Raw genomic sequence first — 72,089 nt, 5'->3', positions numbered from 1 at the left:
GGAAAACATAGGCAGAACACTCTATGACATAAATCACAGCAAGATCCTTTTTGACCCACCTCCTAGAGAAATGGAAATAAAGACAAAAATAAACACATGGGACCTAATGAAACTTAAAAGCTTTTGCACAGCAAAGGAAACCATAAACAAGACCAAAAGACAACCCTCAGAATGGGAGAAAATATTTGCAAATGAAGCAACTGACAAAGGATTAATCTCCAAAATTTATAAGCAGCTCATGCAGCTCAATAACAAAAAAACAAACAACCCAATCCAAAAATGGGCAGAAGACCTAAATAGACATTTCTCCACAGAAGATATACAGACTGCCAACAAACACATGAAAGGATGCTCAACATCTTTACTCATTAGAGAAATGCAAATCAAAACTACAATGAGATATCATCTCACACCAGTCAGAATGGCCATCATCAAAAAATCTAGAAACAATAAATGCTGGAGAGGGTGTGGAAAAAAGGGAACACTCTTGCACTGCTGGTGGGAATGTGAATTGGTACAGCCGCTATGGAGAACGGTATGGAGGTTCCTTAAAAAACTACAAATAGAACTACCATATGACCCAGCAATCCCACTACTGGGCATATACCCTGAGAAAACCATAATTCAAAAAGAGACATGTACCAAAATGTTCATAGCAGCCCTATTTACAATAGCCCGGAGATGGAAACAACCTAAGTGTCCATCATCGGATGAATGGATAAAGAAGATGTGGCACATATATACAATGGAATATTACTCAGCCATAAAAAGAAATGAAATTGAGCTATTTGTAATGAGGTGGATAGACCTAGAGTCTGTCATACAGAGTGAAGTAAGTCAGAAAGAGAAAGACAAATACTGTATGCTAACACATATATATGGAACTTAAGAAAAAAAAAATGTCATGAAGAACATAGGGGTAAGACAGGAATAAAGACACAGACCTACTAGAGAATGGACTTGAGGATATGGGGAGGGGGAAGGGTAAGCTGTGACAAAGTGAAAGAGCGGCATGGACATATATACACTACCAAACGTGAGGTAGATAGCTAGTGGGAAGCAGCCGCATAGCACAGGGAGATCAGCTCGGTACTTTGTGACCGCCTGGAGGGGTGGGATAGGGAGGGTGGGAGGGAGACGCAAAAGGGAGGGGATATGGAAACATATGTATATGTATAACTGATTAAATTTGTTATAAAGCAAAAAAATAAAAAAATTAAAGTAAATCTGTAACAGAGGAAAATGACTACATCTTTTGAAATCTTTAAGGCATGATCCCCATGGAGTAAATGAATTAAATTAACATAATTAGAATGAAACAATCTTTGCATTCATACAGCATCTTATTTTTCCAAGATCTCTTTTTGCTTTATATCTTACATAAATAATCCCTCTAAGGTAAGTACTCTTAAGCCTTTCTTGTCTTTTAAAGAATCTATCTAAATCTCTTTATGTGCTTCCCTAAAAGGGATTTTCCTTATAAAATTAGCCTTTTTTTAATCTATAGCCTTAAAATACAGAACTCTATCTACCTTAAGACGAAAAAGGATCATCATTTTCCTTCAGTTCTCTGTAGCCCGGTTTATAAAGTTTGTTTGCCAAAGAAGCTTAGGACATTATCATTTTTGGAAGCCTTTAAAAGTAGCAGAGCTCTTTATCTCTTGGTCATGGTTTCAGTGTGGTTCTTCTGGAAGGGAAATGTAAGACATAGACACACGGGTGTCTTTGGAAAAGAGATAATGAAAATTAGTTGTAGAGATGTTGTGCCAAGTGTTGGTATCCATAAGTGGAAGCATCCCATAGGCAGACAGAAGTCAGAACCAGAGCTTGGTAGAGAGGTCAGTACTTACATATGGGACTAATCCATACAGGAATCATAGCTAAAATTGTGAAAGTAAAATATCTATTAAAGAGATGAGAATCCAGGGTATATCTAGGGTGAAGGAGGAAGAGGAGGGAGGAATCCAAGTGAGAGTCTGAAGGGTGTACTTGAAAAGATAGGAGAAAACAAGGGCGTTGTGGTGTCCTGAAAGAAGACGATGGGGAGGAGAGCATTTCAAGAGCTGGGATAGATCATCTATGTCAAATAGAAATTAAAGTAAGGCCTTGCATTTGGTATCTCAATTTTTTTTTTTTGGTTAGATGACCTTGAGGGAACTGGGATAACAGTGGAAAGCATGAAGGAGGAAGCTGAAAGGGGCTGTGGAGAAACGCCTTAATAACAAAACAGAGGACATACCAGTCAGTATATTGCCCACCGAAACAGTTGGGTGAGAAAGTTTAGAAATACTGATGTTAGCTAGCAGGGAACTAAGGTCAAGTGACTCAGGGTGGGGGCATCTGTGCATAATTGTAGATAGACTGGAAGACCCCAATAAAGAGGGAAAGATGAATATAATATTATAAGGACTCAGAGAAGAGGCTGGAAGGAATGGAATCCTTCTAAGTAAACCTTAGAAATGAGAACCTTAGAAGTGAAGAAACTTCATTTCTTTGTTAGAACCTTAGGAATGAAAGACCTCACAGGTGATGGATTGGCTCTCTCATTATAGTAGAGGAGGAAATAATTCTAGCAGGAAGATATTTTACTAGGAGGTGGGGAATGGGGATAGGGAAAACAATGAAGAAGAGGTGACATTTGGGTCATTCAGTAACATCATATGTCTAGCTATTTCACAACCAATAATCTTCAGTGATTTGCTTATCAGTGAGTAATAATATACTGCTAACTCTTCATTATCAAGACCTTTCTCCACAGCCCTTTCTGACTTCCTTCTTTGACACTCTGTTACATTAATTACCTCAAGATTAGCTGTCATCTGTCAGGTAGCCAAAGATCATAGAAAGAGCATTCAAGGAAAGGAAATAGTATTCACTAAAACAGAGTTGTTAAAATGCAGCAAATAGGTCAATATGGCTGAAGTATAGGATATTGGGTTGGATGAATGGTTAGAAGTGAGCACAGAAAAGTAATCTGAGAGCTCAATTAGGAAGAGAAAGGCCATACTAAAGAGCTTGGATGTGATTCTCAGAGGGGAACTCATGTAGATTTCCCTCCTCTGGGCACAGTGTATCATATTGATTGTGCTGATGGTACCGGACAAGGTAGGGTTCTTCAGGTGCTTGGAATGGGAATTGTGTGGGGGATGGGAGTTTCTCACTGTGGTGGGGGCTAGAGGTGAGGCAAGGACTTCTCTGAAGCTGAGAACCTCCCTCTACCTCAAGGCTATTAGGCTTGTTTTCCAGGGAAATCTTACTCCTTGGAACCACATGGACCATGAGGTCTATCACATGGTTGCTGTAGCCAAATTCATACCAACAAATAAGCTTAACAAAAGGGTCACTGAGGGCAATGCCAGGCCCTGCGTCAAGGTGGAGAAGTGAGTGACTCTGTTAAAGTCATAGGAGAGCATCTAGTCCTCAGTGTTGCCCAAGATACTCTTCAGGGGCCCTCTGACACCTGCTCCACCACATTTTTGTTGTCGAATTTAGCAGCTCTCTCTAGATGGCAGGTCATATCCAGAACACACTCTTGGCAGTGCTTTGGTTGCAAGGATGATGCTCAGGACAGCACCATGACCCTCACACCATTGTCTGCCAGAGGGGCCACCATCAGTCTCTGGGTAGCGTTGATGGCATGGACTGTGATGGTGAGTCCTCCACGATGTGAAAGTTTCATGGATAATCTTGGGTAGGAGAGCCATTGTGGTTGGTGGTTCAGATGGCATTCCTGACAATCTTGAGAGAGCTCTCAGGTTTCTCATTGTTCACTCCCATTGCCTGCACATGGGGAATCAGAGAAGGGCAAAGATGAAGACTTACCTTCAAGTAAACCTCAGCCTTCTCAAAGACACAAGGGAACTCCACTTCCACATCACCCCATTTGATGCTGGTGGGGATGAGGCCTAAAAGAGATTTTAATTTAGTATGCATGGCACATAACTAATGTGTTCCATGAAGTTATTCAGAGTGATGAGGTGACGGATGAGGTGGAGAGTTTGCCTGGAGGAGCAGGTGTAGAGTTGGGCTGAGGCACAGGAGTCCAGGGTTATCACTTGGGAAGCATTCTTGCATAGTTCAAGGGCCTAACAGGAAGCTCAAGTTCACATCAGGATAGTCCTGTGGAAACTCTGAGAGCACCAGCCAGGCAGGACCAGGTCACCATTCCAACTCTACAGACGTGCAGCCCCTTCTTCTGTCTGGTTCCATTCCTCACCAAACCTGCCCAGCCCCGACCAAAATGTCTGACTTGATACTAACGGGATTCACTGCCTCCTTCTTTTTTTTTCTTTCTTTTTTTGTAGAGACCTGGGCTGGTTATCTCTGCAAATTCCTGTCATTTAATTCAGTTCCATGCACTAAAAATCCACAAGAGTTTAAGGGAACAGTTGGAAGAACAACTTGCTTGTGCCTTATGCACTTGGAATTGTAGCTATATGCCTTGATCTATCCTGGTTACCGCTTAACTGAGAAGGAACAATTCTCAGTAGTGACCTGATTATTATTTAGCTGGAACAGTTCTCAGTAGTGACCTGATTATTATTTAGCTAAGTCCAGTGATATTCTTGAGAATTTAAAGGAGCATAAATGATGGAGGTGACAGCCCTCTCTATGGGCTCTCTTACAATATAGAGATCACTTATAATGAAATTCTAACCAGTAGATTATAGTTCCTCCTATAGGGGATGAAGAAATAAAGATTTATGCCTAGCCTTTAACATTATCACTTTGAGTTTCCATACTATCCTTCTGTTTTAAGTTTAAAAAACTTAATATGACATTTTCTTAGTTTTGAAATCAGACTCTGATTCTCAAGGAGTTTTGTTGCAAAAAGATTTATACTTTATATCCTAAATTGGGTGAGAAGTGATGAAGAAAGAAAACATCCTCCCATCTGGTCATTAAAATATTTAATCTTGGGCTTAATCCTTGTAAACAAGTTTCCCAGGACAACACTTAAATGCTCCCCGAAGCTTAGATAAAACAAAATATGATTTTGATTAAGTGCAATACATTAGCAAAATGTCAGTTTGTGATATTTTTAAATGAGATAGGAAATGTATGATGGCTGATAAATTGCCTCTCATTAAAAGAAAACAATAGAACTAAGTTTTTTTCTAAGTATTTATTTCTGAATTTGTATACGTTTGATATACTTGTCAACTTAAAAAAATGCATAATGTAAAAGCTGTGAGTTGAGTTTATTCAGTGTCTTACTGAGGACTATAGCCCAGGAGATAGCCTCTCAGATAGCTCTGATAAATTGTTCCAACAGGTAAAAGGGGAGGCCAGTATATATGTGAGTTTGGCAAAGAGGGTGCAAGCAACCAAGCACACATCCCAGTAGAAGTTTGTTGCTAGTTATGAAGAACAGACACCTTAGTTAATGGTTTTAGGGCACCTTAGTTAATGGTTTTAGGGCTTTTCTAAGTACGGGAAGATGCATGAGTTTGGGTTCATAAAACTTTCTCCTGAAAATATCACACTGTCTAAAGGCCTGTTCTGCCAGTTTTCCCAGAGCACAGAGTGTCTCGTTCCTGATGTCCACCCTGAACTCCTTTCAAGGTGTATTAAAGGTCAGCAACTTCAGTGGTTAATGAATCAATCCTTGTAGAGCTGGATGGCTAGAGACATTCTTCAGTTGGCACACTTATCAGCCATACTTATGTTTTCTGATTTATTAAATGGGAAAGTTAAGTAGCTTCATAAAATGAAGCAAACTATAAACCAATTAAGCTTCACTAATAGGCAAAATTCCCTTTTGCATTTTTCTAATAGCCCTTCTTTGGGTTTCATGGCCATGTGGCTCTACCACTCTCCCCATCCCACCAGTCTTCATTTATTGAAGATTTTGGCACCTGACTCACAGGAGTCGTGACTTCCAGAGCTCCTGCCATAGTTATAGACAGCATTCACATCTGGTGAGCAATCCATCAAGCTTCAACTTCACCTCCTTAACTTACAAAACCTGGACTTCCATTCTCCATGAGCCACCCATCCTCAACCTCATTCTCACCAAGAACAGCTTCATTTCTGAAGCTGGAAACTCCAATACAAAAATAATCTCTTCCCACAGCTCCTTAGTGGTCCAACTTTCACCCACCGTGCCCCACTGAGTTCTTCAGTCCCTCAAGCTCCTCCTCACCTCATCGCTTCCCTCCCTTCCCTGACTACAAGTCTCTTTCCAGCTATTTCCTCCAATGGTATCAGCCTTCCAAGTCTTGACCTCTGCTAAACATAGAATTGGTCTTTTCTGCCCCTCTCCCTAGGTACTGAATGTTACTGGAGGAAAACACAGATTGTTGTTACTATATGTTTTTGGTCCCCAAATCTCAGTGAGACCTTCAAAGCAATCCTTGCGTGCTTCTCTAGGGAGCAGTCTCTTGCTTTCTTCCCAGGGATTATTCACTTTTCCTTAAGTCCCAAGCTCCCTGCTGCCATCTTCATTCTCAGCGGGTGACATTGCACCATGTTTCACAGTGAAAAGTTGAAGCTTTCAGGCATGAACATCTCCACTCTTGTTCCTCAAGGTCCATGTTTTTCCCCACTACACCTCTTGGCTGACACATACAGTAAGATCTCAACTAGATGTAAGGGGATTATGCTAAACTGAAGCAGAACCAGGATCATTATGTCAGGATATTGGCAAACACCATTTAATGGTTACTTTTGTTTTATTTTATAGCAACAAGCTTTCCATCTCACAGATAATGAAAAATAGCCTTGTACTAAGCACAATAAACCAAATATATTATCAAAATATCTGATTTATGTTTCATCGGTGCTCATTGAGTGAATTAGGTAAACGAATGAATAAATGTGGTAAGCAATCCCTGGAGTAAATTAATAAATGAAGAAGTACAAGAAGTTTAGGAAAAGTTTTCAGCCCAGGAACTTATAATCTAGTTTAGAAACATCTGAACAAGATGTTATATAATAAAGTTTTGGACTGTGTGGAATAGAAAGTTAGAGATAAGCTAAAATATAAGGAGATGTTAATTATTTAGGCAGGGTAGTTCAGACAAAATGTTTTTGATTTGTTTTCTGTTTTCATTTTTTAAGACAAAAGAGATCACAATGTCCCCAGCATTGGATATTCTAGGTTCTCAATATATCTCAGGAAAGAAAGGTGGAATAATTATTCTTCATATTGCTAGAAGATAGGAGTGTTAGACCATGAGATTTAAGGGAATATAGAAAGAAAAAGGGAATCCCTTCTAGGCAGTAGGGCCAAAGGAAAACCATAAATAAAGGCAAAGGGGGAGGGGCAGTGAAAATTGTGTCCGGGGAATGACAAGAAGACCAGTTTAACTGGAACATTAAATGTGATATGTAGGGTGTGTGTGTGTGTGTGTGTGTGTGTGTGTGTGTAGGGTGTGGTGTTTGCAAAAGCTGGGCACAGAAATTTCAACTTAGGGATTAGTTTGTTAGAAATTTATCAGTACTGTTGGGAGCCACTTTAAAGTAAATCCTATATCGGTGCACTCATATTGGAAGAAAATCCCTTTTGCTTATGATTTTATACCAGGAGTTTGCAAGAATGTCATTCAGTCTTGTTCAATTGTCACTGAAGAGTCAGTGTCATTAATAATTATTCAACAAACTTGCAGATTGTCTTCCAGATGCAAGCTAATGCTCTAGATGTTTGGGGAGATATAAAGATGTATTTTAAAATCTCATGGTGGAGGAGTGAAGGAATGCATAAGCAGTTTGTAATGAGTGAACACCTGGTTTATGAATATTTCATGCTTATATGTGATCACCACCAGGGGGCGAATCCCCTCCCGCTTGTAAAACTAGCTGTCAGAGGGAAGGAAAAAGTGCTTCCACCAGAGCCCATGAAAAGAAAAATCCCTGATCTATCTTCCAGAGTCACAGAAGGTAGTAAAAGTCTCTCTTTTTGCCAGTGGTAGGTTTAAATAGGTTTCTAACATTAATTGTATTGCCCCATGGAAATAGTGCCATGAATAATGGTTAGGTTTTGCAGGGTGATTCCAAAGACATGTTTAATATTTCATGTAGTTAGGAAAAAACAAGGCCAATATACGTAATAAATATTATTTATATTTTTTATGGAAAAAATTTCCCAAGTACAAACTTTCAGAACTCAATCCATTTACATCAGTGACTGCCTGTTACTTTAAGGCATAATGCCGAATGAATAGAGGTATGTATTCACCCTTAATACTTTCCTATCTTCTGAAATGTAGAACTACTTATTAAAGAAACAATAAGGATTTACCAATACCAATACCAAAGACAACCGATTTTCCCTTTTATGAAAGAACAAATGTTCAGCTTTATTTTTGCAGGTGGATAAAAAGAGACCAGCCTCTCCTTTACCACAAGCCCCAAGCATTTGATCACCATTGTCTGGGAATAAATTATAAAAGTTTCAAGTCAGGTTAAAAATGAGCTGTGCTGTGCTTATCAAACAGCTTCACACTCTGCAAATAGCCTCTGTGCTGCCAACACAAAGGCACGTTTATTGCACATTAATTTTTTCAGCCTGATTTGCTCCAAAGCTATCGCAGGCAGAAATTCCTGTCATTAACACTATCCTCAAATGGCAGAGACAGACGCTACAAGCAAGGTCCTTTACTCGTTTTGTAGCAAAACTCTGATGTTACAGCCAAATGTGACCAAGGTCCGTGGCTCTCTGTCCCCAAGACCCAGCCTATTTTAGATTTCAGGATCAGTTTGGTGCCTGCTACTTCCTCTGCTAAAAGGCAGTTGAGGTTATAAGCCACTAATGAGCATTTTGTTCCCAGTTAAGCCAATAGAAGAAACACAGTTCTCAACTAGCAAACATTTAAGACAAAATTTTTCCTTCAGTGTATATTAGTAGGAAGCATTATCCATGCAAACCCCTATTCCTATAAAGGGGGACTAATTTACTACCAAGAATGACTCATCATCCAATTTGGGTTTCTAGATGAGGGATTATAAATTTGAAGGCAGGCAGGACCCTCAAGGGGTCGAATGGCCTGAAGTTATATCAGTGTTGCATTAAAGTTTGTTTTTGTGGAAGAGGGACCAGAGTTTCCTCAGATTTTCAGGTTGGTGACTCCAAAAAACTTAACAATCACTGATCTAGATCCCCTGTTTCTCTTCTTTTTGTTTTTCTTATTGATTTTACATCTGATTAAGTGTATCGACCCTAGGATTAGAAACACAGGAACTGAAAGCCTGATTTTTCTTTTTTTTAACCACTTAAGGTTACGTGATTGTGGCAAGTTTCTTCATTTCTTTATCACACAGCTTCTTCACTTGTTCAATGGGGTGACAGCTAATTGCAGCCCACAGAGCAGGCAGATGTTACATGAGATATGGAAGTGGTTCTAAAATCAAGAGTGTGTCAGGATCACCTGGGAGGGCTTATTAAAACAGAGTTTGCTGGGTCCCACTCTCAAAGTTTCTGATTCAGTAGGTCAAGGATGGGACCTGAGGATTTGCATGTCTAACAGGTTCCAAGTTGATGCTGATGCTGTTGGTCAAAGGACCACACTTTGAGAACCAGAGCTTCCATCCTGAAACACACATGGAAACCTGGGCCTCGTGGTTTATTTGTCTGTTTCTTTGCCCATCACCTTGCTCACCAGGGTAACTCCTATTGCTTTGTTGTTTGTGTGACCCTTCATCTCAGCATCTAGAATCTAAATTTCCAGCTCAGCCTTTCAAAGCTGGCATGCCTGCTGGGTTCCGTCCGACTCTAGTAGTTAAGAAAGGGTTGGGTTTTCACAATTTTAATGGAACGCTGTCTAGTAGGAATATAATGCATGACACATATAAAATTGTAATTTTCTAGTTGCCACATTAAAAAAAAGAAACAGGTAAAACCAATTTTATCAGTGTTTTTCATTTGATCTAATATATCATCATATGATAGGATATTATCATATTAACAAGTAATCAATGTAAGAAATTATTAATGAGATGTTTTACATTTTTTTGGTACTAAGTCTTAGAAATCTGGTATGTATTGTACATTTCCAGCACATCTCAGTTCAGACCAGCCCATTTCAGGGGCTTATGGCCACTCCACTGTATGGCACAGTTTTAGAGTACTTGTGAGGGGGGAGAGAACTGGAGAGTCCTTCGTGTATTCTCAGAATGAAAAACTCCCCAGAGAGTACTGGGTTCTTTATGCTACAGAGTCTTCTGTCACAAGAGCGACACAACCTCTCAAAAGGCCAGGTGTCCTTGTGTGAGAAAATGGAAGGCTTGGGTCTGGGATATTTTTATAGAAGGTCGCACGTTTCACCAGGAAGAAAGAAACATCCTAAGATATATGTTACGGCGCCCCTAAAATATTCGCATTTCCAAAATTAGGCTCTTCTCCCTTGAAAGAGCATGTCCATTGATTCTGGTCTTCCAGTCAAGTCCAGGAGTGGTGAATTAGCTGCTTTTAATTCTTCCTGGAAGGGAAGCTGGGAGACCATTTGGAATAGAAATCTCCAGGCAAATTATGACATGAGTAAATTAGAGTCACCGGCTTCCAATTCAGCTTCCCCCCAGATGACGATGACAACCTGTAGCAGTCAAACCAAGGAAGTCAGTGCCTGGGGTGAGAAAGCCCACCCACCCCAGAGAATTTCCACAGTGGACGTGGTTGAGTACTTCACTAATGAAAGTGCCCAGTTGAAATTCATGTTTTCTATTCAGACAACACTGAAACTCCTTCAGCCAATTATTCTCATTTCTGCTCAAGTGGTCCTTAACCCACAAAACATTACCTTTCTAAACATCTCGGGTTGAAGATCATTTTCATTTTGTCTCTGCACAGCCAAGTTTTTAAGATTCATAACAGAATAGTTGTACTTTCAAAGTTTTTCAGTCTTGCTGTAATCTTTTTTTTATAATGTGACTTTCAGATATATAATTCAGGGATGATATTGACTATATTTCAATGTTTTGGATTTGCTGTGGAATCACTGAAGTTGTGCTGTTAGTTGAGAATAAGACATGACGTGCGATGTGTCTCTGACTAGCACGCTACCCTGAGTACACAGATGGTGATGAATTTGGTGTGGTACCTTTAATAAATGTGCCTAGATAGGAACATGGAATATTCATGACTTATTTTCCTGAGTAGCCGAGTCTCACCTACTCTGCTCTGCTTTGTTTTCTTGACACTTCAGGCCATCATCCTTGCTGCCCATCAGTGCCCTTGTCTTGCCCTTTCACACCATTACCCCATCCTGTCTCTTCTGAATTCCAGTCTTGCTTCCCCCCTGAATATACTTTTGTCTTTTTCCTTGACTCTGCATTCACAGATAACTCTTGGGATAAAACTCAGTCTAATTCTACCTTGTTTGCTTAAAATTATCAATTCTCTTTGGTAAATTATCTTTAAGCTAATTGTATTTTTCATTGTTTTATTTTCCATTTTGCTTTTTAAGCAGAAAGAAGAGGCAATAATAGTTGTAGGAACTTCCAAAAGTATAATTTATGTCATAAACTAAGATGAGGGATGGCGGCAATAACTCTTCATGTTAACATCAGCTTTTGAGGATGGGCTGAGTCTTTTTAAAATCCCTAAACCTACCTTCTTAGGGTTTAGAAAAAGCCCATGCTCAAATTCTCAGCTTTAACTTCAGGATAGCAGTGAGCCCAGTCCCAATGACAGCTCAGGAGAATCGCCAGAGCATTAATATCACCGTGTAGAATGAATCAGGTACAAAACGAGGAACATTACTCTGTGGTTTTGAACCTATAAAACAACCTGGCTTTCTACAAGTTGTATAAACCGCGCATAATACAGAAGGAGAAAAATGTGGGTAGAAAGTCTGCCTCGGAAAGGGCTTCCTAGCATAAAAACATAAAATTTAACCCAAGAAAATCCTTAAAAATCATTGACCATGAAACCCACAGAGGAAGGTTCAACCAAGAATCAATAACTGTCATTAGAATTTGAAATATGCCAGATGGGCTTCATAAAGACTAAAAATTGACTGATTTTCACAAAGCAGGACTTTGATTCATTTAGCTTAGTATGTAAGTCTTTGTAATAAAAAATATTTATTTTCCCCTTACTGGATGCCAACCGTGGAGCTGAGTTCTGTATATACAAAGGTGCATAAGACATAGTCCTGAGAGGGAGGAACACAGACACAGGAGCAACCGATGACACTTACAGGGTGATGAGGGCCTTGAGAAGCGCAGGAAGGAGCAACAGATTTTACTTGGAGTCAAAGAGGAAGTGACATTTAAGCGAAATTTTGGAAGATAAACAACAGTTCCTCAGGTATACAAAGTAGATGAGCACTGTTCCAAGCAAAGAGAACAGAGGCACAGAAACACAAAAGAGCTCCTTAAAGAACTGCAGTAGTTTGGAAGTGGCCAGAGTGCAGAGTACCTGTGGAGTAGGGTGGAAGCAGAGTAGAGGGGGAGGATGGAAAGGAGCCAGGTCGTGAAGGGCCTTGTTCTTGCAGAGGAATCTAAACTCGATCCCTCAGATAGAGGGATTCACCAATCAGGGGAGGGATACTCCTAGACACATTTTAGCAATGTCACTGAGAGTAGGCTGGATTGGAGAAGAGCAAGACCGAAGGCATGGGAACTCATAGTCCAGGATAGAGATAACAGGGGCATGAATTAGGTAGTAGAAGTGGCAGGAAAGAAAAGAAAATATTAGGAAGGTTTTTAAGAAGTGAACTGACCACTTGGTGATTGATTAGGTGTAGAATATGAGAAAGAAGGAATCTAGAATTGCATTTTCATCTACTTCCTTGATGTAATTCTGCATCCCTGTTTCTTCCAATCCTTTGTTAGTTTATTCAGTTAACATGTATTGAGGGCCTATTATGTGCCAGGTGTCATAGTAAACACTGAAGATACAAATTCTATTATTTGACAAATATTTCATAGACACCTGCTCTCTGTCAGGCATTGTTCTAGACTCTCCGAATCCAGCAGTGGAGGAAACAGACGTGTTGAAATAAGCAGAAAATCCAAACAAACAAAAAACAAATAGAGGAATAAAAGGTTCCTCTTTATTAACTTGATGGGCAGCAAGGAAGACAACCTCTAAAGCAGCTGCTTCAAAGTGACGAAGAAAAGGAGTCAGTCTGAGAGCAGGTAATGGAAATTCTGGCAACAGAAACCAGAGCAGTTTCAGGCATTCTGGGCTTCAGCTTTTAGCAAAACAGGATATTGGTGATATGGGTAGTCACAAGCAAGAACCAAAGGACCCCAGCAGTTTCCCTGGGAAAGGTGCGAGGGGTTATTTCTTGGGGACTCAACATTAGAGCCAGGTAGAATGGAAAATTATGAGACCAGGGAAATTGAAGACAGTTCAGAAAAATATGGGCTTTCAAATTCTTGCCCTCCTGCAGTTTACCTCTAGTAGAGAAATAGGTGATAAACAAAATAAGTTAGTAAATTATATAGTATATTAGAAAGTGATAGATGTTATGGAGAGAAATATAAAGCAGGGAATGGGAACAGGGAACGTGTGTGTGTGTGTGTGTGTGTGTGTGTGTGTTCACAGACAAATGTGTGTGTTCTTTTAAGTGGGATGGCCAGGGAAGGACCCACTGAGGCAGTGACAGATGCAAATAAGAAGGAGAGCCAGTCTGCAAAGAGTTCAGTGTCCTGGTGGAGCCAGACAGGTGCAATACCATGTGAGACGTTCTGAGCTGGAGGAATGCATGGTGGTGTGGCAGCTCGTGCATTGGATACCTAACCCAGCCAGGCAGCAGGGAGTGGTCAAGGAAAGCATCTCCAGTGAGGTGCCACTTTAGCTATAACCTGAAGGTTGAGTTAGAGTAAGTCGAGTAAGAGTGATGCAGTGGGTTTTGTTCCAGGAAGAAGGACCATCGTACGCCAAGGCATCAAGTTATGATACTTTGGAAATTTCAGAGAACTTCCAGTAGCTGAGAGCTACTGAGAGCAGGGTGTGCATGGAGGGGTCACGGTGACAAGAAAGGAAGGGCTGGATCATGGATGGACTTGAACATCACAAAAAGGGATCTGGATTTCAGACTGAAGGCCATATGTGTGTGCATGTGCGTATTGTGTGCCCACGCACGCGTGAATGCCTGTGTGTGCGTGTGTGACTGCAAGATTTTAAGTACTAAAAGGATTTTAAGCAAACGAATATTGAATTGGTTTTTAGAAAGATTCGTCCCATAGTCATGTTATAGATGCATCACAGGAGACTAGGGAGTAATAGAATCCTATACTAGAGTTGAGACCAGTTTAAATCTCATTAGTAAATTCAGGCAAGACAGGAGGAAGGCCCGAAGAAGTCAGAGGCAGTGGTAATTGAAAGGCAATAGCAGGCGAATTCAGGAGCTATTTAGATGGTCTCTGTTGATGGCGCAAACTCTCGGGCCTTCAACTCCCTTTCCCCATCCATTCCCTTCATTGCTGGTGGCCAGGAGCCCAAACAGACTCTTGCACTTCGAAACAGCCCAGATGAATTGATCCATCCATCTTTGATGTTACTCGAGCAGCTTCTCTGGAACCAGTGCCTCCTGTAGTTTATGGTGTAAATCATTCCACAGAGCCATGCTAGGCATCATGTAGGTGGGTATGAAAGTGAGTGAAACATAGTACTACTCACCTGTGCAGGTCGAGTGAGAGGAGTTGGACTGACAGACTCCAGAAAGTGCATTATGGCAAGAGCATAAGGGACTGAGTAACGGAAAGCAGGTGCTCAATAAATATTTGGAATATGAAGAAGAGAGGCCCAGCTCTGCCTGGGGAGCTAGAGGAGATTTCACTGAAAGACATTTAAATTGGGTCTTGAGGGAGGAATATGCGGTTTCCAGGGAGCACAGGGCCAGCATTCAACAAAGACAGACTGGTAATGGCAATGGAGACAAGCATAGTCAGCTGTGAAATTCTTTTTCTGTTTTGAAATCTCGCTTAGGTCCACAGCTACACTCTGTTACCTAAATTCAGCCTTCTGATGAGGCAGGAAGGAAATGATTTCATTCTGAAGGCAGAGACATAAATAATCACAGAAAACCAAAAATATGACGCTATTTATTTCTGGTTTTTCTGTTAATGTATCATTAACATTTAGAATAAAAATCCAGGGGGAAGCTAATTCTAATATTTGAAATGATTGAAGAAACAGACTGAGGAGAGTCTACGAAAGGCCTGGATCTTCTGTAAGCATCTGAGGAAGGAAGATGTTTAACTTTAAAGTTAAACCAAGAGTCCAGAGTTCCATTTCTTTCCACATCAGTCGTGTCTCTCCTTAGTGAGTCGAAAGTATTAAACAGACACTAAATGAGGTCATGTAAAGACTTTCAGGCAACATGAATACATGAATTTAGGAGTTGGGGTTGACCGAAACTTAAAGTTCCACAGCCATAAACTCCCCCATCATTTCTTCTCATTAGCTTTTTATCACCTTTAAAATAGAGCACGGATTCCAATCCAACTGCACATAAATGAGAAAACAGTGAAACTTGCCAGAGGCAAACATTACATTTTGGTTAACACTGAATGAAGTTACAGAAGTTTCTCTGACTCAACCAGTTATAGATTTGCATTTGCTAAAGATGTAATGTGACAATTGGGTTTGTAGTAAGAATGTTAGTAACCGGTTCTCCAGCTGCTGACATTCAACCAGAGATAAAGTTCTGTGGCCTCAGAGCTAAAGGACAGGTACACACTATACAATCAAGAACTCAGCACGTGTTTACATCTACTACTTGCCTTGCCCTTCCCTAGGTTATATAGGAAACACAGAAAGAAATTTAAGACATATTTCCAAACGGGCCCTCCAAACAAAGCACAATTAAGTACCCTCCCCCTCCCAAATATTACCTCGTTTTGACTTTGTCTGCCCCTGGCAGGAAGAGTGCTCAACAGGGACTGGAAGAGTTGGACAACCCTGTGGAAGGCGTGGAGCTTAACTTGGATCCCTGGAGGGATCTAGGAGGAGTTGGGAGGGGGTTGGAGCAGGGAGAAAGACATATCAACTGGTCGGGGAGTGGAGATAGCACAGGCTAGGCATCAGGGCCCTGCAGAAAGGAGATGGTTCTGTCCATGAGGAGGGGGCCTGGGAGGGCAGGAGTATAAATAAGTAGCAGTGGAGCCAAATTCTGAGGGTCTTAAAAGCTGCACAAAGGAATTAAAGACTTGATGTGGAAGGCAGTAGGAGCCATTGTAGGTTCTTGAGCAGGGCTTTGAAATGGTAAATAATGTATATGTTTGGAAGATTTCTCTGGCAGTGTGGTACAGACTGGATCAGACATGGGAGAAAACAGTCTGGAAATTGTAGTAGTTTTCCAAGTTATTGCAATTATTCAGTTCTGGCTGACCATGTAGGGACAATGGGAATGGAAGGAAAAGAAATTCTTTTATCATCCCTTATTATCCAAATATTGGGTGGGAGTGAGGCTGGGAGAAAATTGGTGTTTGATTAGGAATCTGGGGAAATAGCTAAACAAGTTTATTCACTGAACAATTTGGGACGATGTCACGATTCTCCGGTGTTCCCTAACCTGTAGGAACAGTCACTTCATTTGAAAATGACTGGCTTTGCATTCCTGTCAGTGGAATCCTGGACAGGGAACAAAGTGATATTTCAGCTGGAATATAGAAGCCAGTGTCTGCGGAAATGCAGACTTTCCAAGTCAGAGAAGAAAACTCAAATCCAGAGGGAAATGTGATGGCTGGCATTTCTGTGACAGAGAGCTGTGTGGTGCAGAATCTGCTCTTATCTGGAGCCCGGGGTTACCCAGCTGCCTTGGATGGCACTTGGAGGACACAAATGGAAAACGTAAACCCTCCTAAGGGATTTCTGAATTTTCTACAGAATTTATATTTCTTAAATATACAGAATTTATATTTCTTTTTTCTCAGTCACAGGATTCTTTTATTTTCAAAAGACTTTCTTAACAATCTCTCTCTTTTCTTCCTGTGGTCTCTATCCTCATCCTTGGTATTAACACCAAGTTAGAAGAGCAAATTTCCACATTTCATTCTTATTTTTATGCATTCACCTTTATTTATCCATGAATATATCCTGCATTGTAGCAACATGAGAATCTTCATCGTATTTGAAAATAACTTTATTTCTACAATGCTCAATAATCAGTTTCCTTTTTCAGGCATAACATTTAAACCATCAACGGAGAAAGGCTTCTGCTATTCATGGTGAAAAATCAAGAGAAGGCTGTTTCAGCATGTCTACTGCAAAACCATTGTTGATGACCAAAGTTCAGTTTAGTTTACTAGACTTATTATTTTTTAAATAGAATTTTCTAACTATGAAATTAATGAACACTGATGAGATGAGCTATGTTCTTTTGTTTTTTGGGGTTTTTTTGCGGCATGCGGGCCTCTCAGTGCTGCGGCCTCTCCCGTTGCAGAGCACAGGCCCCGGACGCGCAGGCCCAGCGGCCATGGCCCATGGGCCCAGCCGCTCTGCAGCACGTGGGACCCTCCCGGACCGGGGCACGAACCTGTGTCCCCTGCACCGGCAGGCGGACTCCCAACCACTGCACCACCAGGGAAGCCCATGAGCTATGTTTTGATAACACCCTAAATATAATTTCATTCATTTAATCCACATTTGAGTGTCTCTTCTGTTTTATCAACATTCTCAGTGCTAGTGATTCCAGTTTCAAAGAAATAGATGACCCTCCTCTTGACCAGGGCTGATCTCAACCATCTGCACTCTGCATCTCATTTCCTCCCATCTTCTCTGGGATCTTTTAAGTATTAATTATTTAAATTGTTCGTTCATTCATTCAACAAACATTTCTGAAATGCTATACACAGCCCTTTGCTAGGTCTGGAAGTGAAGGGGTGAAAAGACAAACCTGGGCCTGCCGTTAGATGGATCTTGCCATCCAGGGAGAGAAGACTGTCCCCTTTCTGGTCCCTCTTCTGCCTCTCCACTCCATCAGACTCCTTCTCAGCCTATAACACAGCCAAGCTCTTTCAAACTGAAAGTCAAAGTAGATGCAGCCCTCTTTGGACACCTGCTTCTACTCTGCAGTTTATATTCCATGACACTGTGTTCTCCCGCTCCTTGCATTTCACACAACTCCTGCTTCATCTTATTGCTGGATTCCTCTCCTTTTATGTGCCTCTTTTTTTTTAATAAAAAGCTTTATTATGGAAGTAGTATTTATTGGGTCATGCACTGCATTGAGCAATTTTATTGTAATATTTAATTTTTTGGAAATCATATGAAGTAGGTATCATTTACTGCTCTAAAAGGTTGAGTAGATTATTAGATCTAGGGTTAAAATCAAGTCTGATTCCAGGAGTTGTTTTACTCATAATCAATTCAATACATTTCCTCCCACTAGATTATTACAAAACAAAAGGGATTTTTACCACAATTAAAAAAAGAAAGAAAAGGGGAAAAATCTACCACAGAATAATAATTCCAAACAAAAGGAATAAATGTAAGTTTATATACTTCAACCATTAATTGGCTTGTATTTAATAACTCCACTTTGAGAATAAACTCATTATATTAGCTAGGTATGTGGTTTATATAGTTCATTTTAAGGTATAAATCAGAAAGCTATATCATTGAGCTAAAAATTCTAATGGTTATTGACTGAAATGACTTTATGGCCAAGTTGAAGGTATAGTTCACTTTTTACAAAGAGATCAGACCTCATTTCTAACAGTTTTCTGTCTAAAATTGAGTCATACTCCCTTATAAAGTATTGAGGATTTTACTCTCTGCACTGGAATAGATATAAAACTACATCTTAAGAAAAATCTTGGCTGTGTTTTTCAGTGTTCTTCCAACCTACTCCTCAAACAGAAGCCCATCTCCACACTGAGATGAACTTAAGTTTGTTTCTTTCACAGGACCAAAGCACAGGGGTATATACGTCTTTAAACTGCAAATGAAATGACAATGTTCATACTTACCAAGAACACCTCAAATGTATGGTTATCAAAAGAAGACTTCACTACGCATTTACTGTTTTACCCAGAATTACTTTCTGAGTAACTCATACAACCACATATATTTATACCCTGGCATAATTTCTTTGGTTCTCCCATAGAATTACCTTTATGAAAGCCATTGCTACTATTACTCTAAAGATTCAGGATTGGTGAAAAATCTTTTAGAAAAAAAAAAAAGGTTATCCAATTTGTAGGCACATGGTTGTTCATAATATTCCTTTATTATCCTTTTAATGTCCATGGGATCATTAAAAGGATAATAGGGGTCAGGAGGGATGGCTCCTCTTTCATTTTTAATGTTAGTAATTTGTGTCATCTATTTTTTTAAGTTAGCCTGGCTAGAGGTGTATCAGTTTTATTTTATTTTATTTATTTATTTTTGCGGTACACGGGCCTCTCACTGCTGTGGCCTCTCCCGTTGCGGAGCACAGGCTCCGGACGCGCAGGCTCAGCGGCCATGGCTCACGGGCCCAGCCGCTCCGCGGCATGTGGGATCTTCCCGGACCGGGGCACGAACCCGTGTCCCCTGCATCGGCAGGCGGACTCTCAACAACTGCGCCACCAGGGAAGCCCGTTTTATTTTATTTTATGTGTGTTTTAACCTCAGTTTTATTTTATGTTACGTGTGTTTTAACCCCAAAGTTCAGTCATTAGCCTCTTCTCTTCTGGATTTGTACAGAACACCTAGGGAATCTCATTCATGTCTTCAGCCTGGCATTCCTGTCAAGTCCAGACCCGTATTTCCAGCTGTCTAAAGGACCTCGTCAACAGAGACATCAGAATTGGGACCTCCAAATTCATTATGTCCAGCCTTGCAGACCTCCTTCCCACCTTTCTATTTCTTATCCCACTTGATGATATCACCACCACTCAGCTACGTGGGCCTGCCTCCTTCTCCAGCTCCTACAGCTCTTATCACGTTGCTTTGCAGCAAGTTACCACCAGGATAATCTTAGGGAACAGATCTCTCTGAGCCTCTGTTTCTTCTCTGACAGAGCTAATGATCGCAAACACGTGGAGTCATCGTGAGGATGAAGTGAAATTATATATAGCATCTTACATAGTGCCTGTCCTGCAGCAGACACTTAGCTTGTGTTTGTTTCTTCCTTTTCCTTTTTCCCTCCCCTCCTCCCCACCTCCACCAGACCGTGAGCTACCTGAGGACGGGTCTGCATCCGTGAGGAGTAATTTAGTGAATCACAGAACCTATATAACAGGGACCTAAAATAGGCAGACCTTCTAAATCTGTATTTAAAAATCTTTGAGGCTACCAATCTTTCAGCTTTCTGTATTCCTACTGTCAGGAAGTACAATGAGGTACAAGTTTAGGATAAACTCTGTACAGTGATTGCAGTAAATATTAAGGGTTTTATGTAGGGTGTATTTTCACACATATTAGGAACAGACCACCTATAAAACCTATAGTAATGCATTCAGAACACAACCTGTAGCCCACATTTCTAAAATACACCAAAGTTCTCAATCTGCACATTGTATGAACCAGAGGCTTTCTTGTCCTTGCTTTTAATGGAGTCTTTTGTTTTCATCAAATTTGCATTTCATTCGATGCCAAGGTATAGATCATTTTTGGTAAAATAGCATCTTTATCCTGCGAGAAAGAAATCAGAGTAGCACACTTTCTTCATGAGGAATTCTTTGTTGTAGTTTAGCATTCACTATGACAACGTGGCCAAGCGTGGCTGAATTGCCATCTAACCCTGAAAAAAAATTATGATTCCAGCCATGTTCAGCTTATAAGCAGATATTTTCTAATTATACAGAGATCTGTTCAGTGTTTTTCTAACTTGATTGTTGTGTGGTATGTAGTGGTTAATTGTGTTTGCTTGAGCAAAAAAATCTACTTGTTTAAGAAGGCAGATTGTAAGCTGCTGAGTCACAGAGCTTCCTTTGGCAAAGAGAAAGTGGACCCAAAAGAGAATCAGTGAAGCTGGGGGCACACAGTCCATAGGGAGGGCGTAGGATGGAGTGTGAATATTCTCCTCTGGCCTCTAGAAGCTGAAAGGAACAGGTCCAAAGCCTTGGAAAGCCTGCGGATTGGGAAGTGCAAACACTGGAAGAGGCTACTCTGAGCTTTAAGCAGTTAAATGAGTTGGGAAAACCATTTAAACTAAGATTTTTTTTTCCTGTTTTCACTCGTTTTATGAGGTATTGTGTAGCTTATAAACAAATATTTTTAAATGAATTTTATTTTGTTTGTTACTCTAAATGAATTCTGTATGGAATTACTAATGAGCCTGAGGGAAATTTAATTCTGTGTTTCATAGATGACACTCAATCATTTGTGGGCTCTTTATGTGCTGGGCCTTGGGCTTTGAGGATAACTTGCAAGCTTAGAGTATCATGTGACCGGGAGACAGATGAATCAACACAGTGATGTGTGCTGTGTATTTACCAACAGGGAGTGGTATGAAACCCATAAGAAATACCTGACTTGGCCTGGGAGGGTCACAGAAGACCCACAGAGGAACTGACATCTAAGTGATAAGCTAAAGGATGTGTATGATCTAGCCAGGCCTTAGGGAAGGGGAGAGATATTAGTGTTTACAGGCAAAGGAAGCTGCTTGTGCAAAGATGGGAGGGGAGTGGGGGGTTAGGGGGGTATTGCAGGTCCTTCCTTACCTTTTGGGGTGGGTGGAGCATGTGCGCAGGACTGACTGCAAAGAGGAGAAGAGAAGGCTGGGGGAGCTGTAAGAAATAAAGAACAGAGGGGCATTGCCTGAAGGCTTAACAACCAACCACTGGAGAGATTTTATCTTTATTTTAATGGAAAGCCGCTGAAGGATGGTAAATGATGGATCAGATCTGAATTTTCTTAACATTACTTTAGCTGCAGATTGGAGAAGAGATTGGAGGAGAAAGACTGTGGAAGCTGGAATTAATTAATTAAATCAATTAATTAATTAAGGATTGGAGCTAAGTGGCCTGCAATAGAACAATGGTACTGGGGAGAAGTGAGTGAATTCAGGAGATCTTTGGAGATCTGATGGTCAGGCTTTTGAGACTGTTTGAATGTGGGTGAGGCAGTAGGAGGAGCCAAGCACGGAAGATCTCAGAGGGGGAGCGGCTGTGGGGCAGAGGGCGGGAAGATGAGGACATCAGGGCTGGACGTGCTGAGTTCGGGCCCGAGGTAGCTGGACGGTAGGTTGACTGAGAGTCGTAAGCATGTAAACGGAAGTGACTCCATGGGAGTGGATGTGGTTATGGATGTAAAGAAAAGATGACCAATGACAAATATCTGAGGAACACTAACATTTAAATGAAGAGTCCAGAAAAAAGATGCAGAGAAAGCGATTGGAAAACAGTGGCCAGAGGAATGCCGGGAGCGTGTGGGGTTGTAAAGCAAGGAGAAGAGAGAGTTTTCAGGAGGGGATGTTCAACAGTGTGTCAGACTCTGCAGGGAGTCCACATGGCAGGGGAGAAGGATAGAGTTGTGTACACTGAAGTTAATGACAAAAAAAGTTGTTGGTGACCTTCAAAGAGCACAGCAATTTTAGTAAAAGGTGTGTGTGTGTGTGTGTGTGTGTGTGTGTTTGCAGAAACCAGACTGCAGCAGGTTGATGAGTGAATGGAAGCAGAGGAGGTGGAGACAGATCTTTTGCATAGTCTAGATGACATGAGGAGGAGAGAGGGTGAAGGCTGAGGTCCCCTTGCTGCTTTGGACCATTTCATGGGCTCACTCAAGTGCCCTCCTAAGAACCACTCTTCATAAACTAGATAATTTCCCTCCATAACTGCTCTGCCTGTTCCTAGCAACCTTGGTTTCCGGAGCCATGTTCCCAGGGTCTTGACATCTTTCCTATTTGCTCTCTCCCCACAGCTTAAGTTAGGACCAGGGAGGCCCATCCAGAGAATAAGAGAGCGTATCATAAGGAGAAGAACAACCTTTAAAAACGCTACTCTTCATACATGATGACATTCCTTTGCTAAATTATTGTGTCAAATTTGATATGCTGAACATGGCATTCATGTAGGAAGAAAGAGTAGTATCAAGATTAGAGTGAACTGTTTCTACACATATTTTAGTTATATTTTGGAACAGGGGTAGTACCAAGAGTAAGAAAAAGCCATTCCACCACCAAACAAAGCTGATCATTCTAAATGTTTTTTGTGAAGTTATATCAGGTAGTGAGCTCTGTCACAACAGATGGGACCATGCATATTGATGTCATAAATCAATTTCCTCCAAAAAGTTCTCATGGCAGTGTAATTGAAAATCAGATCCTATGGAGGAACCTTTATAGACTGGAGTATAAATGTCTCCAGAACATTGGCTTTGCTGGGATCACAGTCAAGACAGTTTTAAGTGGCCCAGGGTGCAGAAGAACAAGCCAGCTGGTGGTGTGGATTCTGAGCACAGGGCAGACAGCTCCCTGAATGAGAGGCTGCTTGTTCCTGGGAAGAGTTGAGGAAGCCAATGGAATCGCTGGAAAAGAGGAACCTTTGGGGTTAATGAAGGACAGTATCAGAAGGAAGGGGGAGGGAGGATGTAGCCGTACAGGCTATTCTCACAAGTTGGAGGGAACCCAAACCAGGAGGCAGTAAAACCTCTAGAGGGGAAAAAGAAGTCAGGCAGAACTGTGGATTTCATTTAGCCTTATAAACAGTGTAGGATAAATTGTCTGCAGGATCACTGAAGCAAAGAGTACAAATAAGCTTGAAAGACTCTGATATTTATATGGAACAGCTGATTGAGAACTGCCCTAGCACAGACAGCAAGAGAGGTTTAAAGTCTCAAAGGTGCCAGATTTACTGAACCGAATAAGATGCTTTTCCCTGTTCAGCAATTTATTAGGTTCTTTGGCTTATTACTACTTTCCTCATGTCCTCATGAACGTTTTCATGACATATGGTATGCCCTGCCTTATCCAACTCCTTCTCAATTAAAAAACTCAGTGATCCAAGCTGTGGTTACATATCTCTCAGCCTGATTTCTTTCCACTGGCTTTTCTAAGCAAAAGAGTATTTTCTAGAGCTTCCAGGATGAAACTGACACGTGGAAAGATTCTTAGCCTCGGATTCAAATCGTTGCCACTGGTTTTTTGGATGGTGCCCATGAAATCACTGTGATCAGTTCTCCTCATGGGATTCAGGGTGCTCATGCTGCCCTTCTGGGAGTAGAGGGAATTTGTTCCTGCACGGTTGGTCTGTCTTTCACTTCCTCATGCATTCTGCAAACATCACTAAGCCATCGTATGGCTGGAAAAAAAGACTTTAAAGTTTGCAAAGCACTTTCATATGTATTATGACTCCAAGTTTCAAGAAGCTCAGGAAGCATATGGTCATGTCATTCCCCTGCTTAGGAGGGCTCCACAGCAAGCCCCCAGCTACGGGATAATGCCCCAACTTCCTGTGGCAGACAAGGCCTGATGGTTTACATCCTGGCTGGCGGGGACCATCTCCCACCATGCCCTGTAAGAGCCCTAACTAGCCGTTTTGTCATCCTGGGGTCCAGCAGGAAGCTCACCCTCAGATCCTCAGAGATGGAGGTGTATGTAGGAAGGTGGCGAGGAGGAGTGCATGGCTGCTTGTCCCTGATCTTGGATTTCAGGTTCCCTCTCCCCACCCTGTAAAAGTGCTGCAACAGGTATTGAGCTACAGGCTTAGAGATGCCACTCAGACACGAGGACCCCAGGAATTAAGATGCTGCACCAGGAGCGGAGGGCCTAGACACTTTGGAAGCCGGTCCAGTGCCGATCCGCCTTCCTGTCTGTGTGTTATATGGTCACGGCATGGAACGCTGTATGATTCCTCACACATACTAAGCCCTCTTGACCGCCACGGCTTTGAACTTGCTGTTGCTGCAGGAATGCCGTCTTCAGCGCCCATGTACGTGGCGAAGAGCTGGCTCAGGCGTCCTCAACTTGGAACAGGCTTCTTCCTCTGTGTGTTTGCTCTACCTTATACTTACTTCCAGTAGAGCTAATTTTATGGCTTTGTAAATTCTAATAGCAGTTTGTTCCCACCTCTAAGCATTTACCTGAGGCTGGGTTGGCATGACACAAAAGTGTGCATTCGTGTCTATGAAGTGAAAAAAATCACCAAGACATTTGGAAATGGATAGCAAAAGCAAATGGTTAATATCATTTTTAACTTTGCAACCAGTTGTTTTCATATGTTTATCCTTTGTGTGAATAAGCAGAGCATATAGACCCAATCAATAGATGGAAGACAGAGGAAGAAGAGGTCAATTTGATGTGTGACGAATTATTACTTTTTGGTTCCTTTTTTTTCCCCAGGTAAATCTGTGAAACCTCTGTTTTGATTTGTGGTCTTTTTGTTGGCCGACTTTGAGTGATTGAAATAATAGAGATTCAATAATTATCTTTACACTGTAATCCTCAGATGATCATCCTTTGGGATGTAATTTCATTTTGGGTAAAGAGAGCCCAAAAAGATGCTCTTTGCAACTCAAATAGCATCGTCTCAGAAAGTCCTCTCTTTCCACCTGGTCTAAACGTCCGGTTACACTCAATTCTTTCTATTTCCTTCTCCTACTTTATTTTTTCTCCTATGCACTTAAGTTATCTGACCTACAATGTATTTTACTTATTTATCATGCTATTGTCTGTTTCCTCCACTAGAATACAAACTTCTCGAAGGGCTTTGGTCTGTTTTGCTTACTGTTGAACCCTAAGAGCAAAGAACAATCCTGACATATAGTAGGTGAGCAATAAATATTTGCTGAAGGAATGAACGCCTCTTCTTTTCATTAGGAATGAGTCTGCCCCAAGGAGGGGCTCTCTGTGTGCCTTGTATGTGTGTTCTCTGCTCCCAGCTGCTGTGGAGCTGAGACGTCTTCGTGTCCATGCTGTGGAAGTAGGGTCTTTGCTCAGTGTTCCTGGCTCCAGCTTGGGCACGTGTGTGAGAAAGGAGGCTGTGTGGCACCTGTGTCCATGGTTAGATAAGACAGCAATAGCCTGTGTTCTTCTCTCCATTTTCAGCAGGTACACATTTATGCTGGCCTGGGACATATTGCAAAGTTTAATATGTGGTTATATAGTTATTCCTCAGTCACCTTTGTGAGTAAACATATTCCCAAATATATCTATCAAAAATGATGATTTCTGAATGAAAGGAAGAGAGGAGTAAAGAGCAGTAGTTAAGTTGCAGAACTTAGAGCCTGATTCTTTGGGTTGGAGTCCTGATGATTCTGCCACTCACTGGCTTTGCGACCTTCCTCAGTTTCCTCATCTGTGAAATGGGAATAATAATAGTATCTACTGCAAGGAGTGTTAGGAGTGCATACACGAAGTTCTTAAAAGAGTGACGTGCAATAGTGACTGTGTAGGTGTTGGCAGTTGACGTTGCTTGTCATTGTTATTATTCCTGCTGGAATAACGGTCTTGAGCTAAAGAAGTTTACTTTTAGTGCTAGTAGTAAGCATGCTGAATACTTTCAACAGTATTACAACTGACATTACAGTAAACAAATGAATCTGGCCTTTTATTAACCAGAACTCCCTCTGGACTGGCATTTATGCCTATAGAGCTAAAAATGATGTTTATAATGATAATTCTGGGTCACTGGGAGATCTTGAATTAGCTTCTGAATTATCAAAGTTACTACAGCTTTGGGGTTGAGTGGATTTTGTTATAAAGAAACTATAAAATACTTTTTTGAAATATAATACTCCAGAAGTAGCAATATACAAAAATTCTTCAGTAAGTTTACATTCTTGAATGCCAGGGAGAAGTAGTACAAAGACTCCTCGAAATATAAGGGCATAAAGACAGTCTGGGAACCAGTAATACGGTGTGCAACTAAACAGCACATACTGGGAATCCAGAGGTACTGGTTCATTGGGCAGCACTGGATGATTTGGGCAAATATGCAGAGGCACCGTGTTGCCTGACATCTCCAGGCACTGTCTCAATCCACCCTGACTTTCCTAGGGTGATTCCAATTTTGACTGTAACCCCAAATCTCTCCAGCATATTCGTGATGCTTCATAAGTCAGAGGGTGCTCACCAGTCGGCTTCATTCTTGAACTGTCTTTCCGCCATTATTGCTCACATTATGACACATGACTCTGTCCCCAAAGCCCACAGACCTTGGGAAGGGGATAGGCTGGAATAAGTCAACAGGGTCTCGTGTTTCTTCGCTGAGGCCACGGGAGCTTAGAGAGGGGGTAAGGGAAGCAAGATGACAGCAGAACAGGTAGGGCCAAATGAATGAAAGGTTAAGTTGGAGGTGTGAAAAAAAGAAGACTGGAAGAGGAATTAAATTCATGAAGGTAGAGAGAGTAGACAGGAGGCAGGATAACACAGGGATATTTGCACTGTCAGGAGCCAAACGTTCTACCCAGTGTTTGCTTGATATTTGCACATTCAGTACTACTTACCACATATTAAGCAATGTGGTGTTAGATGGTTTACATACCATTTCTGCTTAATTTTTACAACCTGTAAGGAAGTTACTATTCTCTTTACATTATTAAGATCATGGAGGCTCAGAGAGGTTGCCTAAGGTCACAGAGGTAATAATTAGGGCTTAAGGATTTGAACCAGCCTCTGTCTGAATCCACACCCTGTGTTCCGTGGCACATGGAGTGAGTCAAACAGGGCAGGCAGATAACTGAGCACAAACTACCCAAGAATGTCAACTATTCACAAGAGGCTAGAATCATAAAGAATAAGCCATATAGTAGATAAAGCATGACTGCTTTTTCAGGAATGGAATTTTAAAAGTAGCAAAATTTTAAACACTTCAACTTTACTGCAGTATTAGAGTTTTATTGGAACATTAGGCACACATCATGTTAAAAATACTGGAGTAAGAGTTACATGGGCTGAAAATGATTGAAAGACTTTAGACCAGGGCCAAATGGGGACAAGTGAGGAGAGGAGAGGAGGGGAATCTGAGAAGGTGGGGAGGTGGGGGGAGAAGGAGAGGGAGAGGGAGAAGGAGGGAGGGAAGAGGGAGGGAGGGAGAGAGGTGAGTGTGTGGAGGAGGAAGGGAGTTGTGTGGTAACACTCGTTCTAAGCTAAGACCGTTTCCATGGCTAGAAGATGAACAGATATTTGTAGCAGGGAGAACAACTCTCCACCCACTCCCATACCCCACCCAGGGTGGATCCGAATAGAACTTTGTGTCCATCTCTGGTCTATTTTCCACAAAGCAGCTAGAGTAATCTTTCTTAAACATAAATTCAGTTATTTAACTTCTCTGCTTAAAACCGTTCAATGGATCCCCCCTGCTCTCCAAATAAAACTCAAATTCCTACTATAACCTACTAGGCCCTGTATAATCGGCCCCTGCCTACCACTCCAACTTCGTGCTGTGCACCTCAGCACTCTGACTTTCCTGCTCACAAGAGCTGAGATCTTTCCTGCCACAGGGCCTTTGTACATGCTACTCCCTTTGAAAAAATACTCTTCCCAGCATGTTTCAATGCTTACATGTGATCTCATCAGAAAGGCCCTTCCTGACCACCATATCTTAAGTGAGTTTCCCTTCTTGTCTATCATTTCACCCTTTTACTCTAACTGTAATTGTAATTATACATATTGTTTGTTCATTTGTTTCTGTATTTTCTTCACTAGATTATAAGCTTCCTGAGGGCAGGAACTATATCTGCTTGTTATACTTAGTGACAATGGACTTACTTGTTTATTTAATAAATACCTGATGATAATGATGTCTCCCTACAGTGTTCAGGCTGGCACACCCTCCCTCAGAAAGGATCAGAGCTAAGATAAAGAAAAGCAGTCAGTACTTGGAATGGTTTGATGAGGGCTCTGAATAGTCAGATGTGAAGTGACTCCAGGAATCAGTGAGCTCTGTTTAAACGAAAGGAGCGTTACTGGGAATTGTCTTTTACAAAACAGAGATGTTTAGGCATGGTTTTGAAGTTGAAGAATGGCTAAGGAGGAGCTCCTGTGCTCTGCTCACTGTTGAGGGCAGGGTTATAGTGAAGTCAGTGGACTGTGTAAACTGTGTTGTCTTTGAACACTGAGAATTGTTGTTTGTTCCTGGGAGGTTTGTGTGTGTGCGAGAGTGTATGCTACACACACACACCACACACACACACACACGTGGGATTCTGAGAGCTGCCCACTGGTGACCAGGAAGAAAGAGCACAGTTGCCCTCTCAGGGGGATAGACTGAAGGGAGCTGGCCTGGGAGCCCCAGAGCTCCCCTTGGACTCTTCCACTTCAGCCTCCCCCCAGTCACCCACGGGAACTACCGCCTCCCCGCACACCCTGTGCTAACTCAGGCTCTGGGAAGTGCGGTGCTGAGGCTTGGGCTCTGTGTGTTGTACCAAGTAGGATGGATCCTAGAGGGCCTCCTAAAGGACAGGGGAACCTGGCATTGGTCTGAAGTCAGAGACTTCAGGCAAGTCTAGACACTGGGGTTTTTCTTGGAGAACGTTTCCTTTTCATTCATGTGCTGTTGTTTTCCTTTGGATTGTGGGGATAGTCTAGTTTGGGTACCGTGTAAAACATTTTTTCTCATTTGATAAACCTCATCGGTGACCCCCCAGTCCTTTAACCTAGTCTGTTATAGGCACATGATCTTGTGAAAGAGGTGCTGCGGGGAAGAAGGGCCGTGACTTTCCTTACGTCCCTCTTCCACGGAGCCCAGTGTGATGGCAGCCGCTTTCCACCTAGGAAGGTGGCCTGGAGTTCAGCCCCGCACCCCCCCAGTGGGCAGGGCTGTGAGCCGTATGAGGGGCGGGGGGACACTTTGCTTGGAGAGACAGCAGTTACTTAGGTAGCGGTCCAGAGGTAAGACCTCCCTGTCCTCCACAAATACGCTTGAGCAATATATGCGACCCCTTCTCTGCCAGTGTGTCCTACTGACCATGAGCATCACCCAGGGTCCTTGTTAAACATACCAGTTCCCTGGCTCCACTCCTGAGGTCTGGACTGTGGCCCCGGAACCTGAATATTTCCCAAGCATCCAGGTGATTCTTCTGATCAGGGAAGTGTGGGTCTCACTGCTCCAGAGGGAGGGGACCCTTCAGAGATGGGGAGAGGCTGACATTTGGGCCACTAATTATTGACCCCGCTTCAGAGAGGACATGAAGGAAAAGCCTCCCTAGGAGAGAAGCTTGCAGACCACCTCACTGAGAACAAACAATAAGAGAACAGCCAGGCTTTCAGTGGGCTTGATTTCTTTATTTATAAACCAGTCTTCTAACCTTTCTGAACTTCTTAACACAAATTCATCTCAAGTTGTACAATCTGTTATCCTGACAAGCTGGGAATGACAAATCCTATTTTACATCTTTGAATGTTGCTTCCAATCACTCTAGTTAACCTTGAGAGCTAGAAACATCATGGCAGGGGGAGGAGGAGGTGATTGCAAATTTTTTTTAAAAGTTAGTTTTACTTTTAGAAGCCTTTAGATCTCCTCCAGAAGGAAAGAGTATAAAGTTACCCCTTAGAACAGATCATACTAAGATTGTACTGTTGTGTGGCAAATTTGCTCCTTTATTTTTTAAAATCAGTTCATCCAAGTCCTTTCTTCTTGGTAACCAAAATAGCACAAGATTAATCAAAGAGCAAAAGTGATAATATAGATGCCTCTGTAATCCTGTGCAGCTTTCACACAACTCTTAATTGGGAGTGTGTGAATATATATATTATATATTCTGAGAATGTGTTGTGTACAGACACACACACACACACACACACACACATACACACACAGAATGCTATAATGGTCTAAAATAGCAGAGTTTTTCTGGTCCAGCATTTATACTACATAATAACATTCTGACACACTGCCATGCTTTAAATGACAGCAAAGGCAAAATTTTTACTAATTATACATTTTAGGGCAGCAACTCTGTGCAGGTCTTATGGTGTTTGAGGACATTTTTGATATATATAAACCTTTCAATGTGGTCTGATTTAAGTGAGGCTTATGGATTTAAAAAAAAAAAAAAAAAAAAACCTTCTGATCCTCGCTTACCGATCCGCATTTCTCTCAGCATTTTAGAATGACAAAGATAGACCCTGCGAAAATGGCGGATTCTTTATCCCATCCCAGTTCTGGATGGAGATGCCACACAACCAAACCAAAGGGTGGCTTGAAGGCCCACCACTTAAGATTAGTAAATGTTTTGGACAAGAAGGATCCAGTTGCCATGGGCAGACGGGGCATGTTGATGCAGTGGGCTTCGTAGGCTGAATACATTCAGTGTTTACACCATGGACCATTTATTTTAAAATTTAAATTAAAATTCTTACTCTTAAGAAGCCACAGTTTGCTTGCTTTGTTAGGTTTTTAGGGGCAGCTTGATTCCCTCCATATTCCATGTCTATGTTCAGGTGTGTGGCTCATTTCACGGACAAAGCCCGAGTTCAGATGTGCTTGGCTGACCACAGTATGGCAGCCCCAGGATCACTAAGCTCCCAGCAGCTACCCAACGTGAGTGTTTACAATTTTAAACATAAATCCACATCCTGGAATCCTAATGTAGACTATTATGTTAACACACAACAACAAGTTATCAGAGACCTGTAACATTCATGGAGTATATAATAACATGGATATTAGCTATTGAGTCTTCTAAGTTTTGCAACCTAATGTGAGTGAACAAACATCTGACATCTTGGAGTCTTACTATAATCTGCACTAAACTTATAAAGACTGTGAAACTGAATAAAGGAACATACACAACTGCGAGGAGTTATTACTGTACAAAATACAACTAAATGAGTATTTTCCATATGTGTGATTCCATTGATGGGAATCATAGATATAAAATAAACGTCCTGGTGTCTGTTCTGGCGCTTCTCTTAGTAATAGCAACAGCAATTATCACAAAGAATTCTACCATGTAGGGGCATTATGACTATAACATAAGTAGGTAAAAACCCAAGCGGCAGAAATACATTACAAATGGCATTATAACACATATTTGTCTTGCTATTAAAAGTTAGTCTTCCAGAACTTTTCCACATATGACTTAATTCACCAATAAATGTGATTTAGAAAACATTTAAAATATTTTTGCCCCCAGTTTTAGAGATGCTATACATGAAATCTAAATTGACCCTTTTTTAAATTGGTGTTTCCACTTTATCTTTTAAATATGGATAATATCTTCCACATTGCTCAGACTTCACTTAGCCAGTTTCTGCCGAGTCCATTGATTTTACCGTTTTGTAAGAGAAGCCAAGTGCAGAGCCCTGATCCAGCATCCTCTGCTAGGCTGCCTCAGGTGAGTTCTGCCTCAGGTGTCCAACAGGGTGGCCTGACCCACTGAGAAGAAGCCAGCCCCAGATTCACCAAGCAGTCTGGGTGAAATTCTGCACCTTGCATGCATTTCTGTCAGCATCAACTCCGACATTCACAATGAAAAGCATCATGAACAGGAAAAAGAAATCAGGGCTGAAGGAGAAGGAGAACTGGGTCTAATCAGTGGAAAAGAACAAAATGGGCGTTTCTTTCCTGAGGCACGCACTTCATGCGACACTTCCCGAGGGAAAACTCCCCGAGGGGCTGCAGCATTGAAGGATTCTTACATTTTCTTCAGGAGGAAAGGTTTGAAAAAGTGGACCTTTGCGAGGAAATACTGCAGACTTCCAAGTTGGTGAAAGAACTTCCAGCGTCGCTTGGATACTCCGGGTAGGAGGAACTGGAGGAGATGATATTTTTGAGCCTCTGGAGGGCAATGATTAAAAGTAGAAGCAAGAAGGCTAACAGACTAAGGAATATGGACACATAGATGTAGACATTTGACAGGTGGCCTGAGGACGGGTCCACCGATGTGGACAGGGATGTGGGAAATAGCTCGAGGAAAGTTCCATTCTCCATACTCCCCGAGAATACAGATGAAGAGTCAGGTTCAGACATCTTTATGGAAGGTCAAAGAATGCACGGTATATGAAAAGCAGTTTCACACAGGGGTCAACAGGGACAGAATCAGCATTCTTTTTGTCATGATAGCATCAGCAAACATTGCGGGTGGTTAAATCAGTACAGCAAAACTCAGTTTCCAAGCAAAGGCAGCAGGGTATCAGGTGTCCATCACTGCAAAAACAAAGACAAAAAACCCAAAACAACTGAGTACATTATTCAGAAAAAATTACATTTGAATCTCACTTCCAGTTTTCACTTCAGCAAAGGCTTAATTATAAGAACCACCAGGGAGGCAAAAGAATGAAATAACTTCCCCAGGAACAAGTAATGTTTCTGTCTTTATATTACCAATGATGATATAAAAATGCACTTTTATTTGATCTCCACAGTACCCTAGGTGCCAGGTTTCTGCAAGGAACTAAAAATGAAATAAAAAGGAAAATATATTTCTGATACGTTCCATCTGCTGAGATTTCAACAGATGCTCCAAGTGCATGCTCTGAGAATAGGACCCCAAAAGTTAGCTCCAAACCTTCCTCCTCCAGAAAATGAATTTCCCGCACTCTTCAGCCCACCAGCATAATTCCAGACCAGTATTTCCTTCTAATATGCTTTGGAGAATCACTGCACATGTAAGTTTGCTTTTCATAATTTGCTAATTTGTTTATAAAAATATATCTTCTTGAACTTGGGGGCCATTTCTACATATTTCTTTTCTTTCAGGTCTACCTCTGTACTTTGTTCTGCATATGTTAGGCATTGGGTAAAAAACCTTTAGATTAACTTAGAAGAATAAAGGTTGGATTTCCTCTGAATGGTAGAAAGAGTACTAGCTTTGCTGTCAAGAGATTTAAGTTTGAGGCCTGAATTCTCCTTTATCTTTGGGAAGTTGGGCAAATTGCCTACATTTTCTGAGCTTCACTATTCTCATTCCCTCACTGTGTTATGCAGGGATCAAGATAATAGACAGGGAAGCACTTTGTAAATTGTTAAGATTGGGCCAAAATGAGTTTACTGTGTGTGGGTTGTGTGTGTTTGTGTGTATGTGGTGTGTGTGTGTGTGTGTGTGTGAATGGGTGCTGAGAAAGAAATGCTCTTGGCCATGTTCCCCCTCCTCACGGGGTCCCTTTGAGGAACACTGGAAACAAAGTGGACTGAATCAGGCAGGTAGCCCTGGGGCAGAGCATGATTCTGCAGGCTCCAGGCGTGGGGGTGGGTGCCGTGTGTCTCTGACACCCTCGCATCCATGACTGGGGAAGTCATAGCCAGCTTCTGCCTAGTTTGTGCGGGGGCGAGGGAGGCAGCCTGAGGAAGAATGATCCCTCCCGATGGATGACTGTCTTTCCTCAAATCCAGAAAAGATGCTCTTCCTAACTCTTTATGGCATTAGATCATTTTGTTGTAAATTTCCAATTTCCTTGCATCGGATGTAGGGAAACGCTAATGCGAAAATATCCACTCTGCTCTGGCTTTCCCTTTCCCTAACCTCTGCCCTGCATTTTACCTTGAAAACTTGCCTTTCCCTTTCGTTCCCCCAATCTAATTAAGTGGCTGATTCCTTGAGGGGCTGACAGTGGCCACTGTGGCTGTGGCTGAGTGGCACTAATGATCCCTGGAAAGGAGGGGACCCTTCTGAGAGGGCTGCCCTGTCCGCAGTCAAGCAGGCTAATCATCTTAGTGGCTCCTCAGAGGAGGCCACGGGCAGTTTTAGCACTTCCTAAAATAATCTGACTCCTAGTCCTCATTACACTTTGCCTGGTGATTTTAATTCCACTAGGCTGCTACAGGCTCCTAACAATCCTTAAGAGAGAGAGAGAGAGAGAGAGAGAGAGAGAGAGAGAGAGAGAGAGAGAGAGAGAGAGAGAGAGAATCATAGTGGGACTGCAAATGTGTTACAGTGATCTGGCAATACCTTGTCTTATACAGCACATAAATGCTTTAGCCACTCATCTTTTGGGAAAACAGCAGCATCTCAGAGACAGCATGATGTATAGGCAAGAAAACTAGGAAAGAATCTCATGGGCTGAATCAAAAGAAATCTTCCAGATGTTTTGGTAAGACCTCCTAAGTCTAGCTGAGGAAACTGGGAACAAAGAAGCTGATCGATTTGACAAAAGACATGTATCTAATTAGAAGATAAGCCAGGACTTTCAGCTCTGCCCATCCTCACCCTTTATACCATCTGGTCTCAATTTTCCTATCGTTTGGTAGTAATGATTTTACATCCTCTTTTTCTGGAATGGGCAGGAAGGTAGGGGCTGTGCATTTTATGTTGCTCCTCACACAAACTAGTTTGTAAGGGAGGTAGAGCAGGAATTATTATTCCCATTTTGCAGGTGAAGAAACCGATCAGCAAAGAAATTGTGATTTACTCAGGGTTCACAGCTAGTCAGCGACAGAGGACTGACAAGAACCCATGCCTGAACAGCGTTCGTAGTTTCCTCAAATATGGTAGGAAGAGAAAATGACGAGACTCAGGTAATTAGTTCCCACCTGCCACTTATTTTGAACGCGCTCACAGTTCAGCCTTGATATTTCAGCTTTCCCATTTGTCCAATGATACCTCTCCACGAGATCCTAAGTTAGGATGTGATACCGTGTCCAAAATCATACTTCGAAAACGATAAAAGGCCATCCAAGTAAAGGGCCGGTAGACAGTTCTTTCTCAATGCCTAGAAAGACTAGAGGAACTTCCAGGTCTCTGCTAGTCCAATAATTCTGACACGTGCAGGTCATCGATTCAGCTGGAATTGGCTGATTTTTCTAAAACCACCTTCGCTACCCAGAACTGTATCATTTTCTGGAGGTGAGGTTGGAGGCACAGATAATGTCACTGGCAATTCAGTGGCAGGGCTCACAACTGGCTGCCAGACCACTTGCTAAAACAAAGTTATCTCTTTACAGTATAAATATTCCAAGAGTACTTTTCACATCCTGAAGATCACCTTCTTTCAGACAAAAACCCACTGTGAGCCTCAAATGTCTATGGAATAGTTTCTAGCAAATGAGGTTAAGATTTGGGGAAAGCATCTGGTCTTCCAAGTGACATTGGAAGATGGTAGAAATGAACAGATGAAACCTTGTGTCCTTATTTGACATTTCACAATTAAGTATCTTCTCTAAACATCCTCCCCCAATACTTTAGATTTAATGTTACTTCCAGAATACTTCTTAATTTAAAATGACAGATCTATGAATTTCATTTCACTCTTCTACTCTGAAACAATAGAGCATATGCAGTGTTAGAAATCATTTTAATTTGATGACATTAGTTCTCATTTTCTTATAGATGTTTTAAAACTTGATAAATCTTCTTTCTCTCTGGTGAATGTTTTGACAGTCTATGTAAAATGCTGAGGACGATCCAAATTGTATGTGTTTAGGCACTGGGACAGTGTGAATGAGGCCCAAGGAGGTACTGTGGAAACAAAATCAAACAAGTGTGTTTCAGGATGCTGCTTTTTGGGCTGTTTCTTCCAAACAGATTGGGTTCAAAGGAAAGAAGAAAGCGACTTCATCTTAAATGCATAGCCTTGACCTATCTAGGGGCAGCGACAGCAGACTCTCATTTCAGGTAGCACCTGACACCATGTGGGGATTGTGTTGCTTTTTTTCTGAGCCATTCTCAGAAAGTGATTTTTGAGAAAGGAAAATGAGACAGTGAGATCAGAATATTATAAATGAAGATCTGTGGAGGTGTTTAAGTTCATGGTCCGCCAGCTTTCCCTTTGTCTCTTGGAATAAAGAACTGTGCTGAGGAGAAATCTACAAAAGGCAGTCACCTCCTGAAGTGAGCAAGGAATGACTATAATCTCACCATGAGCCCAGTGGGGTGGAAGATGGAGGGACCGCACAGATAAGTCAGACCTTGCGGCGGGGGGGTGTCTCTGCTTCCATGTCACTCAGCGCCCAGCCACTGTGACTCCTCTGAAAGAATGGAAGCTTTCCTTCCCATGGGGTAACTAGGGCTGTAAAGTTTTGGAGGAACAAAGCATACTCTCTGGTGTGTACCTTGCTGCTTGGTAAAAGGAAGAAGAGCTGACGAGCCCTCAACTCTGAGTTCTCTCACCTAAGCATCGCCAGACCCCTGGCCACCAGCCTGTGGGCAGAGCCTCTGCCAGGGCCTTGACTTCTACAATGCAACGTGTATAAAACTCTGCCTACAGTCAACCTCAAATCTGTCGCAGCAATCTCTTGAGTTTCTGACCTTTATTTAAATACATTTCTATGTGAATAACAACTCTTTGAAAGGTTTTTTGTTGTTGTGGAAAACTGGGACAAGCTGCTTTGTTCCCTTGCAGACATTATTCAGAGTCCCCTAGCTGTTATGATGTCAAACCAACATTTCATCCTTATCAAGCCCTACTGTGTCATCCTCCAAAAGGTGGTCTCCCAAACCATTAGCAGCGATTTGATAAAGTATTAACGTGATATGGTAAAGGCTTTTTCTGGTCTACACATGTAAAATTTAATAGTATAATGTAATGAATAGTTTTAGATGATACACTGGGTTTCTTTCTCTGTAGAATACAGAAACTACCATCTCCAGAATCTAGAAGGGAACTTGTCACATCTGAGCCCAGCTGCTTTTTGTTCTACTTAGAAAACAGCGTGTTTTGTACAAGACCTTGAGCTTTCCTTTACAATTTGCATGATTCTCTTTTCCCTTAACACTTTCTCCTTGCCTAGTCGCCTTTTAGGTTGTGCTAGGTGAGAGAAGATTGGGGCTGACAATACAGACTGGCCACTCACTCTTCTCTAAATGTAAATCTTGACTTGCAGTCAATGGCAGCACTTACCCCTGGGCTTGCAATAATGAAAATAAAGTTTATTATCTGACTACTAAGCTTATTCAGAGCTGATTAAGTCCATCCATATATTCGCCTGTTTGAGAATTGCTCCTACTTAATCAATACAACGCTTTTTTTTTTTTTTTGCGGTATGTGGGCCTCTCACTGTTGTGGCCTCTCCCGTTGCGGAGCACAGGCTCCAGACGCACAGGCCCAGCGGCCATGGCTCACGGGCCCAGCCGCTCCGCGGCATGTGGGATCCTCCCAGACCGGGGCACGAACCCGTTTCCCCTGCATCGGCAGGCGGACTCTCAACCACTGCGCCACCAGGGAGGCCCAATACAATGCTTTGAGAGAAGAATTTTGTGTGAAAATGAGTAGAATCTCACTGTGATTCCCTGTATCAGCACAATAAAAAACAAAAGCAAGTAAAGAAAAAAACTGAGTCTAGGGCCTCCCTGGTGGCGCAGTGGTTGAGAGTCCGCCTGCCGATGCAGGGGATACGGGTTCGTGCCCCGGTCTGGGAGGATCCCATATGCCGCGGAGCGGCTGGGCCCGTGAGCCATGGCCGCTGGGCCTGCGCGTCCGGAGCCTGTGCTCCGCAACGGGGGAGGCCACAACAGTGAGAGGCCCGCATACCGCAAAAAAAAAAAAAAAAAAAAAAAAAAAAAAAAACAAAACTGAGTCTATCTGCTGTCTCATAGGGTTCGAGAACCATCTCATGAAAGGAAGTGTGGAGAGATGAAGATTCTGAATAAGCCCTGGAATTCATGGTCTAGACTGGACAATGGCAGCCAAAAAAATTAAAATGAACAGTCATCTTTATCTGGGGTTCCAAAGAATGATCAGAAAATGTAATCAGAACTTTTTTATGGCACTTTGGTGAAAATTAAAGAAATGTCAAAGTAACAGCTTGGTATCTGTGATTTATGTTAAATGTCAATCTCTAGGGTAGGTCATTAGGTGGCTTTGGATTCAGTCCAATCTCTTATTATCTCTCTTTACCTTGGTGATGACTTTTATCTCTCTGGATTAGCCTCAGGCTCAGCAAAATAATTATATTATATTCAGAATACTTTTCTGTTAGACTAATTATTTTGTCCTAATTTTTAAAAGTTAGTTATCCGCATAAGGTATAATCCACAGACACTCAGAATATACATTTCTTGACATGTAAAACAGTGTAGATTGAGTAAAGCTACAAAACACACACACACACACACACACAAGAAAGTATTTCAGAAGGGAATGTAACTGTTTTGACCATCTTATCTTTGTATAGCCTAAAAAGTAATTATATTGATAGATATGACTTCCCTTGCATTTATATAGCAGTGTTTTCCTGGGGAAATCAAACTATTATTCTTAATAAATTTTTGCTGTATCTAAATTTCTTGTGAAGATTTTATGTCCAAATCACTGCCTTAGTAAGAATAATTATTTTAAAATGATACTCCCTTAGAAAAAGAGTTTAAGTGGATAATTTTCTGGATAAAAAGGTCAAATATAAAACCAGTTCTAGGCATAGTATCATGATTGTTTTATGATGTCTAGAAAAGACCAAGGAGGGCTCTGTCCTGCACTTTGGGGAAACTGGACCCATCTTGGTTAACACACTTAGTCTAAATCAAAATGAGAGAAGTGGCAGCTTAAAGGTTGAAGGAAGCCTGCACTGGTTAAGAAGTAGCAAAACAATGAAAGTCATTTTTAGGGAGCAGGAGAAAAGGCTATTGGCTAAACACTTGATTTAGAGAAAAAAACAAACAGCCAAAGAAATAATGACTTGAGGATCATAGGCAAGGTTGAAATGAATCAGTGTGAAGAAAGATGGTTAAGAAGAAAGATCAACCTTTCAAGATGTTACAGCATTTTTAAGGAGGACTTTTGGGTTCAGTTCTCTCCCTCCACTCAGCTTCGATCATTTCTAATATTTTAGAAAAGTAGTAAGAAAAAATACTCTTTATTCTTGGAGCAGCTAGAAATGGTTAAATTATAGCATTAGTATACACAAAAGCTTGCTTATTTTTAATTATACTAGACATGTTTTTGAAAATTCTCATTCAACCATGCTCTGGTTGGAGAATGGTGTTTCCTCCTTTTCCATTGTCTTTCATTCTGTCTCCACAGTTAAAATAATTTGTATCAAATATAGTTTTTGTCCAATCAGGAAATGCTCTTAACAGTCTCCTTATAGAGTATGATACGTGGAAAGATTTTGTTCTCGTAAACTTAATTTTGTGATTGTCATAACTCTATTTTTGAAACCTTTATAGGTAGACCACAAGGTATCCCCAGTCTACTCTCTCACGCTCCAGAGGCCTTTGGGTGCCTCTAAGGAAACAGGGAAGAGCTTGGAAATATGGGTTTTCTATAAGCATTTGATGAAGTCCACCCTACATTTAAGCAGACTCCTCAGAATTGGGCAGCCATGGGCCACTGGTGCCACACAGTATAAGAAGAAAATAAGAGAGCTTGTACGACTCCCGACAAATGCCACTCCTTCTTTTCTTGTTTCTACTGTTACCTCCCTCTTTAAATACATATTACTGTGTTTGTGGCTAATTGTCACCACTGATCCCTCTTTCTCTGAATTCCTCACTCCATTTCCCTTCATCTCCCATTGGCATCCAGGTTAATGTGTTCAGTGAAAACCTTTCTGTTTGTGTATGTTTCTGTAAATGTCTATTGTTTTGTGTATGTTCTCTTGTAAATATTCATTTGTCTTGTAAATTTTCAACATAAGAATGGATCTGTAGTAAATGTTTCATTCACTCCATAACTTAAACCCCAAACTTAATTTCCACTTAAAATATCTTGAGAATTGAGGCATATGGAAGAGAGGAACATAAATTATCTAATATATCCACCTCTCTAATTTTGCACTTAAGAATATGCCAAAAACTAATACCCATTCTCTATCTATAAAATAACATGTACATGTACAATTTGGAAAAAAAAAAGTGATGACATAGGTTGTCTAAAAAGAACTTCAGTATTAGCAAATTAATGAAACAGGTCACTATTTATATTTCTCTATTGACAACTATAGTCATGTATTTGTTTAAACTAAGATGTTTTGTAGCCTATTCCTTAGAAATGGATTGGAATATGACAAGTATGTATAAGGGTTTTAAATCTTGCATTTCCCAGCGGGGACTCAAGCTCTTGGAGTCATCTACATGATGACATTTTTAACCAAGGCATAGTGTTTACTTGAAATAATGAGCCATCGTCCGTCATAATACAACTACAAATAGAACCTTAGTTGATTACATAGTGTATACGTTGCCTATCCCTTCTGGATATTAGCCCAGTGCTTAGCATAATTCATACATATGAATTTTGCTAAATAAGTTCTCTCATTCTTCCATGGCTGGCAGTCAATGTATGATGATGCTTTCCATAATGAAATGTATATTTAAAAAGAATAATGCTTAGTAATTGGCAGCTTAGGCAGGCTAAGTTCTGGTTACATACAGTTTTGGCCATATTACATTATTTAGTAGTCAGATGAATAATCAGAGAAGAAAAAGTAGGATGCAGATTTCAAGATTTATCCTCTAATGTGATGAAAGATCCTTGGACCAATTAAAAGAAAAAACAACATTGTTATAAAGGACATTATTAGGATAACGGGGGAAATCTGGACATAGACTGTACATTGGATAATTGCATTATATCAATATTAAATTTCCTAAGTGTGATATAGGAGAATGTTCTTGTTATTAGGAAGTACATGTTCAAAGTATGTAACTATAAAGTGTCACAGTTTCAGCAGCTAACCAATGGTTCAGCCAAAGTAAATAAGTACACATACACATATACATACAGAAAAGATGATAAAGCAAATGTGTTAAAAGGTTAACAACTGATTAGTCTAGTTAAAGGATATATAGGTGTCCATTGTTATTATGCTTGCAACTTTTCAGTAGGATTGGAGTTTTTCAACATACAACTTGGGGAAAAATTATTTATCCCCAAGGATATTAAGAAATATGCTTAGTATAATATGCAGTAAGGCAGCCAAAAGGTTAGAAGCTTCTAAAGAAATACACTGATTAAGCTTGATTCTCCCATGGGCATTGGAGAAGTTCAAGTATTTGCTGCTACCATCATGCCCACTAATCCACAGGTACAGGAGGTGAAGCATCAGAGAATAAGTTAGAGGAGGTTTAATATGCCCAAGGGCACTGGGTCCATGGTGGTGGGAGATGCTGCCTGAAGACCAGGAATGGTGACTGGCTAGCCAGCCTTGCTCATGACTTCACTCTGCCAGCATCCACTGGTCTGAATCTCAATCTGGGCCTCCAGGATCATGGGATCCAGTTATGTTCATCTTCCATCATCAGTCATCTTCAGAGGAAGCCAAGGATATCTTTCTTGCAGTTTAAATACCCAGTCAAAGGGAGGGGCTTTGGAGTCATCTTGAGTCAAGAGAGAGTAGTTTTCTTTCTTTTTAAAAAATTGAGATATAATTGACATATAACATTGTATTAGTTTGGGGTGTACAACATAATGACTTGATATTTGTATACTGCAAAATGATCACCACAATAAGTCATCATCTGCCACCATCCATAGTTAAATTTTTTTTCCTTGCAGTGAGGACTTTTAAGATCTACTGTCTTAACTTCAAATATACAATGCAGTATTATTAACTATAGTCACCATACTGTATGTTATATCCCCATGACTTATTTATTTTATAACTGGAAATTTGTACCTTTTGACCACCTTCACCCATTTCACACACACCCTACCCCCCTCCAATCAGTTCTATCTATGAGCTTGTTTTTTTGTTTTTGGTTTCCTTAGATTCCACATATAAGTGAGACCGTGTGGTATTTGTCTTTCTTGGTTTGACTTATTTCACTTAGCAAAATGCCCTCAAGGTTCGAGAGAGAGTTGTCTTCTAATGAGGACTAATGTGTAGGTGGACTCTGGGGAAGCTCACTGAGATCCCCCAATAGCCAGTGAGCTCCAGCTTCCACACAGGGCCTGAAGGAAACAACAGCAGCAAATAAACACAGTACAAGTGGGAGACTTGATTTAGGCAGTAAGCGCCAAACAGTCTTCAAACACCAAGTCCAGCAGATTAAAGAACTCACACTCCGTACAACTCTTAAACTAGCAACCACCTCTCTGACTGCCCTGGTTTGGGTGAATCCTCTAGTGTGGCAAGAGGCTAAACCCAACCACATGAGCTCTCTTACAGTCCAGGGTCCAGTATCTTTTGAAATAGGAGCCAATAAACAATTTTAAGAAAATCTAGTTGTTGCAAAATGCAGCTGCAAATGAAAAGAAAATATGGAGCATTGATATTAACAGTGCTCTTCATCAGTCATCAGCAATCATCTGACTGAGGCTCTAGGTAGGTACCCTAAATTGATGAGTACCAGATGAGTCAGATTTTAGGCAGAGGTTACATAGAACACCAACCCTATAAGGAGACAAAGTGATCTCTCATGGCTCTGAAATTATTCTTCTACCAGGACTTCCAGGTTTACCAGGGACGGCAGAAGACAGAAAAGAGGACATTGTGTCCTTCATCAGGAAAGCAAGTTCCCATGTGGGATTTCCCACAGTCCTGCTAATCCTTTGTGTGAACAGAGCAGCAGAGCTTGCCTTAATATTCTCGCATGCATCCTCTCTCTCTCTCTCTCACTCCCTCTCTCTCAGGCAGTACAATGAACTCAAAAGTCTGGCTAACAAAGAGAATGTCTACATGTTCCTTGTAACATGGAACAAAATGACATGGCAGGCTATCAAGTGTGGGAGGAAATCAATTCCCCAACAGCCTGTTGTCATATGAGATAACAACTCAAGACCAGAATCTGTCAAAGACAATATGGATGCAGTAAACAAGTGTAGGCTCAGATTCTCCCAGAATGTATTTCAACTTAGAAATGCAAGGAGGTCAAATTGGAAAATAATGAGTAATTATTTATAGAAAACAGACTGCTATACTGATGACCTATATGAAAGAGTTACACATTCTTTTAAAAAATATAAATAAATATGGTTTTACTCATGGAAATCATGAGTATCTTAAACAAGATTTAACAGACTTTGGCTTTGTCCTTTATCAGGGTTGTACTCTTCACCTTACCCTTTAAGGTTGTGTGCCCTGTGCTTTTTATTCAATTGTAGGAATAGCCTTGGTCAGAAACACACGTTCACACGTCACTCACTGCTCTTACATCTAAGTTCTCTTTTATTTCAGTCATGTGCCCTGGATGACCCTGGATGTAGGGGGGCACATCCTGCCAGAAGAGTGGTGGGAAGTAGAGGGGAGGGGATGGTGGGAGCATCCCCAAATGATTGTGGAATGGGAACAGAACATGACAGGCAGGGAAAGGTGGACCCGGGATGCTTGTGTAGGAGAAGGAATGTCCAGACAAACTAGTTTGGAAAAACAACAACAAAATGAATGACAGCAGCCGATATGTATTAAATAAAAGCATATACTAGTTGTGTGTGTGTGTGTGTGTGTGCATGGTGCAGGTGTATATTCTTTAATCTTCACAGCTCTTTACTCTAGTTATTATTATCCCTCACCTTTCTTTAACCAATGAGAAAATTAAGGATCAGAGAATTTAAAAGCTTGCCCAAGGCTACCCAGCCACATAGAAGCAGGACTGGCATTCAAATCTATATCCCCATGTCTCCAAATTTTATGTTCATTACATTTCTTCTCTCTGGGGAGGTTGGAGGTAAAAGAGGGATAAATTTGAGACCTATGGTCCTTGGTGATGTTCATATGTTTCTGCCGTTCTTCCCTCTGTCCAGGTATGTTGTAGGGCTGCGTGTTTCCACCCCCTCTGAAATTAGGGTGGCCGCATAACTTGTTTTGACCAATAAAATTTGGGGAAAAGTGACATGTGTCACTTCTGGGTAGAAAATGTAAGACTGCATGTGAGATTTGCTATATCCCTTCCCTCTGCTGCAATAACGGTGTGAGTTCGAGCCAGCTTCTGTCAGTATTATGTTAAGTGCCCTCTATGCCTACTTTCTGGAGGGTTTTTTTTTTATCATAAATGGGTGTTGAATTTTGTCAAAAGCTTTTTCTGCATCTATTGAAATGATTATATGGTTTTTTTCTCCTTCAACTTGTTAATATGTTTCATCACATTGATTGATTTGCATATATTGAAGAATCCTTGCATTCCTGGGATAAACCCCACTTGATCATGGTGTATGATCCTTTTAATGTGCTGTTAGATTCTGTTTGCTAGTATTTTGTTGAAGATTTTTGAATCTATGTTTATCAGTGATATTGGCGTTTAGTTTTCTTTTTTTGTGACATCTTTGTCTGATTTTGGTATCAGGGTGATGGTGGCCTCGTAGAATGAGTTTGGCAGTGTTCCTCCCTCTGCTATATTTTGGAAGAGTTTGAGAAGGATAGGTGTTAGCTCTTCTCTAAACGTTTGATATAATTTACCTGTGAAGCTGTCTGGTCCTGGGCTTTTGTTTGTTGGAAGATTTTTAATCGCAGTCTCAATTTCAGTGCTTGGGATTGGTCTGTTTATATTTTCTATTTCTTCCTGGTTCAGTCTCAGAAGGTTGTGCTTTTCTAAGAATTTGTCCATTTCTTCCAGGTTGTCCATTTTATTGGCATATAGTTGCTTGTAGTAATCTCTCATGATCCTTTGTATTTCAGCAGTGTCAGTTGTTACTTCTCCTTTTTCATTTCTAATTCTATTGATTTCAGTCTTCTCCCTTTTTTTCTTGATGAGTCTGGCTAATGGTTTATCAATTTTGTTTATCTTCTCAAAGAACCAGCTTTTAGTTTTATTGATCTTTGCTATTGTTTCCTTTATTTCTTTTTCATTTATTTCTGATCTGATCTTTATGATTTCTTTCCTTCTGCTAACTTTGGGGGTTTTTTGTTCTTCTTTCTCTAATTGCTTTAGGTGTTAGGTTAGGTTGTTAATTTGAGATGTTTCTTGTTTCTTGAGGTAAGATTGTATTGCTATAAACTTCCCTCTTAGAACTGCTTTTGCTGCATCCCATAGGTTTTGGGTTGTCGTGTTTTCATTGTCATTTGTTTCTAGGTATTTTTTGATTTCCTCTTTGATTTCTTCAGTGATCTCTTGGTTATTTAGTAATGTATTGTTTAGCCTCAATGTGTTTGTATTTTTTACAGATTTTTTCCTGTAATTGATATCTAGTCTCATAGCGTTGTGGTCGGAAAAGATACTTCATATGATTTCAATTTTCTTAAATTTACCAAGGCTTGATTTGTGACCCAAGATATCATCTATCCTGGAGAATATTCCATGAGCACTTGAGAAGAATGTGTATTCTGTTGTTTTTGGATGGAATGTCCTATAAATATCAATTAAGTGCATCTTGTTTAATGTATCATTTAAAGCTTGTGTTTCCTTATTTACTTTCATTTTGGATAATCTGTCCATTGGTGAAAGTGGGGTGTTAAAGTCCCCCACTATGATTGTGTTACTGTCAATTTCCCCTTCTATGGCTGTTAGCATTTGCCTTATGTACTGAGGTGCTCCTATGTTGGGTGCATAAATATTTACAATTGTTCTATCTTCTTCTTGGATTGATCCCTTGATCATTATGTAGTGTCCTTCTTTGTCTCTTCTAATAGTCTTTATTTTAAAGTCTATTTTGTCTGATATGAGAATTGCTACTCCAGCTTTCTTTTGATTTCCATTTGCATGGAATAGATTTTTCCATCCCCTCACGTTCACTCTGTATGTGTCTCTAGGTCTGAAGTGGGTCTCTTGTAGACAGCATATATATGGGTCTTGTTTTTGTATCCATTCAGCCAGTCTACGTCTTTTGACTGGAGCATTCAATCCATTTACATTTAAGGTAATTATCGATATGTATGTTCCTATTACCATTTTCTTAATTGTTTTGGGTTTGTTATTGTAGGTCTTTTCCTTCTCTTGTGTTTCCTGCTTAGAGAAGTTCCTTTAGCATTTGTTGTAAAGCTGGTTTGGTGGTGCTGCATTCTCTTAGCTTTTGCTTGTCTGTAAAGGTTTTAATTTCTCTGTCAAATCTGAATGAGATCGTTGCTGGGTAATCTTGGTTGTAGGTTTTTCCCTTTCATCACTTTAAATATGTCCTGCCACTCCCTTCTGGCTTGCAGAGTTTCTGCTGAAAGATCAGCTGTTAAGCTTATGGGGATGCCCTTGTATGTTATTTGTTGTTTTTCTCTTGCTGCTTTTAATATTTTTTCTTTGTATTTAATTTTTGGTAGTTTGATTAATATGTGTCTTGGTGTGTTTCTTCTTGGATTTGTCCTGTATGGGACTCTCTGCGCTTCCTGGACTTGATTGACTATTTCCTTTCCCATATTAGGGAATTTTTCAGCTATAATCTCCTCAAATATTTTCTCAGTCCCTTTCTTTTTCTCTTCTTCTTTGGGGACCCCTATAATTCGAATGTTGGTGCGTTTAATGTTGTCCCAGAGGTCTCTGAGACTGTCATCAATTCTTTTCATTCTTTTTTCTTTATTCTGCTGTGTGGTAGTTATTTCCACTCTTTTATCTTCCAGGTCACTTATTCGTTCTTCTGCCTCAGTTATTCTGCTATTCATTCCTTCTAGAGAATTTTTTAATTTCATTTATTGTGTTATTCATCATTGTTTGTTTGCTCTTTAGTTCTTTTAGCTCCTTGTTAAACGTTTCTTGTATTTTCTCCATTCTATTTCCAAGATTTTGGATATCTTTACTATCATTACTCTGAATTCTTTTTCAGGTAGACTGTCTATTTCCTCTTCATTTGTTTGGCCTGGTGGGTTTTTAACCTTGCTCCATCATCTGCTGTGTGTTTCTCTGTCTTCTCATTTTGCCTAACTTACTGTGTTTGGGGTCTCCTTTTTGCAGGCTGCAGCTTCATATTTCCCGTTGTTTTTGGTGTCTGCCCCCAGTGGCTAAGGGTGGTTCATTGTGTTGTGTAGGCTTCCTGGTGGAGGGGACTGGTGCCTGTGTTCTGGTGGATGAGGCTGGATCTTGTCTTTCTGGTGGGCAGGACTGGGTCTGGTGGTGTGTTTTGGGGGTGTCTGTGGCCTTATTATGATTTTAGGCAGCCTCTCTGCTAATGGGTGGAGCTGTGTTCGTATCTTGCTAGTTGTTTGGCATAGGGTGTCCAGCACTGTAGCTTGCTGGTCGTTGAGTGGAGCTGGGTCTTAGCATTGAGATGGAGATCTCTGGGAGAGCTTTCACTGTTTGATATTACGTGGAGCCGGGAGATCTCTGGTGGACCAATGTCCTGAACTCAGCTCTCCCACGTCAACGGCTCAGGCCTGACACCCAGCCAGAGCACCAAGACCCTGTCAGCCACATGGCTCAGAAGAAAAGGGAGAAAAAAATAAAGAAAGAAAAAAATAAAATATAATAAAATAAAAGTTATTAAAATAAAAAAATTTTTTAAGTATTAAAAATTAAAAAAATTAAAAAGTAATAAAAAAAGAAGGAAAGAAAGAAGAGAGCAACCAAACCAAAAAACAAGTCCACCAATAATAACAAGCGCTAAAAACTATACTAAAAAAAAATGAAAGGACAGACAGAACCCTAGGAAAAATGGTAAAAGCAAAGCTATACAGACAAAATCACACAAAGAAGCATACACATATATACTCACAAAAAGAGAAAAAGGAAACATATATCTATATATAAAAAAAAAGGAAGGGAGCAACCAACTCAATAAACAAATCTACCAATGATAATAAACTCTAAATACTAAACTAAGATAAACATAAAACCAGAAACAAATTAGGTGCAGAAAGCAAACCCCAAGTCTACATTTGCTCCCAAAGTCCACCGCCTCGATTTTGGGAAGATTTGTTGTCTATTCAGGTATTCCAGAGATGCAGGGTACAACAAGTTGATTGTGGACATTTAATCCGCTGCTCCTGAGGCTGCTGGGAGAGATTTCCCTTTCTCTTCTTTGTTCACACAGCTCCTGGGGTTCAGCTTGGATTTGGCCCCGCCTCTGCGTGTAGATCACCTGAGGGTGTCTGTTCTGTGCCCGACAGGATGGGGTTAAAGGAGTAGCTGGGGCTTCCGTGGTGGCACAGAGGTTGAGAATCTGCCTGCCGATGCAGGGGACACGGGTTTGAGCCCTGGTCTGGGAAGATCCCACATGCCGCAGAGCTACTAGGCCCACGAGCCACAACTATTGAGCCTACGCGTCTGGAGCTTGTGCTCTGCAACAAGAGAGGCCACGATAGTGAGAGGCCTGCGCACTGCGATGAAGAGTGGCCCCTGCTCGCCGCAACTAGAGAAAGCCCTCGCACAGAAACGAAGACCCAACACAGCCAAAAATAAATAAATAATTAATTTTTAAAAAATAGGACACAGCAAAAGCAGTAGTAAGAGGGAAGTTTATAGTGATAAGAGCCTACATTAAAAACAAAGATTTCACATAAACAACCTAATTTAAAAAAAAAAAAAAGAAAGAAAAAAAGGAGCAGCTGATTTGGGGGCTCTGGCTCACTCAGGCTGGGGGGAGGGAGGGGTACGGAGTTCAGGGCAAGCCTGCGGCGGCAGAGGCTGGTGTGACACTGCACCAGCCTGAGGCGCACTGTGCGTTCTCCTGGGGAAGTTGTCACTGGATCACGGGACCCTGGCAGTGGCGGGCTGCACAGATTCCGGGAGGGGAGGTGTGGAAAGTAACCTGTGCTTGCACACAGGCAGGCTTCTTGGTGGCTGCAGCAGCAGCCTTAGCATCTCATGCCTGTCTCTGGGGTCCACGCTGATAGCCACGGCTCACGCCCGTCTCTGGAGATCTTTTAGGCGGCGCTCTGAATCCCGTCTCCTCGCGCACCCCAATATAATGGCCTCTTGCCTCTTCGGCAGCTCCAGACTTTGTCCCGGACTCCCTCCCAGCTAGCTGTGGCGCACTAGCCCCCTTCAGGCTGTGTTCACACCGCCAACCCCAGTCCTCTCCCTGGGATCTGACCTCCAAAGCCCAAGCCTCAGCTCCCAGCCCCCGCCCGCCCCGGTGGGTGAGCTGACAAGCCTCTCGGGCTGGTGAGTGCTGGTTGGCACCGATTCTCTGTGTGGGAATCTCTCCGCTTTGCCCTCTGCACCCCTGTTGCTGCGCTCTCCTCCGTGGCTCCAATGCTTCCCCACCACCACCCCCAGTCTCCGCCAGTGAACGGGCTTCCTAGTGTATGGAAATCTTTCCTCCTTCACAGCTCCCTCCCTGAGGTGCAGGTCCCATCCGTATTCTTTTGTCTCTATCTTTTCTGTTTTCTTTTGCCCTACCCAGGTACGTGGGGTGTTTCTTGCCTTTTGGGAGGTCTGAGGTCTTCTGCCAGCGTTCAGTAGGTGTTCTGTAGGAGTTGTTCCACATGTAGATGTATTTCTGCTGTATCTGTGGGGAGGAAGGTGATCTCCGCGTCTTACCCCTCCTCCATCTTGAAGGTCTATCCAAGGATTCATCTTTCTATCCATGATTCAGCACAGTTTCTGGTATAAAGATGCTCAATAAGTATTTGTTGGATGGTTGCAGGATTGAAAGGATAAAGGAATGAAGAAACTTGAAGCTTCTTGGAGAGGTAGTCCCTATTTGTTCTATTTTTGGTTGCATGATAATATTTATTGAATGAATGAATGAATACATGATCTTGTATTAATTCATATTGATTAGTCAAAGGGTAATTATTCAATAGTAAAGAAAAATTATGAACACTCACTAAATTTATAAATATTTTAGTTATGGCAATAAAATTAATAGTTCCAGGCTCCAGAGGAAACTCTGACCATACTTTTATCAAACGATTGTGTCTCTCAACAATATTCAACAAATATTTTATTGAATCAAGTGTCCACCAGGATAACTGAGGAAAGGATGGAGGAATCTGCTGTTAATACTGAAATACATTATCATGAACATAGCTGAGTGGTTGGAACGAATGTATTCTGAAGAGCACAATAAAAATCGAAAGGGAGTTTACCACAGTGAGTCAGTGAAGATGTGACTGGATGTGGAAGTAAGATGCATTGTTTTTTATTTAAAGTGTTAAGTTAAATTCTATGATAATCCCATCCTTTGAAAATTACCAAGTCCCTTATAATCACAACCTTTGTCCCTGTGCTCGTCTGTGGAGATAAAAAGGGTCAAGGACAATACGTTGATCATTGTAGGGAAGGGTATTATAATTTACTGCATTCAGCAACATCATGTACCATGGTGGTGTTAGTCACTCTATCTCAAGGATAAACACACCTTCCCCTCAAAAAGACCCCAATTTCAATAGAAAATCAGTACAGAAGGAGAAAATGTTTACATTTTTATAAATTTCTCAATTTAACTACAAAGCCCCACATTAGAGATCAATGCCACTCAGAGTAGCCACTTGGCTCCCTCAGGAATATATGGGTTACGAGTCCTTGTGAGAAGAGGAACTTGCAAAGCAATGCTTCCTTCATCAAGAAGGTCTTACCACCAAAATAGCCATCTAAACTAAAAAGTGTGCTTAGTGCCTTACTTGATTTATATTCTGACTCAAGTTCCATCTCTCATGGTGAATGAGTAATTAACAATTCAAGGGCTGGCACTGGTGCGTGAACTTTACTTTGAGTAGCATTTTGTCTAGATCATAGCCGTGGTGATGTGAGCAGTGATCAGTATTGTGCTCACTATTGTGCTCGGCCTGAGAGTGATCAGTATCAGCAGTATTCTGCTAGGAAACTTAGAAAATAACAGCTTCTTAGAAAAATAACACAAGGAATGAAAACACATGGGCAGAAAAGAAGCAAATATTTTCTCTTCTCATTCATTGTGGAACTAACTTAAAACACTTTTCATGTATCTAACTCATTCTGTCTCTCCTTACGGTCACTCAATATTAACTTTCCTCTATGAAAAAACCAATCTAACCATACCAAAACAAAAACCCAACAAGAAACAACAACCACAACATTAAAGGAGAACGTTTTTCATAGAATCGAGGAGGTGGAAGTCCTTAATAATCAAGAAACTGAGGTCTCCAAAAGTTACGTAAATTTTGAAGGTCATTATTTGTACTCCTTAAGACAAAGGATGGCAGAAGGAGACAGCTGGAGACAGAAACCACAAACTGAGAGCCCAGGATTCCTTTTCCAACTCTAAATCCATCTATACTCATCTGAGCTGGGTGGCCAACAAGAGGAAATCTAATAAAAAACAAGTTACTCAGTTTCTCTTGTTATTGAAAGTTTATCATATCAATCCAAATATAAGCTAAGTGGGATCGAATGGATAAATATAAGACCAAATTGCTAGGGATGATAAAGTGATAAGAGGACAGAATGAAGGATCTTGGAAACTAATTCAGCTGAACCAGGCCAACTTTGTTGACAAGGAGTCCTTGAAGGTCTGAGAAGCATCAGTCAGCATTCCACTGTCAATCTCAAAGGCTTGGTTCCCATAATTTAGCACTCGACTGTGAAAACCAAGGTCAACAAACTCACGAAGGACTTTCTCGTGAGTAATTGTTAGAATAATCAGTTGGTTGCCAAGGCACGTGAAGAGCACAAAGGGAGGGGATTGGTAAATATTTTATTTTTTGACCTGGATTCCATTTATATGAGTGTGTTCAAGTTGAACACATAAATCATAAATTATGTACTTATGACTTGTATGTTTTCTCTGTGAATATTAAACAGCAATAGAAATTGTTATTTAAGTGCAAAAAATAATGTTGGGCATATAGAAGACACTCTGGGTCACAGTGGGGAATATCTACCACTTGTTGGATGAATTATTGAGTGCTTCCTTTTTTACCCAAAAATATATGGCATATAGGCTAATAATATAAATAATGAATTCTGATAATTTACCCTATGGGAAAAAAATCAGACAAATTTAAGATGCACATGCACAAAGATGTACACTGTAGCTAAACATTGGAGCTACCAAGATGACCATGAGTCAAGGATTCGTTAAATGAGTGATGGAAGAGTCATACAAATGGAGGATTCTGGTGTAATCAAAAGGATTATATGTTCTAGCATGGAAAGATGTATGACAGAGTCAAAAAGTAAGCTTCAGACTCGTGCATAGTATGATTCTGTTTTTAAAAAAAAAAAAAAAAAAAAAACTACTAGCACGGCCACTGCTACTGCACATGCATCCACAATTTTAAAGGCACGCAAAACCAAACCAAACCAGACTAAACTAAAGGAAATAAGAGGTTATGCACCAAGCTGTTAACATGTGATTTGTTAGCGGGTGACATTATGGATATGTTCATATTCTGTTTTGTGTATGTCTGTATTTGAATGTTGGTACAAAGAATATGAATTGAATTTTAATCAGAAGAACAATATGGGTATTTTCATTAAGAAATAGAAATAAAATTTAATTATAGCTTATGCAGTGAAAACATAACTGATTTTTGAGCCCAGAACTCTTTCTCTTCCTCCTCTTCCTTCTTTTTTTGTAATGTATACACTTAACACAAGCCTTTGAAATGATTCATATGTACCTTTTATTTCAAAGTTTAAGACTCTCAGGCTGAGGCCAGTAAGTCAACCTGCCCAATAGGACTTGACTGCACTTTCTGTTACAGTTGCATTTTACAGCATGTTCTAAATGTTCTATTTAAGAAATGAGAACATAAATCCCTCTGCTATAATCCTGGTCATAGGAAAATTGAAAGCGAGTAAGAACCAAACCAGCTTAATTGGCAACAGTTGATAGATAGCCAGGTACTGTTGATCAGTACTAGACTACCGTGACAAATGAATCAGGAAGGCTGCTGTCTTGGCTACCCTTGGGGAGGGAATCTATATGTTAAGTGTTCCCTGAATGAATTACTTTAGTATTTTAACTATGGTTAAGTCATCTTCCTGTCTTTCTGAGTCTGAAACAGGTTCTTACAACCACCTATGCTTTTGTTTCCCATCAAAACTTGTATTCAGGGCTGTTAACTTCTTAAGTCACGATTTTTAACAACTGTTATAGACTAACAATTTCCGGACCTGTTCACTGTTGCCTTTAACAGCATCAGCATCAATGTTCAAGCCCATAATACAAATCATAAGTCTGGGCCGACTGATCTCCCATTTTAATGCAACTTAATAAATAATAATTTAAAAGTTAGGAACTCAGGAAATATTAATGACAGTCTATCCTGTTCCTGATATGAATTCAGAGGATTGAAATATTGACACTGTTCTGGCTGGATTGTGCCATGTCGTATTTAAAGATACTGTTAAATTGTATCTCTGATATGAATTCAGAGGATTGAAATATTGACACTGTTCTGGCTGGATTGTGCCTGTCGTGTTTAGAGATACTGTTAAATTGTATATGGCTACTTGACTACTCAGAATCTCCATTTTTTTGTGGCTGTTGTTGTCAAAACTTAGTGTAGACTAAATAATAACTATTTCCTGGTAATGCAAATGCGAGCATGGATTCTATTCATAAGGAACTCTTGAAGAAGGCGTTCTATGTCACGTGACTGAGCATCTCAGAGCACCCTCTCCCAGAGACATCTGCCACAAATCAGAATCAGAGGTGACGAGGCCCTAGAATGTGGCTCGGTAGCCTGCTACCCTGGACCTGCAAAGACCAGTGGATGCACAGATGGACTTTCCAGTTCTGTGTCAAAGGCTAGTCCACATGTGGGTATCATGGACTACTGAATCAAATCAAGCCTCTGGCTTGATTTCTGTAGGTACATCTGTTAGCTAAAAGGAATCCTGCCAACTCAGGCACTTAATTTGAGCTTCCTCTCTGTTGGGTTTCCTAATTCCATTAACTAACTTGAAGGCTTTATTGTTTTCTTAGTTGTCATTATGAACAATAATGAAATAGTCTATAAAAGTTAAGTCTGTGATGCTTTGTATTAATGTAGTAATGTAATTATACAATATGTTCCATATATATCTATTTGAAGAAAATTCTTCTGCCATACTACTTTTTAGCTTCTAGTTTCATTTAACAAATGTTTACTGAATGGTTCATGGATGCCAGGAGCCAGGCAAGTGGGACCTACACCAGTGCCTGATGTCAAAGGCTTTTCATAATTTTCCAGGTTCTTAAATTACTATTTAAAAAACCCAAATGAGCAAAACACAAAAATTCAGCCATAATTTTACTTTTTGCTTTTCCCTAATAACTAAGCAAATCTTAAAAAAATATTTAAATATAAAACAGTTAAATATAAATTCTACAAACTTTACAAGCACAGGGAGAAGAGTAAGCCCAGAGAAGAAATATTATCAAATGGGCTGAGACTTGATCTAGAGTAGAAGCCAAATCAGAGAATTTTGCCTGTGATGGCTTAATCTTTCATTCTTAGAAAAAATGTATGACTCCAAGTTTACTTAATGATTAGTGTGATTAATCATTCTCACCAATCAGCTCTGTCATCCTTCATCTGCCCTCATTAAAAAAGAAAAATAAAAAAGAAACTCAGGAAGCCTGCAAATAAACCTTCTGAAAGATTTGAAGCCACACACCAGCATACTGTTATTTATCCCTTTACATCGCAGACATCCAGTAAAATCTGTTGAATTGAACTAACCAACAGCAGGGAGAACAGAATGGATCTTACCTTACGTGAGGCTTCTTTAATGAGAACCGTAAATGTGTGTGTGGTGAAGCTCTTCAAGCACTTTGCCTTATGTAGAGAAATCAAAAATAGTAAAATAATAATAATAAGCCAAATAAATAATAAACTTCAAACACAAAAATGGAATACCCCACCCATTTTCTGGAACTCACTATTCCCAGAATACTTCAGAGGTTGGCAAATGGTTCCCCATCCCCACAATGCCCAGCATTTGAAGGTGACTGGGACGTGCTCTGTGGGGTGGTGTCAATGCGAGACAGTCTCACTAACACACGCTTCAAGAGCCATTCACATTACCTATGAGCTATGTGCTGATTATAAAGGGTGTAAGTGGCAGGGGGTGAGAGTGGGGCAAAATGCCTTTATACTTAGCAAAATAGAGCAGTTTAGTCACAAAACATATTTAAGCATGTCTAGGAGCTAGATCACGAATAAGCTAAAACACAGGCTAAATACTGCTTTTTTTTTCCTTTTTTTTAAAGGATGCATTGGGCTGCAAGACTGCATTATGAGGTAAACCTTTGAAGAAGAGTATTGCTTATCTTGACTCTTCTCCCCTTGATAGGCAGTTGTCTGACAATGAATCTGAAAAATCCAAAGTGAAAAGCACCTGAGAAGAAAGATCTTGAGGCATGGTCCCTCAGGTCGGCCTGGGACTGCCCAGGACGTAATCGCTGCCTATTTCCCGCCCTTTGCACCTGGTGTCTGGACTGAACCAAATGCAATGGCTTCGAGACGTCATGCAGCCATCGGATCCCATTATCCCCCGCAAAGAACTACCCAAGTGCTTAATACTTCAGCAGAGAATTTTCCGAAGGAAATTTAACGGGCAGAGGAAACGAAGGACAATAGGAAACGGACCCTGTCCCTGGAGTCTGACACCAAACCCGGGACCAACGGGGTCCCAGGCGCCTGGCGGTGGAAAGCGAGCAGGTGCAGCCCGCTAACCTGGTCTGGTACTCAACAAGATGTTTCTGTGAATGAAGGGGTCCTTCTGCTCCCCGCAGGACGGCACATCACACACCTCCCTCCTCAGTTAGAACTCAAACAATTTGCCCATGATGCATGCACCTCGGCAGGGAAACGCAGGATTCCAGCGTCTCATCAGATCAGGGAAAAGGGAAAGGTAGCTGGTGCGTTTTCCTACAACCAAGAGCTCGGGAAACCACGGCTGGGGAACGCCAGGATGTTCTGCGCCAGGTAGAACTTAACCGGATTTGGAGCCACCGGAGACAGGTGAAGAGACTCACGCGAGCAAGGTAAGGTACAAAGCGGCTGTCAGTGTGCGCGCAGCGAGTCCCCAGGAAGGGACGGATGGCCCCCAGAAATCCAGGTAGGCGCCAAACACAAGCGTGACCGCACACACCACAAAGGCAGGAATAACCAGAATGCACCCAGAGACACGCTCCGCAAAGTGCAGAACTGTCTGCACTTGCACAGGGAAATCAGTCAACCTCTGCAGCGGCAGACGCGAGGGCAGACCTCCCCGGCTCCCTGCGTCCGGGACAGAAGCGGGTCATCCCGGGACCAAGGACATTGCGTCCTACTGTAGCCCCATGAAGTCACCCCAAGAACAGGGAGAGCCGGGCAGCGGAGGCTGCTAGCGGGCAGTAAGGACGGAGCCGGCACGAAGGGGACAAATTCGGGGGTGTCCAGAGCAAGGAGCCAAACCGCGGAGAGCCGGGGAGAGTTTGCGAGGCGGCTCAGGAGGGAGCGGAGCCTCCGCGACCCGAGGCCGCCCCAGGAGAGGAGACAGGGCGCCCGTGGCAGAGGGCGAGCCCCCTTCCGGGGCGTCCCCGGCGCCCACTCCCCTGCGACTGCTCACGGGCGGCGTCGGGAGCCCCTCACTGACCTGCCAATAGGGACGCGCTGATCTGCCCCGCCGGCTCCCGCGCTCGGGGTGGGACCGGGCTGCGCCGACCTCCTCGCGGGCGCCCGGGTCCCGCCGATCCGCGCCCGCGAAGCCGTCCGCGGGAATGTGGGGCTCACTGGGGCGGCGGGCGCAGCCAAAGTCTTCCTCCCGCCCCCAGCCGCACAGCCAATGACGGCGAGCGGGACCCACTCCCCGCCGCCGCTCGGGCGGGCGCTTGGGGCTAGGACTGGAGCCCCGCTCGGGCGAGGGAGGAGCTTGCGCCGGCGTTGGAAAATCCTGGAGGAGGAGGAGGCGTTTGCGCAGGGGGCCCCATCTGGGGAAGGCAGGTGTGCCCTCAACTTTTGTGCGCGCGTGTGTTTTGAGGGAGGGGACGCAGTTTCCTTGGGGACTCAAGGACCTCCCTCTGCAGGCAGAAGCATCTACTTCTTGCCAAGTTTCTTCTCCTCTTATCTTTTATGAGTCCGCGGAGCACCCCGTCCAAACCACGAGTCCAGGTGCATCACAGCAAGCCCAGCTCTGAGCTGTTTGGGGCCCTCGCCCGGTCCTGTGGGCCTGGCCTCAGACGTCTCTCCTTCGGCGTTTCTCTTCTTTCCCCTCTGAATCCTCTGCCTGATCATCAGATGAGCTGAGTAGGATTGCAGTTTCTCTCACTGCCAGGGAGACAGGCAATCATAAAACTCCCTGTTGGGTCACTGGCTTAGAGAGAATCCTACATCTTAAAAGAACTCTGGAAAGGGAGCCTTTAACTGATACGACTGACTCCGGGTTACTAGTCAGCCCTGTGACCTTCACCCAGCGATTCTGAAAAACAGGCATCCAGCGATTCTGGATTCCTGTTTTTCAACCGGAAAGTGAGAGGCTTGGATTATTTGATATCTGAGGTCTCTTCCACTTTGACAGTCAACAATCCAGGTGGCTCTATGGCCTGCGAAGTGCTGAGCCCTGGGAGGTGTTGGTGTGGCCACCTTTTCCTCCAGTCCCTGCTCTGCCTGTCCCTGCCTGCGTGTCCTGCTGTGTTCACCCTGACATCATCCCCCTGCGGCCAGGAAAGCACATCATACAAATCAATATTAAAAAATGCTGCTCAAGTCTCAGTGACCATATAAATTTGCACAAATACTGCCACCTACCAGTGCCCAGCTCCTGGGATCATGGTAGCTGTGCCCATGTTCGGTGGTTCTCCAGGTAGAGATGGATGGGGGTGGCAGGCTTAACTCTGAGGCCCCTTTGGTAAGTGAGCAAAGGCTCTGTCTCTCCCCTTTCCTTCTCCAGGAGAATTGTCTGTGTGTCAACCTTTTCTATATGAATCTTTCTATATAGGATCTAAAATGCAGGATGCTGGAATGAGCTGCATTGTCCAAAGGGCAGATTCTGAGACCTGCTTCTCTCCCAACACACTTGCATTTGTACCCTAAACTTTACCCATTCACATGCCACTTTCATGAATTTTATTACATCCATCTACCACCTGCTCTATTAGGTACTTAGACTTTTACTTAGACTCATCATAAGCAGTAATATCCATGAAATCATTGCTTTGCTATATACCAATTGCACTTCAATACAAAGTAAGTAATAAATAAATAATCTCTAAGGGTTTTCTTGGTATGTCCTGAACTTGGATTCTTAGGGCTGCTGTAACAAATTGCCACAAGCTATTTCAAAATTGATAGGGAGGCAAAGGTTCCCGTGTCTTTATTTTTTTTAATTTCATGTACAAATGAGCTAAAAAATTTTAATTGTCGTATTTGCTTCCATAGAAAGTCTTCAAAAGTAGGTCAGGCGCCACTCAAGGTCCTGGGAGTTTGCAGGCACAGTTTAGAGACATAGTTCCAAGCTTCTCGCAAGCATGATCATCCCATCTTTCCCCCAACCCTTTTCTGTCTTATTCAGAGAGAGATGGATTGGTGAAAAAAAAAGAGTGTGGAATTTAGAATCAGATGGAGAGTCATTATATTCTCATGCTGTCATTTATTATCTCTGTGACTTAAGCCAATCACTTAACTTCTCTAAGCCTCATTTTCCTTATCTATAAAATGGAAATAATAGTGTCCACATTATTAGGTTGTTGTGAGAGTTAAATACACACACACACACACGCACACACACACACCGTTCCTAGCAATTGTCTTGCATATAATAAGTGCTTAAAAATATTAGCTCCATCTTTTCTTCCTTGCTGCCATCAAAGCAGCATTCAGAATTACTTTGTCTGTTCTCTAATTTCCTTCTAGGTTATCAGGAAACTTACATTCTGTTTCTAATACTCCCTGGACTCTCTGCTCCCTTTCCTTGATTCCTTCATCTCTGTCCCCCTTTTAATGATTCCTTCCCAAGCTCCGTCCTCTCTCTCATGCCTCCATGTCTCTTTTTTCAAGCAGTTCCCACTTTCCATCTGCCACAATTTCAGAGATCTATGCCCTGTGAAGGAACTGATAACTCGGAGGACAGCGTGGGTCATAAAAATTCTTACTTCTTTTGCCTTTTCATGATGTTTCAATAGTCCTTCTTGTTTATTTGCTTGTTTAAATCATGGTCTTCCCAAAAGCATGGAGAAATTTGTGTTCTCTAATGCTATGGAAACATTCCTGGACCACAGTCTTATTAAATTCGTCAGACATTTATGGAGCATCTGCTATATGCCAAGCAGTGCCCCAGGCACTAGGGAGATAAAAATAAAGAAGACAGAGTCTCTGCCCTAAAATGCTTACAGACCAACCAGGCAGACAGACCTATAGACACCTACTTTGAATATAAGTGTGCCTTGTGAGGCTTCAAACAGTGCACTTGAAAGAATTCCCTGTGCTTTTTTGGTCATGAGATTGTCTTGCACTGGCCAGTCAAAAGGCCCTCCTTGCCCACAGCCCCCTGCTGAGTGAAGAGCGCTGTTCTGCTCCCCTGAGCAGAGCTCACTTACTCTGCTTCGTGTGCTGGGTGTCCACATTTTTTTCTTAGGTGCCCATCATCGTGCCACTGTTTGAGACTTGGTGAGAGGCAGAGCCCATCCCCCACTGATGAAGCCTGAAAGGCTGTATACTCTTTCCTGCTCTCCCATCACCACCCAAACCCCATGCAGCTGGGGTGAGAGTATGTGACCTAGACTTAGCCAATCACATATACCTTCCTTAGACCTGGAATTGGGACTTGGTCACACAAGGGAACTGAGGTGAGGAGGGCTCTTTCTGGCAGTGATTGCAACAATGGCCAGTTTCCAGGGCCAGCAAGGGCAGGGGGACAAGCAGTGAGATCTGGTTTCCAGTGCCCAGGTGTCAGTTACAAGTTACAGCTCCTCCTGTTCAGTGATGGCAGTAGTGTCTGCTCTCAGCTAATTTGGAGGTATGATTTGGCTGTGATTCTGGCTTCTCAGCCTCCCTTTGTTTCTGTTCATTTTCTGAGCCTCTCTCTGAAAATCCAATAGCCTTTCAATAAATTTTTTTTCCCCTTAAACCAGCCAAACTGATTCTTAGCAAATAAGAGTGCTTTGGCTGAGGCCTGGTACAAAGGCTCTACCTCAACAAGCACAATGCTAATAAACTGATCCAGGTAACTTCTCCTTCTAGGACATTCAAACTGGAAATATGTGAGTGGGTCAGTTAGAATCCAGAACAGAAGCTAAAAGCACACGCCCAGGGGCTATGTGTAGGCTGAAATTGTGAGTAAGCAGGAGTTATGAATAAGCAAAAGTTGTGATCTAGCAGATGTCAAAGCACATGCAGAGGAGAGGAAGAGGTGGTTGGCTGACAGCTGCAAGGAAGCAGAAGCCAGAGGCATTAAGTCCCCATGATGGTGAGGGAATAGATGAACCCCTGCTCTCCAAGCTCTAGATTTTCCTTGAATTTGAACTATTTTCCATTTTCCAAACTGCATTTCCATTTCTATGAAACTAATTAGCCATAGCTATTCTTGGGTTCCCTTGAAATTCCAGGTTCTCATTTCAATGTATATCCTTACAATAACTTGCCTATTATTTGAGGTAACCAGGATAAGACTGTTCCATATGACCAAAGGGTCCCAAAGATTACAGTGATGCTATGACCAGGACACAGGAAACAGCTGTCAAGTAGTATATCTCAGAAGTCACTGACCTGCCTCTCCAAAGATGTCCTTTCTTTTCCTATCTTCCTTGAAGTTTCCCAGCAGCAGAACCCTTCCTCTGGGCTGGAAAATAATGGTTTATAAGAAGTCCCTGTTTAAAATGTACTCTATTACCTGGAGGGAAAGAAGAGCCAGAGGTGTTTTTCTCTGCATTAGCCATTAGCACCTGAGCAGATTAAATGAGTTCCTTTTTAAATTTGAACGCTTAGAGGTCTGATACTTAGGAGATGAGCTGGTTGTAGGGCAGAAAAATCAGACACAAGGGAGGGGAGGGTGGGGAGTAGATAATAGAAAATGGCGGTGAGAGGTCCCAGGGACATTCTAAGGGACTGTCTAATGGAACATTCCCACGAGGGAATGTCCTGGTGGGCAGCCAGTGTGAAGAGTGCTGGGGTCAGTGCGGCCAAAATGGCAGCAAACATTCTCACTTCACAATCTGCCTTCTGCGGCCCTGGAGTACGACCTTGCATAGTTTCTGTTACCCTTCAGCTCTTACAGGAGGTGGGGCTGGGCTAAAGTAGAGAGTAAGATGGTCGTCTTGTCTTCCCGCTTTGAGATTCTGCTCAGAAATTACATTAGTCGTGCCTTGGGGTTACTTGCATTCATTGCCACAGGCTTCACTTTATCTCCTGCGACATACAGTGCCCTCTCACTGCTTGTGCAAAAGGAAATATCTACGTGTCTCACCTAGTCAGTAAATGGTACACATTCTAGAAAAAAAAGAAGTGATTCTGTTAATAAGGCTTGACACAGAAAGGAACGAATTTACGATGCTGCTGTGTTTGAAGGGAGAGAAGATGCACTGAAGCTGCTTTAATGAAAGCAGAAGCCTGAAGTTATCCCTACAGAGCTTTATTTATTTTCTCAAAGTCTAAAATGTACCTCAGGGTTTGGTGTTTTTCTTCTTCTGAGACTAGTGGGTAGAACTCTTCTCGGAGTAGCAGTGAGTCACATCAGGGTGCAGGTAGGAGAAAAATATTAATGCTAGGGACCCATCTTTTCTTTCTTAGATGCTGGGGGCTGCGTTTGCCTATCAGCTATGTTTGTGTGGCCAAGTGACTTACCGTGGGTTATAAATCAGGGATGAGCAATGTGAAAAGCAGATGGGGAGTTGAATGCATCCTCCACATCTCTGTCGTGTGACTGGCTGAAGTCCATGTGCAATTTTGAAAAGGATGTTTGAAAAGGATATTCATCATTTTAAATCGCTCCGTGGGAGCTTTGCAGTTCATAATGTGCCTCTTAGGTACTTCTCAGAGATGGGTTTGCCTTGACGCGGTTTGTAATTTCATAACAGCAAAAGGGCAACTTGGGCTGTTAGGATAGAAAAGCTAATTTTGAAAGAATTAGCAAGAAATAGGGTTGGGAGGGAGGGTGAAGGGAGGGAGCTAAAGGGGTTTGAAATATTTGGGCTGAATTCTATCCCATAGTGTCTGTCACTGGGAATTCCCAGTGTCTGATAATAGCTTTGCTATCCATGCCTCAGTCCAACCCTCAAATGCTGTTGGGAAAATCTGCTTAGGCATGAGCCTTCAGGTGGTGAAAATAAACTTGCTCTTGTGGAAAAATAGTTAAAAACCCAGAAGTATAATAGTTTAACAATACTAGAGTTGATCATCTGCGAGAAAATAGAAAATCGTTACTGAAATGATTCTGAGCCAGACACATCTGCTCTATTCTTTGCCTTATTTTGTGGCTTTACTCGGAGGAATCCTCATCAGCAGTGGTGTGAGTGATGTGAGCAGTGACTGTGAGTGGTGTTGACTGTCAAGTGGAGAGTTGGTGTATGGGCACCACCTCCCCAGACATCCAGGTGAAAACAAGTCAGCCATCAGCAGCCTGGGAAAATATGCATCTTGAGCAAATGTGCTCTAAAGTCAAAAAGAGAAGAAAACAGAATTGGATCTGATTCTTTCAGCACAATAAATATGAGCAGAGTATTATGTGTGCAGAATAGGAAAGCATGAGATTTCCACAAACCCTGCAGGGGAAGGGCAGTGAGGAGCAGCAGACCCAACAGGGCTCCTATTGCAGAGTGGGCTCTAACTTTCGTATGTTAAAAATGTCTTGTAGAAAAGCCCCAGAAGGTATTGCTATACAAAGTACATGTTACAGAAATTGGGAAGAGTTGCTCCAAAACTATAAATAGAGTAACTGTATTTTCACTTCTTTCATTGATAGTCAAGGCAGGTAGGTAGAGAAAGCTTTCCCTGAATAGTGCCTTGCAGTCTAAATTTCATAAATACGTTCCATTAGTCAACACATCTTTTTGGAGCGCCTCCCGTGTGCCAGGAACTTGTCCACAGTCATGAACAAGATAGACTTGAGCTGGAGTAGATGGTCATCATGAAGATGTCTGAGAAAACAGACCTTCCTGGACATGCTGTGGTCCTGGTGCTTCCCCCTGTGTCCCCCCATAACAGTGTGCAAACACTCCCATCGTGCCTTTCTCGTTTTCTCTCTTTTTTTTCTTAAAACAAATTTTATTTCCCATTCTCTTGCTGTCTTTCTCTTGGTTTTCCTTTTCCTACTTCACCATGAACTTCCACTTAACCAATTCTCCAAACCAGTGACCTTACAGCTTTTCACAGTTGATCATCCACTCTTTTTTTTTTTTCCACAGAATGTGATTTATTTTTCCTCTATGTATATACCATATTTGGGGGAAGGAGGAGGAGAAGGGAGCCCATATTTCCCTAAAAATAGGCAGTATACATTTCTTAAATTTCTTAATGTCCTCTTAGAGCCACATGATTTTTGAATTCTGGTACTTGAGTAAGTATGAACTAAATCTAATGACATCCTGTTTTTTAATTTATTACTATTCCTTTTTCTGTTCTTTTCTTTCCTTTTCAGTTATTGTCACTACCTCTTGTGATTGTTCATCATTCACTCTTGTCCTCACTTCTCTCCTTACCCCTCTGAGATTTCACGGGTCCTCACTTCAGTGAGCTTCAAACTCGGTTCCCATAAGATACAGGAAGGCTTTCCAAGTGAGAACTTGTGCAAATGATAGTTTTAAGGAAAACTTCAACTTCATATTGATTATTTTTCTTAAACTGATCCCCCTGAGAACTCACAGGCATTTCTAATACCCCTACTCCTACTACACATGAGAAAGGCATGTACCTCACTGATCCCAAATCTTACTGTGGAAAATAATAATATAATCGATGGCCTATATTTGATATAATTTAATCTAGAAACAAGTAAATTCACCTATGGATGAAATAATTAGTTAGAAAAAAGTGTCCTCCTTTATTAAGAGAAGAACTTCCAATAAAATATTAGTTTTTATGTTTAATAGTTATTTATAAAATTTTAAAATAAATTTATGTTTCGGTAAAAAGCTTTAATATATGAAAAATTTTGTCAATTGAACATTAATAATAATTATAATAGTAATTGATCTAGAAGAAAATGTTTAACACTTAGAGCCTTATGCTCACAGAAAATGTAAACTTACATTAAAACTTCAGTTTATAGACAGTTGACCCTTGAACAATGGGAGAGTTAGAGGCACCCTCCCTCTGCACAGTCAAACATTTGAGTTTAACTTATAGTTGGCCCTCCTTATCCACTGTTTCTGCATATCTGTGGTTCCACATCCTGGGATTCTACCAACCCCAGAACCTGTAGTACTGTCATATCTACTATTGAAAAAAACTGTGTATAAGTGGACCTGAGCAGTTCAATCCCACGTTGTTCAAGGGGTCAACTCTATATATTTGTTGCTGAGAAATGAAGGTGATAAATACAAAACTTGTGAGTACAAAAATACAATATAAAATTTAGTTGCCAGGGAGGATACGTGGACTGGAAGTACAGGTTCACATAGAAAGGAAGATGTAAACTGTCAATTTAAAAAGCACTTCTATGTATTTTTAAATGGATGATGGTGGGAAACAAATGTATATGGTATTAAAATTCCTTGACTACTGCTATAGACTGAATGTTTGTGTACCCTCATAATTTTTAAATTGAAAACTAACCCTCAATGTAATGGCATTTAGAATATTAACCAACCACCCTCTGGCATTGATCAGTTACTCATCTGTGGTGTTGGTTAGGCAAGGATAAGAGGGAGAGAGGAGAAAGTTTCTGATACCTAGAAAAAGCCATACCTTGAAATTTCATTGGGAAAAAATGAGTACAAACTGCACAAACAGAGCAAATCAAAGCACATCAATGTAAGCAAACTTATTCTGTAAATGGCCAAATAGTACCTATTTTAAGCTTTTCAGGTTGTATTCTGTAGAGTTTTTGTGACAACTTCACCTCTGCTATTGTAAGCAGCCATAGGCCATATGTAAACAGATAGGCCTGGCTGTGTTCCAATAAATCTTTATTTATAAAAGCAGACAGTGGGCTGGATTTAGCCAAATCCTGGTATAATATATGATCCACGTTCCACAAGAAGACTGATGCTCTATTGGGCAGTAGCTGAATCTCGAAGTTACCTAAAGGGAATATTTGCCTCACATTGTCAAGATGCAGACGTTTGGCTTGATCCTTTGACCTGTCGCTGAAGGCTAAGGTTCTCAAATCTTTTGGTGTCCTCACAGCATGGCAGCTGGCCTCCCCCAGGTTTTCTGAGAGAGAGCAAGGAGAAAACCACAATGCCTTTATGAACTATTGTAAGTCATACATTGTCACTTTTGTTACATTCTGTTTGCTAGAAATGAGTCATTAAGTCTGACTCTCAGAAAAGAAGAAATACAGACGGCCAAAAAGCACATGAAAAGATACTCAACATTGCTAATTATTAGAGAAATGCAAATCAAAACTACAATGAGGTATCACCTCACATCAGTCAGAATGGCCATCATCAAAAAGTCTACAAATAATAAATGCTGGGGACAGTGAGGAGAAAAAGGAACCCTCTTACACTGTTGGTGGGAATGTAAATTGGTACAGCCACTATGGAGAACACTATGGAGGTTCCACTCCTGGGCATATATATGGACAAAAACATAATTCAAAAAGATACCTGTGGGACTTCCCTGGTGGTCCAGTGGTAAAGAATACGCCTTCCAATGCAAGGGATGAAGGTTCAATCCCTGTTCGGGGAACTAAGTTCCCACATGCCGTGGGGCAACTGAGCCTGTGCACCACAACTACTGAGCCTGTGTGCTCTGGAACCCGTGTGCCACAACTAAAGAGCCCATGCACCACAACTAGAGAGAATCCCACGCGCTGCAACGGAAGATCCTGCATGCCGCAACTGAGACCCAGCTCAGCCAAATAAGAAAAAAAAAGATGCATGTACCGCCCCCCCCCACCGCAATGTTTATTGCAGCACTACTTAGAGTAGCCAAGACATGGAAGCAACCTAAATGTTCATTGACAGAGGAATGGATAAAGAAGATGTGGTACATATATACAATGGAATATTAGTCAGCCATAAAAAAGAATGAAGTGATGCCATTTGCAGCAACATGGATGTACCTAGAGATTATCATACTAAGTGAAGTAAGCCAGAGACATATTATCATATGATATCAGTTATATGTAGAATCTAAAAAAAATGATACAAATGAACTTACATACAAAAGAGAAATAGACCCACAGTCATAGAAAACAAACGTATGGTTATCAAAGGAGAAAGGGCGGGGGAGGGATAAATTAGGAGTTTGGGATTAACATATACACACTACTATATATGAAATAGATAACCAACAAGGACCTACTGCATAGCACAGATAACTATATTCAATATTTTGTAATAACCTATAAGGGAAAAGAATCTGAAAAAGAATAGATATACATACATGTATAACCAGATCTCTTTGTTGTACACCTGACACTAACACAACATTGCAAATCAACTATATTTCAATAAAAAAGGTCTGACCCTCAGATTTCACCTGTTGAGGGGAGGATTGTCAGAGAATCTGTGGACATATTTTAAAGCTACTGCCAAGTTGTTGTGATGTCTTGTTTTGGTTGATATGTTTTAAGAAATACCACATATATACTTGGAAAATGGAGTATTTTAATTACCTTCTCAGATAGTTTGTGGCTATTCTTAGATGTGACGCCAAATGCTGGTTTCTGAAAAGTGAGTTGCATTATGGAATCTGAAACCATATCCATGAACTTTTCAAATTCTGTTACATTAAAATTTATTAGTTTATTTTGTACTTTAGATCGATATTTTACCCATATATTTTGTAATATGATGAATTTTGTAACATGATGCATTGGTCATTTGGAATATTGATTCACTGAATTACGCAGCTCTTTCAAATGTTGGCATATTTCATTATACAGTGTAAAATGTTATATTTGTTAATGTTGCTAATCATCAGAAAAGTCTTTGAGCATTGGAAAGCTGCCAAGCTTACACTGGCAGATACAATTTTTCTAAAATTCTAATTTTCACTGCAAAGCTTGAATTTTATCCTTGGCAACAAAACTGTCAGTTGTTTTCCTTGAAATGATAGTCTCATTGGTTCATTGTTGAGAAAATGTCTGCCAAATACCCAAGTCTAAATATGATTCTTTACCAGTTCAAGTAAAAAATGGTATTCTGTGAAAAAAGTGGCTAGTTTAGCTCACAACTCAAACAACCATCTAAGTGCTTCTTTTTGAGACAACCATCATACTTCGGTATGTAGTAGAGGTACTTTTTGTATACTTCCCATTTCATCAAACAGAGTATAAAAAATGATGTACACCTAAGGGCCTACATTTAATAAAGTTAATAATTTATATTGCTTCATAACAGTCATTGTAAGGTGAAACTCTTCTCTGGATTTTTTTTTTTTCTCCTACCAGTAAGTGGCAGTGAAGTACAATGTACATTATAGTAGCACACTGAATTCACATTAAACTAGTAGATGATACTGGTACAGTTTGGGGCCATTGCCTTGATTTGTGTTCAGCCACCAACAGTTTTACCCATCATTGCTTCTGTACCATTGATGCAAAACAATGCAATGAAAAAAGGCAAATAATGTCTTAGTATTATTATGAAAGTAGTTTTGCATTTTCAAATGCTCTGCAAGTGGCTTCAGGAACCCTCAGAGGTCCATGGCCTATACTTGGAGTACTGCTGTCCTAAGGTGTTGGCTAATAGCCAGTTTCTCCTGAGAAAGTCAATGAGTCTTCTCACAAACTTTAACCTTGATCTTTTATCTCCCTGCCTCCACCCCTCGCCACCCCTTCCCACCCCCCATCTCCCACCACCAATGCCTTTACCCATTGGACTGAGCAGTTGTACTTCTTTTTTTTTTTTTTTAATAAATTTATTTTATTTATTTATTTTTGGCTGCATTGGGTCTTCATTGCTGCACGTAGTCTTTCTCTAGTTGCGGCGAGCGGGGGCTACTCTTTGCCGCGGTGCACGGGCTTCTCACTGTGGTGGCTTCTCTCGTTGCGGAGCACGGGCTCCAGGCATCCGGGCTTCAGCAGTTGCGGCACGCGGGCTCAGTTGCTCTGCAGCATGTGGGATCTTCCCGGACCAGGCCTCGAACCTGTGTCCCCTGCATCGGCAGGCAGATTCTCAACCACTGCGCCACCAGGGAAGCCCAGTTGTACTTCTTATCTTAGAAGAGACTGTCTTCTGACTTTTTAAGTTTTGTGGAGAATATTAGAAAAATATTTATTTTAAATATTGAAAGTTTATTTCATTCAGATGATAGAAGTTACCTTAAAATAATTTGTTTTTAAAAACAACCTACTCAATCTTGACTACAGTGGAGGACTGCCGTATCCTTGTTATTAATGTGGGTGAATTTTCTAGGGTATAGGACATGTTACTAAGTCATGAAATTAAAAATGAGAGAAATGTGTTTTCCTAATTGGGTGCCGACCATTTATGTGCTCTTAGCTCATCTCTTGCAGGATAATTGACAAGTATCAGTGAATCAGAAGTGGATTCACATACAAGTTGTGATGCCTTAGCAGAATAGAGTCAGCAAAATACATGGTGTTCAGAGGGCCCTGTGAGTCTTTGATACCTTTTTTTTTCCTTGTACTGGCTTGAATCTCTGTGCCATGTTATTTGTCATGGTATGCACTGACTGCTGAACCTTCTGTGTCTCTGAACTCAGTTTTTGCTAAGAGATTTCAGGTATAAAAGGAAAATCAAAATGGAGTTGGTGTTGACAGACATATCTAAAATAGAGCCGGGAGGGCACTGAAGACATGTGACTCAAGCACCTCTCGGCCTAGAGAAATCTGCACTTGGACCACTTCTTATCTTAACATAGGCACCCAGAACATCTGCCCAATGTTCCAGAAACTCAAGATGCTTATCCGACCCTCACTCTAAAATAATTTGTGACAGCCTATCCCTTAAGGTCAAATGTTTCCTTTATTGTATCAAAGTCAGTCATAGTTCTTGAACAACCTTGTGGTGGCTTTTGCCTTTATAAGCCCCCAACTCTTTCTAATCTCCAGGAACATTCTAAACAGTTTTATCGGAGTCTGTGTCTCCTGAATTGCAATTCCTAAGACCTCAAATGAAGCTCTTTGTTCTTTGCAGCCTCAATAGCGATTATTGTTTGACACAGGATAGATTATGCCTTTTCCCTTGACTTTACTCGATGTGTCAGAACCTCATGCAGACCCTGTAGGAGTTTCCTACCTGGTAATAAGATTGGAATTAACATCTGCTTGGTCATTTTTGTTGCACTGATCCACCTATTGTTATGCGTCCGTGGTGCTATATCTAAACTAAGGCTCTCATTTGCCCCTGAGGCCTAGTGTTCCTGTCCTTAACTCCGGATATCCAAATGATGATGTATGCAGACCGTTTGGCTATATTCACACAAATTGCATTGGGGGCCTTGGTGAAGCTAATGAAACTTAGTTAGAAAATGTCAACTAGACAGATTTTTTGCAACAAATCTCCTTTGCAATGAAATCCTTCTTGCTGTTGGACAGGGTCAGATCTAGGTTTTATAGGGCCTGAAACACATGATTTTGGGGTGCCTCTAAGAAAAAAACTACAAAGTTATAAAAGAGATCTTCGTTAAAATGAGGAAATAAATCACAACAAATTATGGAAGGCTTGAAGGTTCAGAGATCTCTTTAGGCAACTTAGCAGAAATGAATACATAGGAATGCTTCCTGATGAGAACCTTGCTTGCTGGTCCCTCCTAGGACACTAGGACATTCATAGCTCATGACATTCATAGCTCTGTGCAAGGGAGAGACCCTGAAGGGTCAGCTTCATTAACTTCACTGTGGATCCATATTGGCATTGAGAGAACTGTCTATTCCAGACACTGCCACCTTTCAAATCCTGCTGTCAAGCATGGCTGTTTTTCAAGTGACCCTAAATCAGGCAGAGTAGAATCCTGAATTATGTTGAAGTGACAAAGACACTTAGGTTCTTGCTTTTCATTAAGCATTTAAAATGTCATTTTAAAGTGACATTTAAAAGCCCTACTTATTCTAAAATTATATTATGTTTAACATTATTAGACAAGAAAACCTCCCAGAGTGAGCCAAATACCATCTTTGTCTGTAGGAAACTTGTAGCTGTTACTGAAAGGAGATGCTACAGATTTCACAAACTCAATTCATGACTCCCATTAGTTTTTTAAAGAGGTCTGCCCCTTAGGAAGGCAATTTGAGAGGCAACAGTTTAACGAGCTCCACTGGAGATCAGGTAATTCGTTATCCCAAATATCATGTTTATTATATTAATAGATTTACATGCTAATAAAAGGACAAGTCCCCGTGCTTATGTTTTATAGTGAAAGTAAAACCCTTGGAAGGATGAGATTAGAGTGATGTTAGTTAAAAACAGTAGAGATCTGTAAGAGTGATCTTTTAAAGCATGCAGCAAGGTGGTCTCTTATAAGGGATTTTCTCTTTTCATCTGCCAAGGTTATTTAGTGGTATCCTCTCTTCAGCATATCACATACTTCGGTAAATGCGTAAGTACAAATAAGAAAATTGAAAAAAAAAGTCGACAGAAAAATTTGTGAAAAAATTATATTTTATAAATACTATAGGTAATAGAGTCGTAAAGAGTGAACACATCTATAATCCATCATCTTTTGTAACATCAGAGCAATATATGTGGCTTTTAGAGTATGATTCTCATTACTTGGATAGAACTAGAACATTCTAATCATATGATTCTTGAATCAACCATTCAGTTTATTTATTTATGTGCCACAGAAAACTCATGACAAATATCTCATCAATTAATTCATCAGCTAGACTTTGCAATGGTTTGAATCAATGTTAGAGATAGCTGAAACCTCTCCGTCCATCTCTTAATGGAGTATATTTAAGATCTATAATACATTTTTTTTTTTTCTTTTTATTTTTTGCGGTATGCGGGCCTCTCACTGTTGTGGCCTCTCCCGTTGCGGAGCACAGGCTCCGGATGCGCAGGCCCAGCGGCCATGGCTCACGGGCCCAGCCGCTCCGCGGCATATGGGATCCTCCCAGACCGGGGCACGAACCCGTATCCCCTGCATCGGCAGGCGGACTCTCAACCACTGCGCCACCAGGGAGGCCCTATAATACATATTTTTAATTCAGTGTAGATAATGACAGAATCATAAGGCTCAGACTTGGAAAAGGATTGTAATTCATCCATGAATCCTTCTGCCTTCAGACCTTAAATTTTCCAGATAGATAATATATCTGTTTTTAAGGAAGTTTACAGTATATTTTGTATACTACTTAATGATAACATTCACCATTAGAAAAATATATTTTATATTTAACATAAATTATTGATACAATGCCATAGATTAATTAAATTCTACAAGTGTTGAGTATCTATTCTAAGGTCAGTCCTAACCATGATAGAAGTTGCATGGAGGGTTACATGACAGGAGGATTACAAGTTGAAGGACTGGGATAGATTTCTCCAAAGGAGAAACACCCCAGTGAAACATTTAGTCATAATGACAATGTATGTGTCAATCTGTGTGGTCCCATCCGTAAGCACTAAAGGAGGAAACCTGAGAAGATAAAGTTCAATGTTAATGGACTCATCTGGGGAAGGTTTAGAAAGACCTAGGTCTTGTCTAATGACATCGAAGGGAAGTTATATTTGGGTAGGTGGAGAGTA

At 41.3% G+C, this 72,089-nt stretch overlaps 1 protein-coding gene across 1 annotated transcript; it reads right to left on the bottom strand.

Annotated features, from left to right (window-relative positions):
- Window positions 1-30,038: 30,038 nt before the first annotated feature.
- On the bottom strand, window positions 30,039-57,089 carry SERTM1 (serine rich and transmembrane domain containing 1). The gene is made up of 3 exons (XM_082602553.1): window positions 56,927-57,089; window positions 55,057-55,122; window positions 30,039-32,910 (listed from the first exon to the last, which is right to left on the bottom strand). Exon 3 carries the CDS (start codon window positions 32,731-32,733, stop codon window positions 32,410-32,412), a length of 324 nt encoding a protein of 107 aa, XP_082458679.1. The 5' UTR covers window positions 32,734-32,910; window positions 55,057-55,122; window positions 56,927-57,089; the 3' UTR covers window positions 30,039-32,409.
- Window positions 57,090-72,089: the final 15,000 nt, after the last annotated feature.

This window comes from Mesoplodon mirus (genome assembly GCF_964341445.2).
Source record: "Mesoplodon mirus genome assembly, chromosome: 17".
NCBI lineage: Eukaryota > Metazoa > Chordata > Mammalia > Artiodactyla > Ziphiidae > Mesoplodon > Mesoplodon mirus.
Note: the sequence above shows the minus strand (reverse complement) of the source record. Positions and strands in the feature narration are given on the sequence as shown.

Excerpts from the sequence above, each read along its gene's own strand:
- SERTM1 (XM_082602553.1), bottom strand. The coding sequence starts at position 32,733 with ATGTCTGAACCTGACTCTTCATCTGTATTCTCGGGGAGTATGGAGAAT.